The 72089-nt window shown below is 42.9% G+C and overlaps 1 protein-coding gene across 1 annotated transcript; it reads left to right on the top strand.

The window, feature by feature from the left end:
* The first annotated feature begins 24712 nt into the window (after positions 1 to 24712).
* LOC109873579 (transmembrane protein 132D-like) lies at positions 24713 to 58819 on the top strand. The gene is made up of 6 exons (XM_031808746.1): positions 24713 to 24718; positions 25530 to 25673; positions 49404 to 49612; positions 51376 to 51649; positions 56515 to 56706; positions 57413 to 58819. Exons 1-6 carry the CDS (start codon positions 24713 to 24715, stop codon positions 58466 to 58468), a joined length of 1881 nt encoding a protein of 626 aa, XP_031664606.1. The 3' UTR covers positions 58469 to 58819.
* The last annotated feature ends 13270 nt before the right edge of the window (positions 58820 to 72089 follow it).

Below are 72089 nucleotides of genomic sequence, written 5' to 3'. Positions count from 1 at the left end.
AAGATTACCCTGATTAATTCTCTAGTGATATCGCATTATACATATTTTTTTCATGGGCTTACTGACTCCAGCATAATCCTTTTTCAAATCATGCGAGCAAAATATATTTAACTTTATTTTTGCAATGGCAAACTAGATAAAGTTAAACAAGTATATTAATATGATGAACATCAATCTTAAGGCATTAAACCTCTTACATTAATAATTATCCTCTTAGGGCTCGCTAGCGGGATCCAAATCGACAACATCCAGTGAAGCTGGAGTGTGCCGAATTCAAATGACAAAATTGTAATATTAAACATTCATGAACATACAAGTGTCTTACATCATTTGAAAGCTTGACTTCTTGTTAATCCCACTGCTTTGTCAGATTTCAAAAAGGCTTTACAGCGAAAGCATACCATCTGATTATTTGAGGACAGCGCCCCACATCAAAATACTTTTTCAACCAGCACCGGCTTCACAAAAATCACAAAATGGCGATAAAATAAATCACTTACCTTTGAAGATCTTCCTCTGTTTGCAATCCCAAGGGTCCCAGCTACACAATAAATATTCATTTTGGTAGATAAAGTCCTTCTTTATATCCAAAAAGTCAGTTTAGTTGGCGCCATTGATTTCAGTAATCCACTCCTTCAACATGCATGTAAAGGAATCCAAAAGGCTACCGGTAAACTTCGTCCAAACACGTCAAATAATGTTTCTAATCAATCCTCAGGTACCCTAATATGTAAATAAACAATATTTCAGACGGAAAGAAAGGTGTTCAATAGAAAAGTAAAATAACGTAAAACACCCCCTTGTTCACGCGCGCCAAAAGTCTATGTGTCCTGATGAGAACACCTTGGATACAGTGTTGCCAACTGCTCAGTAAGGAAAGTAGCTATTGCCTGTCCTAAAAGTCGCTAGAAGTTGCTAAATGACATTGTCACCTAATTTGCATAATTGGTGCATGTAATTGTGATGGAGAGAGCAATAACGACGTGGGAGAGACAAAAAGTGAGTAAAAAACACCCTAAATATGTTTAGAACTACAAATGAGCTGCAGAGAGCGGCACACACAGCGAAAAAGAACCAGATGTTTAAGGCCATACTCCTCCTTCAGCACTTTATGGACCCCATTGTTAATCCCCGTCATAACAGAGGCATTGTCAGTCTATCCCCAGGAGTTTCTCATTTTTAAGACAACACTTCTCGAGGAAAGCCACAATAGCACGGGCTATAGATTTGGCATCTCCTCCCTCCAACTCAACAAGCCCCAGAAATGTTGATTCAATTGTCTGCTTGGTGTCACTAAAGTACCTTATCACAACCCCCAGGTACTTAGAAACACTAACATCCGTGGACTCATCGAGGAGGAGGGAGAAACGCTGGTCACCCACATCTGCGACCAACTTTTTCAGAAAGTATGGTGCTAGAAAACCATTCATCATTTCTGTGCACTTTGTCCTGTGCATTTTGAAGTGGGTAGCAGCAGTGGAGTCTGAGAAAGCAGCTCTACATGTTTCTCCAATGTGATCACATGCCAGCATGGAACAGTGTTCAGCGATAGCTAATGCCATAGTGGTCTCAGCCTTTTTTGCAGAGTAAATTTTTTAAACCATATATGGCAGCTTGTTTTGGGTGGAGCTGTTATAAAGGCTTTGCCTTTTGAGTATGTTTTTGAGTGGTCATGTGTTTTTCTACATCCCTAAGTTTGGCGTAGTTGATTTGATTTGGTTTGATTCCCACTCCTTTCTGTATTTTTGAGTGTACAGTTTAGACTGAGCCAGCTAGATGTTTAGCCACAGAGAGGCACACACACAGTGGACAAGGTGAGTAGTGACTGAGGCTGTGTGAGTCAAATGCAGTGGTTTATTTTTGTGCAGTGATTTATTTTAGACAAAGAACATTTTACATTTACATCCCGCCTTGAATGTAAGCCAGGGCGGGATCAGCCATCTTCAGCTTCCGGCATGCGCGATTCATTTGCATTCTGGACGCGGAGGGGTGAACATCTCCTGCTCTGACTGCAGCTGGGAGGGACTGCTGAGCGAGGACTGGGCCACCTGTGAGTGCTTTGGGATGGGGGTGGGGCCCACGGCAGCACCCGCTGCTCTTTGAGAAGAGTAAGAACGATACATGCTTTCATGTCAGAGTCTCCAAAAATCTCCAATAACACCAGAAAAAGTTGCTAGATTTGTTGCTAGTTAATTTTTAGAAAATGTGTCGCTAGAGGGGTCTGAATACTCACTAAATATAGCGACAAAGCCGCTAAGTTGGCAACACGGCTTGAATAAAACTACAACTACTTGTTCGTTTTTCAAGAAACAAGCCTGAAACCCATTCTAAAGACTGTTGGCATCTAGTGGAAGCCATAGGAACTGCAATCTGGGGCCTATTTTATTGTACATCCCATATAGGCTAGCATTGAAAAGGCCTGTGACCTCCAAAAAAAAAAAAATCCGGATAGGTTTTTGCCTGTCAGATCAGTTCTGTTATACTCACAGACATTTGAACAGTTTTAGAAACTTCAGAGTGTTCTCTATCCAATGCTACCAATTATATGCATATCCTAGCTTCTGGACCTGAGTAACAGGTAGTTTACTTTGGGCATGTCAGTCATCCGGAAATTCAGGATACTGCCCCTAGCCCTAAGAGTTAAAGCCTCCATTGTACCGAAATGTAATTTTAAAACAAATTGGTTTTCTAGCAAGCTACTAAAAGAAACCCATCCAATTTTTAAGAGTGGGCTCTTGTAGTCTTGTAGATTAAAACCTAACATATTTGGTGGATTGACAATGAATCAATGTTTAAAGTATCCTCCTTTCTAAGTCATACAGAGTTGGCTACAATTTCAATTTCATCCTCCAGAAAGGCAGATCTAATGTTATAGCTAATAATATGGCTAAACTCCAAAATACTGATAGAGGGAAAAAAAGTTATGTCACACAAGCAACTTACAAGGAAACAACAACAGTGTATGTTCATAATAAAATTATAACTAATTGCGGCTCTGCCAAAAAATTGGAAGAGACAATTACTTATAGAACATTTTTAAGAATTAGTCTGTCCACCACCCATTTAAAATCATAAATGGCTTAAAATGATTAGTATACATCGAAAAATTTATCAGTTTCACTTAAAGTGACCTAATACCTAAAAAAAATTCAAGTCAGTTGGGAACAGGTTTTTATGTCCCAATACCTTGGCATTGGGTGTATGAACTGACATCTAAAACATCAATAGACACGTTAATCCGTTTGTTTCAATTTAAGCTGTTACATAAAATACTTGCTATAAAAATGATGTTCAATATATGGGGCATTGAACAGTCAGCCTTGTGCAGACTCTGCCACGAGGAAACACAATCAATGGAACATATTTTCTGATACTGTCCATCGGTGGCTGGCTTTTGGAGTCAGGTCCAGGAATGGATCTTATGTCATGATATCAGGGTTCAGATGGATCTGCAAGTTGTATTGTTAGGGAATCTGGAAAAAAACCCAACAATAAATCCATAGGAAATATCATTATACTCTTGGGTAAAGTATTTCTTTTTAGTGCAATATCGGTAGAAATGTTACAAATAGGGAGGTTCAGTACCCTCGTAAGACATAGTAAAATGGAGGGATGTAATTGCAAAAGGGAATAGCAAAATGGCATTATACTGGGAAAGATTAGTTCATCTGTGGACTTCGGAGGGTTGCAGTTAAGATCAGAATGAATGGTGGATTGGCTGCTGTGGGTGAAAATTGTCAATTCGGAATGTACAATTATTTAACTACAGGAACCGTAGATGTCAGTGAAATAGCTGTAGTTGCAGTATAAGTAATGTTGTCCATTAGTTTACTCGTGTTATTAACATAATTTTAATTTTTTTTTATCTCAGTGTCGTAAGTAAGCATTTCACTGTTAGTCTACACCTGTTGTTTACAAACCAAATTACATTTGATTTGATGTAGACTTATGAAAACTGATGATTCAACTAGCCTACTATTTCCTTCCCTAGAAAGGTTGTAAGTTACTAACATTTCTCTGTGAGTGATGTCGTTGATGAAATGCCATTTTCCTGTTTTTTCCCTGACTGACATATGGTTCTTGTCATTCCATTTATCAGCCAAGTCATTTCCAGCTTCCTGCTCCACTCCATACATTGCTGTGTCTGATATATAATGAACAGAGCACACCGCCTCCATCCCTGGCCATAACCATTAAAAAGATAACATTTTCAGAATGTATTGGATTTACTGGTTGGAAACACTGTTTATTTCTCTGGTGTGTGTGGAGATACAGAAAACAGGCTTTTCCCTCTCTCCTCAGCTTTCCGTTATTTCCATAGGTTAGAGGTGTGTGATTATGTAGGCTATGTGAGAATGTCAGTGTGAATGAATGTATGCAGAATAGAATCATATTTTTTATTTGAACTTTGTGAGTTTGAATTGACTGAAGCACTTGGTTTTGAATTGGTCAATTTAGTGCACTGCATTTTTCTACAATGACCTGACCATGAAACATAATTTTCAATTTTAAATGAATTGGAGGAATGATTCAAAATTATATGCAGGTGAACAAGTGGACCACCATGGGACCTCTGGGTGGTGGAACGTTTTCCTTAGCATTCTATCCATCTCAATGGGCTCATCAAGAGGCAATGCAGAGTTTTGAGTCTCCATGGATTATGGTATCTAGTCAATGAATAATGCAGGGATGTTCAGACAGAGTCATGGCCATAGATGAACTCTAAAGTTAGCCTGGATATGGACAGCCCCAGTGGACTAACATTAGGGACTCTAAAGCAAACTGAAGACATTGAGATTGGCCCTGGAGAATAGTATCAGGCTGAGATATACCTTTAGTTCCTTATCCCAGATCCAGGATCAGCTCCCCTGATCCCTAATGTCAGATTAACCACAAGGAGGTCAGAGGCATTCCACAATAGCCTAACAATAACACAATAACAAAGCAATAATACAAGCCTGTTATTACCCGACTCCTCCAGACACTGAGAGCTCTTTTGTTGACCTTTGACCCCCTTAATGTGTTCAACAGCCTTTGGGCAGTCTTTTCCCTGTCCTTAAGTCTCCTCAGGTCGATACCCAGTGAGGCTGTGAATTGAAAGCATGCCTGCCATCCTCACGCACGCTACCACACAGCCCACCGCTTAAAGGGAGCCAAGAGCACAGATCAATACCTTTCTTACTCATCCTGATGTGTGTGTATGTTTGTGCATGTGTAGCACATGGGGATGTGTGAAACTTACTTCTCAGCCTGAGGTGTCCCCACTTGCGCCAGCGAATAGCTAGCTTTTCACAAGGCATCAACTGGTAAAATTCTTCAAGAGGACGGTCGCGTGTGCTAGCAAGGCAGAAGTCCTGTGTCGACCCTGGGATGGTTCACCCGGGGTATAAGTGTTTTAAAGCCCTTCTATCTGTGTCTGTCCTTGAGGCCTACTACGTATATCAGAGCTGTGGTTGGTCTTTACAAACGAATCATCCACCTCCCTATCAGCCCTCCCACACCCAAACAGCTCAGAGGTGTAATGGCCTTTTATTGATTCCCTCCCTCCTCCCTCTCTCTTTCCTCTCAGTGTGCAGGCTGTTAAGATAAACTTGTGTGTGAGGAGGCAAGCCTCCCCTGCTGGGGTTTGTGTGTGGTTTGTGTGTGGGAGGAAGGAGCAGGGCGTGCGAGCCCATGCGCGCGCGCGTGTGTGTGTGTGTGTGTGTGTGTGTGTGTGTGTGTGTGTGTGTGTGCGCGCGTGCACGCGCGTATGGGAGGATCAGTGTGTGTCTCTGTATGTTAGTAGGAGGTCGGATGCAGTGGATCGCTTAGGCTAATCAGGGAGGGGCCTGGGGATCAGTGTTTACCAACTGCTGGGCCAGAGCGTTGTACCAGGGGCCATAAATGAGGCATGTTTTCCACCAGCCACTCAGCCCCAGGAGCGCCCAGGCGGCAGGGTCAGGCCCCAGGGAGGAGAGGGGGGACAGGGAGAGTTGTGGATTAGCCGGATGGTTCACATGCCACCCACATAACTCCCGCTGTCACAACAAATCTCACTTAATTTCACACCCCCAAGGCCACCAGATAGGCAAGGAGATTGAGCCCTCACGGAGGCAGAGCTGAATGCTAAGGGAGTCGAAACACACAGCCGTTCTTAAAAACACACAACACTTCTTCTGAAAACATAAGCACACCCTTAAAGCTCTCTCAAAAACAGACGTAAACACAGGAACACACACACACTGATACTACTCTTGAATACATACAGTACACACTACGTCTAGGGCAGGGTTCCACAACAGGCGGCCCGGGGGGATCAGGGTATAGTATCAGTATGCCGTCCTCCTTCCTCCCAGTTCTCTAAGCAAAAATACATACATGAAATGATTATATATACAGTGCCTTGCGAAAGTATTCGGCCCCGTTGAACTTTGCGACCTTTTGCCACATTTCAGGCTTCAAACATAAAGATATAAAACTGTATTTTTTTGTGAAGAATCAACAACAAGTGGGACACAATCATGAAGTGGAACGACATTTATTGGATATTTCAAACTTTTTTAACAAATCAAAAACTGAAAAATTGGGCGTGCAAAATTATTCAGCCCCTTTACTTTCAGTGCAGCAAACTCTCTCCAGAAGTTCAGTGAGGATCTCTGAATGATCCAATGTTGACCTAAATGACTAATGATGATAAATACAATCCACCTGTGTGTAATCAAGTCTCCGAATAAATGCACCTACACTGTGATAGTCTCAGAGGTCCGTTACAAGCGCAGAGAGCATCATGAAGAACAAGGAACACACCAGGCAGGTCCGAGATACTGTTGTGAAGAAGTTTAAAGCCGGATTTGGATACAAAAAGATTTCCCAAGCGTTAAACATCCCAAGGAGCACTGTGCAAGCGATAATATTGAAATGGAAGGAGTATCAGACCACTGCAAATCTACCAAGACCTGGCCGTCCCTCTAAACTTTCAGCTCATACAAGGAGAAGACTGATCAGAGATGCAGCCAAGAGGCCCATGATCACTCTGGATGAACTGCAGAGATCTACAGCTGAGGTGGGAGACTCTGTACATAGGACAACAATCAGTCGTATATTGCACAAATCTGGCCTTTATGGAAGAGTGGCAAGAAGAAAGCCATTTCTCAAAGATATCCATAAAAAGTGTTGTTTAAAGTTTGCCACAAGCCACCTGGGAGACACACCAAACATGTGGAAGAAGGTGCTCTGGTCAGATGAAACCAAAATTGAACTTTTTGGCAACAATGCAAAACGTTATGTTTGGCGTAAAAGCAACACAGCTCATCACCCTGAACACACCATCCCCACTGTCAAACATGGTGGTGGCAGCATCATGGTTTGGGCCTGCTTTTCTTCAGCAGGGACAGGGAAGATGGTTCAAATTGATGGGAAGATGGATGGAGCCAAATACAGGACCATTCTGGAAGAAAACCTGATAGAGTCTGCAAAAGACCTGAGACTGGGACGGAGATTTGTCTTCCAACAAGACAATGATCCAAAACATAAAGCAAAATCTACAATGGAATGGTTCAAAAATAAACATATCCAGGTGTTAGAATGGCCAAGTCAAAGTCCAGACCTGAATCCAATCGAGAATCTGTGGAAAGAACTGAAAACTGCTGTTCACAAATGCTCTCCATCCAACCTCACTGAGCTCGAGCTGTTTTGCAAGGAGGAATGGGAAATAATTTCAGTCTCTCGATGTGCAAAACTGATAGAGACATACCCCAAGCGACTTACAGCTGTAATCGCAGCAAAAGGTGGCGCTACAAAGTATTAACTTAAGGGGGCTGAATAATTTTGCACGCCCAATTTTTCAGTTTTTGATTTGTTTAAAAAGTTTGAAATATCCAATAAATGTCGTTCCACTTCATGATTGTGTCCCACTTGTTGTTGATTCTTCACAAAAAAATACAGTTTTATATCTTTATGTTTGAAGCCTGAAATGTGGCAAAAGGTCGCAAAGTTCAAGGGGGCCGAATACTTTCGCAAGGCACTGTATATTTTTTTCATTGTTATACGTAAAAGACTGGAAAAACACCAGGAAATCAGCTCCAAGTGATTTTAATTTTGGAAATCTCTTTCCAAGTATTCCCATGTATAACAGAGAGATACAGTTGAAGTCGGAAGTTTACACACACCTTATCCAAATACATTTAAACTCAGTTTTTCACAATTCCTGACATTTAATCCTGGTAAATAAAAGTCCCTGTCTTAGTGCAGTTAGGATCACCACTTTATTTTAAGAATGTGAAATGTCAGAATTATAGTAGAGAGAGTGATTTATTTCAGCTTTTATATATTTCATCACATTCCCAGTGGGTCAGAAGTTTACATACACTCAATTAGTATTTGGTAGCATTGCCTTTAAATGGTTTAACTTGGGTCAAATATTTCGGGTAGCCTTCCACAAGCTTCACACAATAAGTTGGGTGAATTGTGGCCCATTCCTCCTGACAGATTTGGTGTAACTGAGTCAGGTTTGTAGGCCTCCTTGCTCGCACACGCTTTTTCAGTTCTGCCCACAAATTTCTATAGGATTGAGGTCAGGGCTTTGTGATGACCACTCCAATACATTGACTTTGTTATCCTTATGCCATTTTGCCACAATTTTGGAAGTATGCTTGGGGTCATTGTCCATTTGGAAGACCCATTTACGACCAAGCTTTAACTTCCTGATTGATGTCTTTAGATGTTGCTTCAATATATCCACGTAATCTTCCTTTCTCATGATGCCATGTATATTGTGAAGTGCACCAGTCCCTCCTGCAGCAAAGCAACCCCACAACACGATGGTGTTCTTCGGCTTGCAAGCATCCCCCTTTCTTTTCCAGACATAACGATGGTCATTATGGCCAACAGTTCTATTTCTGTTTCATCAGACCAGAGGACATTTCTCCAAAAAGTACCAACTTTCTCCCCATGTGCAGTTGCAAACCATAGTCTGGCTTTTTTATGGCGGTTTTGGAGCAGTGGCTTCTTCCTTGCTGAGCGGCCTTTCAGGTTATGTCGATATAGAACTTGTTTAACTGTGGATATAGATACTTTTGTACCTGTTTCCTCCAGCTTTTTTTTTAGGTCTTGGCTGATTTCTTTTGATTTTCCCATGATGTCAAGCAAAGAGGCACTGAGTTTGAAGGTAGGCCTTGAAATACATCCACAGGTACACCTCCAATTGACTTAAATTATGTCAATTAGCCTATCAGAAGCTTGTAAAGCCATGACATAATTTCCTGGAATTGTCCAAGATGTTTAAAGGCACAGTCAACTTAGTGTATGTAAACTTCTGACCAACTGGAATTGTGATACAGTGAATTATATGTGAAATAATCTGTCCGTAAACAATTGTTGGAAAAATGACTTGTGTCATGCACAAAGTAACAAGTAATTTGTGGAGTGGTTGAAAACAAGTTTTAATGACTCCAACTTAAGTATATGTAAACTTCCGACTTCAACTGTATATATACTCACCATGGAGACAATGTTCATGAGCCAACTGTACAGCATGCAAGGTTTTAAGATGGCGCTGACAGATATGGCAGCTCTGCATCTAGCTCCTAAGCAACTTTGCAGTTTTTTTTTGTGTGTGTTATTTCTTAAATTATTAGCCTTTTGGATATCAGAGAGGCGGTAACTCACTAGCATTACGACCAGGAATTAGACTTTTCCGAATTGGATCCTTTGTTCGTATGTGTTCATGCCAATTTAACTTATTCCAGATGCTGCTCCAAAACACCAGTCGGCAGAGAAGAGGTCTTCTGAATGGACTTCTAGTCCTACTCAGGAAGCGTGTACACCATCTACCACTTCCGAGTATATTACTCGCTAATGTTCATTCTCTGGATAATATAGTCGATGAGCTCTGGGTGAGGATCTGCTTCCAGAGAGACATCAGGGATTGTAACATGGCTCTCTCGGGATATACTGTTCCCGTCCATACAACCAGCTGGGTTCTCAGTACACAGCGCAGGCAGTAATAAAGAACTCTCCGGAAGAAGAATGGCGTAGGTGTATGTTTCATGATTATCTACTCATGGTGGGATTGTGATAACATACAGACACTCAAGTCCTTTCGATCACCCACCCCAGAATACCTCACAATCAAATGCAGCCATATTACCTCCCAAGAGAATTATCTTTGGTCATAGTCACAGCCGTGTGTATTCCCCCTCAAGCCGATACCACAACGGCCCACAAAGAACTACACTGGACTTTATGCAAATTGGAAACCACATATCCTGAGGCCGCATTTATTGTAGCTGCCATCCCCCATCCTCCCTTTGGCAAATCTCAATTTTGTTTCATTTTGCTCCTCCCTTCCTATAGGCAGAAACTCAAACAGGAAGTACCCGTGCTAAGGTCTATTTAACGCTGGTCTGACCAATCGGAATCCATGCTTAAAGATTGTTTTATTCACGCAGCCTGGGATATGTTCCGCGTAGCCCAGTCGACGAATATACGGATACAGTGACTGAGTTCATCAGGAAGTGTATAGGAGTTGTTTTACCCACTGTGTCTATTAAAACCTACCCAAACCAGAAACCATGGATAGATGGCAGCATTCGGGCAAAACTGAAAGCACGAACCACCAAATTTAATCATGGCAAGGTGACTGAGAATATGGCTGAATACAAACAGTGTAGTTATTCTCTCCGTAAGGAAATCAAACAGGCAAAATGTCAGTACAGAGACAGTGGAGTCACAATTCAACGGCTCAGACACGAGACGTATCTGGCAGGGTCCACAGTCAATCACGGACTACAAAGGGAAATCCAGCCAAGTCACGGATACTGACTTCTTGCTTCCGGACAAGCTAAACACTTTCTTCGCCAGCTTTGAGGATAACACAGTGCTACCAATACGGCCCACTACCAATGACTGTGGGCTCTCCTTCTCCGTGGACGACATGTTAACCCTCTCAAGGTTGCCGGCTCAGACGGCATCCCTAGCCTCGTCCTTAGGGCATGCACACACCAGCTGGCTGGAGTGTTTATGGACATATTCAATCTCTGCCTACCTACGTCTGCTGTCTCCGCTTGCTTCAAGATGTCCACAATTGTTCCTGTACCCAAGAAAGCACAGGTAACTGAACTAAATGACTATCGCCTCGTAGCACTCATCATGAAGTGCCTTGAGAGGCTAGTAAAGGATCATATCACCTCTACCTCACCTGACACCCTAGACCAACTTCAATTTTCTTACTGCCCCAATTGTTCCACAGACGATGCCATTGCCATCGCACTGCACAGTGCCCTCCCTATCCCATCTGGACAAGAGGAATACCTTTGTAAGAATGCTGTTCATTGACTGTAGCTCAGAACTCAACACCGTAGTACCAAACCACAAGCTATCCACTGACGCGAGCCTACTAGACTAGCTAAATACCTTCTATGCTCACATTGAGGCTAGCAACATTAAACCATGCATGAGAGCACCAGCTATTCCGGATGACTGTGTGATCACACTCTCCTTAGGAGGTCAGAGACCTGGCAGTGTGGTGCCCGGAAAACAACCTCATCCTCAATGTCAGCAAGACAAAGAAGCTGATCGTGGACTACAGGAAACGGAGGGCCGAGCATGCCCCCATCCAAATCGATAGGGCTGTAATGGAGCAGGACGAGAGGTTCAAGTTCCTCTGTGTCCACATCACTAAGGAATTATCATGGTCCACACACACCAACACTGTCATTATTAGGGCACGACAAAGCCTCTTCCCCCTCAGGAGGCTGAAAAAAATGTGTCATGGGCCCTCAGAAAATTCTACAGCTGCACCATTGGAAGCAACTTGACTGGCTGCATCATTGCTTGGTATGGCAACTGCTTGGCAACTGACAACAAGGCGCTACAGAGGGTAGCATGTATGGCCCAGAACATCACTGGGGCCGCACACCCTACCATCCAGAAACTTTATACTAGGCAGTGTCATGGATTGCTCTTTCTGCTTTCACATGGAAAACGGTACCGATGCAAGTCTGGAACCAACAGGACCCTGAACAGCTCCATCAGATTGTTAAATACAGTGAACTCCAAAAGTATTGGGACTTTGACAATTGTGTTGTTGTTTTGGCCCTGTACACCAACACTTTGGATTTGAAATGATACAATGACTATGAGGTTACATTTCAGACTGTCCCATTTTATGGTACCAAAAGTATTGGGACAAATTCACTTCAATTAACCTTTTTTTAACCAGGAAAAGCTCATTGAGATCCAGCGTCTCTTTTTCAAGGGAGACCTGGCCAACAAGGCAGCAACAATCAATACATTACAGAAATAAAACATAGGACAATGCCATACAACAACATTCATTCAGTGGCACTAACATATATAGATGGATTGTAGAATTTTCCATGTCTCTGGTGCACAAGATGACAAGGCAGTCTTGCCTAATACTGTAAATATTCTGGGGACTTTAAGTAGCAACCACCTAGCAGACCAGTTATGGTAACTGCTGGTGGTGAAGAAGACCAGGCTACAGAGGTAAAGAGGGATTTGAACCAAAAGGGCTTTGTAGAACACATACAAATGTAGCTTTCTGCGCATATAAAGTGAGGTCAAACCTACCATTTGGTACATGGTGCAATGGTGGGTGAGTGACTTGGCATTTGTAATAAAGCTCAAGGATGCATGATAAACAGAGTCCAGACTCTGCATGCATATTCAACAAGTCACTTATTATTGTTGCAATATAATAAAACACATAATAAAACATTACAGAGAGAAAAGTGGCCTGAACAAGCTTCTGTTGTAATAAGCAAGCCTTATTACGGAAATAAAAACCCAATTTCAATTTAAGCTTCCCCACAAGATTATCCATATGAACTTTAAAGGACAACTTGTCATCCAACCATATATCTACAGTATGTATTTGTAGGATGACACTTTTTCAATGGATAAGCCACCAGATGTGACAATGCTATCCTTCTCTGGCTGAGTGCGAGCTCTGGTAAAGGTCATGTATTTGTTTTTTTCGTACATTCAAGACCAGTTTGAGACCATAAAGGGAGGCCTGCAGTGACTGAAAAGCAGTCTGGAGCTCTTCAACAGCCTGAACCAGAGAAGAAACACATCAATATATGACTGTATCATCTGCATATAGATGCAACTTTAATGGTTGCATCCCATTTCCCACATCATTAATAAAGATTGAGAACAACACAGTAGCTAAAGTACAACCCTGGGGCACACCTATATTAATCTCTAGAAAGCTAGACTTGTGATTGTCAGTATATACACATTGTGTTCCGTCAGAAAAATAGTCCCTAAACCAATTTACTGCCCCTTCACTGAGGCCAATGTTACTGAGTCTAGTAAGCAACAATTCATGGTCAACTGAATCAAATGCCTTTGATAAATCAACAAACAGAGCAGCACAATGTTGCTTTTTATCAAGTGCATTAGTGATGTCATTTGCCACTGCCATAGCTGCAGTTGTGGTGCTGTGCCCCGATCTAAAGCCAGACTGAACCCCTCTCAGTATGTTTTTTTCAATTAAGACATTTTTTAAAACTGTGAGTTCACTAGGGATTCATAGACTTTGGCCAGGATAGTGACTTTGGAGATGATAGTTATTAGCATCTGAGGGATCTCTACACTTTAGCAGTGGGAGGACAGAAGCTGATTTCCAAATGCTGGGTATGGAATTGGTCAAGAGACTCAAGTTGAAAATGTGAGCCACAGGTTCAGTAATAATACCAGCTGCTAACTTTAAGAGGTAGGGGTCCAGGTTGTCAGATGTTTTAGTGTCTATTTATTTATCTATTTTTTAGTTTTTTTATTTCACCTTTATTTAACCAGGTAGGCTAGTTGAGAACAAGTTCTCATTTGCAACTGCGACCTGGCCAAGATAAAGCATAGCAGTGTGAACAGACAACACAGAGTTACACATGGAGTAAACAATTAACAAGTCAATAACACAGTAGAGAAAAAAAAGGGGAGTCTATATACATTGTGTGCAAAAGGCATGAGGAGATAGGCGAATAATTACAATTTTGCAGATTAATAACACTGGAGTGATAAATGATCAGATGGTCATGTACAGGTAGAGATATTGGTGTGCAAAAGAGCAGAAAAGTAAATAAATAAAATAGTATGGGGATGAGGTAGGTAAAAATGGGTGGGCTATTTACCGATAGACTATGTACAGCTGCAGCGATCGGTTAACTGCTCAGATAGCAGATGTTTGAAGTTGGTGAGGGAGATAAAAGTCTCCAACTTCAGCGATTTTTGCAATTCGTTCCAGTCACAGGCAGCAGAGAACTGGAACGAAAGGCGGCCAAATGAGGTGTTGGCTTTAGGGATGATCAGTGAGATACACCTGCTGGAGCGCGTGCTACGGATGGGTGTTGCCATCGTGACCAGTGAACTGAGATAAGGCAGAGCTTTACCTAGCATGGACTTGTAGATGACCTGGAGCCAGTGGGTCTGGCGACGAATATGTAGCGAGGGCCAGCCGACTAGAGCATACAAGTCGCAGTGGTGGGTGGTATAAGATGCTTTAGTGACAAAACGGATGACACTGTGATAAACTGCATCCAGTTTGCTGAGTAGAGTGTTGGAAGCAATTTTGTAGATGACATCGCCGAAGTCGAGGATCGGTAGGATAATCAGTTTTACTAGGGTAGGTTTGGCGGCGTGAGTGAAGGAGGCTTTGTTGCGGAATAGAAAGCCGATTCTTGATTTGATTTTCGATTGGAGATGTTTGATATGAGTCTGGAAGGAGAGTTTACGGTCTAGCCAGACACCTAGGTACTTATAGATGTCCACATATTCAAGGTCGGAACCATCCAGGGTGGTGATGCTGGTCAGGCGTGCGGGTGCAGGCAGCGAACGGTTGAAAAGCATGCATTTGGTTTTACTAGCGTTTAAGAGCAGTTGGAGGCCACGGAAGGAGTGTTGTATGGCATTGAAGCTCGTTTGGAGGTTAGATAGCACAGTGTCCAAGGACGGGCCAGAAGTATATAGAATGGTGTCGTCTGCGTAGAGGTGGATCAGGGAATCACCCGCAGCAAGAGCAACATCATTTATATATACAGAGAAAAGAGTCCCGAGGCCCGAGAATTGAACCCTGTGGCACCCCCATAGAGACTGCCAGAGGACCAGACAGCATGCCCTCCGATTTGACACACTGAACTCTGTCTGCAAAGTAATTGGTGAACCAGGCAAGGCAGTCATCCGAAAAACCGAGGCTACTGAGTCTGCCGATAAGAATATGGTGATTGACGGAGTCGAAAGCCTTGGCAAGGTCGATGAAGACGGCTGCACAGTACTGTCTTTTATCGATGGCGGTTATGATATCGTTTAGTACCTTGAGCGTGGCTGAGGTGCACCCGTGACCGGCTCGGAAACCAGATTGCACAGCGGAGAAGGTACGGTGGGATTCGAGATGGTCAGTGACCTGTTTGTTGACTTGGATTTCGAAGACCTTAGATAGGCAGGGCAGGATGGATATAGGTCTGTAACAGTTTGGGTCCAGGGTGTCTCCCCCTTTGAAGAGGGGGATGACTGCGGCAGCTTTCCAATCCTTGGGGATCTCAGACGATATGAAAGAGAGGTTGAACAGGCTGGTAATAGGGGTTGCGACAATGGCGGCGGATAGTTTCAGAAATAGAGGGTCCAGATTGTCAAGCCCAGCTGATTTGTACGGGTCCAGCATAAGAAACAAAGGCTCAAAGTTTAAATGGTTAACATGAGTGGCTATGTCATAGTTTACTGTAAAAGAGCTTAAATTAGAGGTCTGGGCCCAACCATTATCAAAAAACTAAGCCAGCAGATATGAAGTGCTTGTTAAAAAACCCTAAGTATCAGCTTTATCCTTCATTTCATTAGAATCCATCATTAAATGGTCAAGAAGGCCAGAGAATACATTAGAACCTGACACTGATTTGATTAGCTTCCAGAACTTGGTAGGGTTGTTTAGGTTCTCTGTGACATTTAGATAGAAATCTTATTTGGACTTCCTGATCAGTCCTGTGCATTTGTTTCTTAGCGCTCTGATGGAGGCCTAGTCAACAGGAGCATTTGTATGTCTAGCTTGAGGCCATTAGACATTTCTCTTTCTAATTCATTCTGCCAAGTTATCTGAAAACCAGGGATTGTCCCTTCTTCCACTGTTTCTAAATTTCTTTACAGGGGCATGCTTATCACAAATGGACATCACATTTCATATAAAAAAATCATCCAGGGCAGTGTCAACATCGGGAATCAGACTTACTCTGTCAATATTATAGTACAGATCGTGTAAGAACACTTGCTCATCAAACTGTCTAAAATAACGGGTTTGGCTTTGGTAATTTGTGTATTTCGAACACAAGCAATTGCACGGTGATCACTAACATCATTACAGAATATCCCAGTTGATGTCTATTTGTTAGAAGAATGTCCAATGGCATTGATTTGTGCTCTGGGATTCCGTCTTGTAAGCGCATTAATTAAATTGCGAGAGATTCAGAGTCACACAGTTCTTTAGAAGGGTCTGATACAGATGTAAGCATGTCCCAGTTAAAATCTTGTAAAATAAAGAATTCAGAGTCATTTAGCTTGTGCAGTACATCAGAAAGAGAGTTAATTGTGTCTCCCGAAGCCGAGGGTGGTCTACAGTAGCCGACTACAGTGACGTGGGAGTCCTTGTATACATTCACTTTAACTGCAAGCAATTCAAAATGTTTGGCTTTGGTAATCGAGAGAATTTCAGAGGTGTTAAACTTCTGGATTTCACATAAATTGCAACTCCTCCCTTACTCATCTGATCCGTTCTAAAAACAGTTTACCCATCAATAGAAAGAGTTATTTGACACAGATTTCTTTAGTCAAGTTTCTGATAAAACCATTATGTATGCATTTGTTGTATTGACCCACATTTGAATCATGTCTATTTTTGGAAATAGACTTCTGAGATTGACAATCATGAGACCAAAACCTGCTCTGTTTTTAAAATCATAGGAAGTTGGTAGAGATGCATGGTATCTACCGGACCAGGGTTTGGTTGCACATTTCCCAAGATCATCAATTAAAGCATAACAATACATATCAGCTGCCCGATGTGTGAGGACTTGGCACAGCAAGCACCATTGTCAATAAAACGAGCTGAGTCTTTCGAGCAGAAAAAAAAATTCAAGAGTTTAAGATTTTGGAAGTATGCCATCAAGTGTAGGCCTAGTTGCATTTGAGAGTGGTACAAATGTAATTGCAGAGAGAGACCAAGTTTCTTGTGGTATTGACATGTTCTCGTCGGGGTGTTTGCAAATTGTAGGGCATAAGCGAAGCTAATTCACTCAGCCATTGATCATTCAGCCTATTTAATCCAGGATGGCATTGAGTACACAGAGATGCATACAAAGCCCCCCCCCCCCGCCCTCCATTTGGCCTATCTGACCATAATTCTATCCTCCTGATTCCAGCTTACAAGCAAAAACTAAAGCAGGAAGTACCAGGGACTCGCTCAATACGGAAGTGGTCAGAGGATGCGGATGCTACAGGACTGTTTTGCTAGCACAGACTGGAATATGTTCTGGGATTCATCCAATGTCATTGAGGAATACACCACCTCAGTCATCGGCTTCATCACTAAGTGCATCGATGCCGTCGCCCCCACAGTGACTGTACGTACATATCCCAATCAGAAGCCATGGCTTACAGGCAACATCTGCATCGAGCGAAAGGCTAGAGCTGCCTCTTTCAAGCAGCGGGATACTAATCTGGAAGCTTATAGGAAATCCCGCTATGCCCTCAGATGAACCATCAAACAAGTAAAGCGTCAATACAGGATTAAGATTGAATCCTACTACACCGGTTCTGATGCTCGTCGGATGTGGCAGGGCTTGAAAATTATTACGGACTACAAAGGGAAAACCAGACACGAGCTTCCCAGTGACGCGAGCCTACCAGATGAGCTAAAGGCTTTTTATACTCGCTTCGAGGCAATCAACACTGAGGCACGCACGAGAGCACCAGATGTTCTGGATGACTGTGTGATAATGCTCTCAGTAGTCGATGTGAACAAAACCTTTAAACAGGTCAACATTCACAAAGCCACTGGGCCAGGCGGATTACCAGGACGTGTACTCAGAGCATGCGCAAACCAACTGTCAAGTGTCTTCACTGACATTTTCAACATCTCCCTGACCGAGTCTGTAATACCTACATGTTTCAAGCAGACCACCATAGTCCCTGTGCCAAAGGAGGCGAAGGTAATCTGCCTAAATGATTACCGTCCCGTGGCACTCATGCCAGTAGCCATGAAGTGCTTTGAAATGTTGGTCATGGCTCACATCAACAGCATCCTCCCGGACACACTAGACCCACTCCAATTCGCATACCGCCCCAAAAGATCCACAGATGATGCAATCTCAATCGCACTCCACACTGCCCTTTCTCACCTGGACAAAAGGAACACCTATGTGAGAATGCTGTTCATTGACTACAGCTCAGCGTTCACCACCATAATGCCCACGAAGCTCATTACAAAGCTAAGGACTCTGGGACTAAACACCTCCCTCTGCAACTGGATCCTGGACTTCCTGACGGACAGCCCCCAGGTGGTAAGAGTAGGCAACAACATGTCTGCCATGCTGATCCTTAACACTGGGGCCCCTCAGGGGTGTGTACTTAGTCTCTTCCTGTATTCCCTGTTCACCCATGACTACGTGGCCAAACACGACTCCAACACCATCATCCTGTTGCCTAGTCACTTTATTTCTACCTTTATGTACATATCTACCTCAATTGCCTCGTACCCCTGCACATCGACTCTAAACTTGTGTAATTATTTTTACATTTTTCTACTTTCTTTTTTTTTCTCTGCTCTGCTGAGAAGGGCCCGTAAGTAAGCATTTCACTGTTAGTCTCCACCTGTTGTTTAGCAAGCATGTGACAAATAACATTTAATAACATTTAATTTGGCAATATTGCTGTTACAATCCAGTAAATTATACCTGGTCTCAGATGAGCTTTGGAGACTTAATTAATTATTGCAGTTATCTTCACAGTTCAAAGAGAATGAAAACATGATTAGGCAATATAGATGCAATGGAATAGTGCAACAGAATAGTTTAGTCAGTGTATAGAAAGCCTTCATGTCACACAGTAAATCTGTTCTGATGTTGATGACTCAGTGTATACGTAGGAGCTGTCAATAAGGGCATTGTTTTATGATTTACTACTTCTTACTTAACTGCTTCTTCATTGACTCTCAACTGGCAGCTTCATTAAATTGTACCCGCAAACGTCAACAGTGAAGAGACGACTCCGGGATGACGGTCTTCTCGACAGAGTTGCAAAGAAAAGCCATATCTCTGACTGGCCAATATAAAGAAAAGATTAAGAAGGGCAAAAGAACACAGACACTGGACAGAGGAACTCTGCCTAAAAGGCCAGCATCCCAGAGTTGCCTCTTCACTGTTGACATTGAGACTGATGTTTTGCGGGTACTATTTAAATGAAGCTGCCAGTTGAGGACTTGTGAGGAGTCTGTTTCTCAAACTAGACACTCTAATGTACTTGTCCTCTTGCTCAGTTGTGCACAGGGGCCTCCCTCTCCTCTTTCTATTCTGGTTAGAGACAGTTTGCGCTGTTCTGTGAAGGGAGTGGTACACAGTGTTGTTCGAGATCTTCAGTTTCTTGGCAATTTCTCACATAGAATAGCCTTCATTTCTCAGAACAAGAATAGACTGATGAGGTTCAGAAGAAAGGTCTATGTTTCTGGCCATTTTGAGCCTGTAATCGAACCCACAAATGCTGATGCTCCAGATTCTCAACTAGTATAAAGAAGGCCAGTTTTATTGCTTCTTTAATCAAAACAACAGTTTTCAGCTGTGCTAACATATTTGCTAAAGGGTTTTCTAATGATCAATTAGTCTTTTAAAATGATAAACTTGGATTAGCTAAAAAAAAACTTCCGTTGGAACACAGGAGTGATGGTTGCTGATAATGGGCCTCTGTATACCTATGTGCTGTTTCCAGCGACAATAGTCATTTACAACATTAACAATGTCTACACTGTATTTCTTATCAATTTTATGTTATTTTAATGGACAACAAAAATATTTTCTTTCAAAAACAAGGACATTTCTAAGTAACTATATAGGTTGTATAAGCTGGAAGCTGGAAGCTAGTTTAAGTAGAAGCCTAAGTGTTGTTGTTCATTAGTTTAATCCAATTAGGGGAGGGGTGGTAGGGTTAGCAGAAAATAATACATATATATGTATATGTATGAATGTATACAGTAGCAGTACCAGTCAAAAGTTTGGACACACCTACTCATTCAAGGGTTTTTCTTTATTTTTTACTATTTTCTACATTGTAGAATAATAGTGAAGACATCAAAACTATGAAATAACACATATGGAAGGATGTAGTAACCAACAAATAAAAATGTATTTTATATTTGAGTTTCTTCAAAGTAGCCATTGCCTTGATGACAGCTTTGTGCACTCTTGGCATTCTCTCAACCAGCTTTAATGAGGTAGTCACCTGGAATGCAATTAAATGAAATTCAATTAACCAGTGTGCCTTGTTAAAAGTTAACATGTGGAATTTCTTTCCTTCTTAATGCATTTGAGCCAATCTGTTGTGTTGTGACAAGGTAGGTGAGGTATACAGACGATTGCCCTATTTGGTAAATGACCATGTACATATTATGGCAAAAAAGCTCAAACAAGCAAAGAGAACGACAGTCCATCATTACTTTAAGACACGAAGGTCAGTCAATCCGGAAAATTTCAAGAACTTTGACAGTTTCTTTCAGTGCTGTCGCAAAAACCATTCAAGCTCTATGATAAAACTGTCTCTCATGTGGAAAAGGAAGACCCAGAGTTACCTCTGCTGCAGAGGATACGTTTATTAGAGTTACCAGCCTGAGAAATGGGCAATCAAATCAAAATCAAATCAAATCAAATGTATTTATATAACCCTTCGTACATCAGCTGATATCTCAAAGTGCTGTACAGAAACTCAGCCTAAAACCCCAAACAGCAAGCAATGCAGGTGTAGAAGCACAGTGGCTAGGAAAAACAGAACATGGCCAAGATGTTCAAATGTTCATAAATGACCAGCATGGTCCAATAATAATAAGGCAGAACAGTTGAAACTGGAGCAGCATAGGACAGGAGAAGTACTCCAGATATAACAAACTGACCCTAGCCCCCCGACACATAAACTACTGCAGCATAAATACTGGAGGCTGAGACAGGAGGGGTCAGGAGACACTGTGGCCCCATCCGAGGACACCCCCGGACAGGGCCAAACAGGAAGGATATAACCCCACCCACTTTGCCAAAGCACAGCCCCCACACCACTAGAGGGATATCTTCAACCACCAACTTACCATCCTGAGACAAGGCCGAGTATAGCCCACAAAGATCTCCGCCACGGCACAACCCAAGGGCGCCAACCCAGACAGGAAGATCACATCAGTGACTCAACCCACTCAGGTGACGCACCCCTCCCAGGGACGGTATGAAAGAGCCCAGTGGAAGGCAGAGAATCCCAGTGGAAAGAGGGGAACCGGCCAGGCAGAGACAGCAAGGGCGGTTCGTTGCTCCAGAGCCTTTCCGTTCACCTTCACACTCCTGGGCCAGACTACACTCAATCATATGACCCACTGAAGCGATGAGTCTTCAGTAAAGACTTAAAGGTTGAGACCGAGTTTGCGTCTCTTACATGGGTAGGCAGACCGTTCCATAAAAATGGAGCTCTATAGGAGAAAGCCCTGCCTCCAGCTGTTTGCTTAGAAATTCTAGGGACAATTAGGAGGCATGCATCTTGTGACCATAGCGTACGTGTAGGTATGTACGGCAGGACCAAATCAGAGAGATAGGTAGGAGCAAGCCCATGTAATGCTTTGTAGGTTAGCAGTACTGCACTGCATCTCAGAAGCAAATAAATGCAACACAGTGTTCAAGCAACAGACACATCTCAACATCAACTGTTCAGAGGAGACTGCGTGAATCAGATCTTCATGGTCGAATTGCTGCAAAGAAACCACTATTAAAGGACACCAATAAGAAGAGACTTTCTTGGGGTAAGAAACACGAGCGATGGACAGTAAACCGGTGGAAATCTGTCCTTTGGTAAAATTAGCCCAACCTTGAGATTTTTGGTTCCAACTGCCGTGTCTTTGTGAGACGCAGAGTAGGTGAACAGATTATCTCTGCATGTGTGTTTCCCAGCATGAAGCATGGAGAAGGAGGTGTGATGGTGTAGGGGTGCTTTGTTGGTGACACTCTCTTTGATAAATTTAGAGTTCAAGTCACACTTAACCAGCATGGGTACAACAGCATTCTGCAGTGATACGCCATCCCATCTGGTTTGTGCTTAGTGGAACTATTATTTGTTTTTGAACAAGACAATGACCCAAAACATACCTCCAGGCTGTGTAAGGGCTATTTGGCCAAGAAGGAGAGTGATGGAGTCCTGCATCTGATTACCTGTCCTCCACAATCACCCAACCTCAACCCAAAGCTGTCATCAAGGCAAAGGGTTGCAAATATATTTTGATTTGTTTAAAACCTCTCTAGCGTCCCACCTGGCCAACATCCGGTGAAATTGCAGCGCGCCATATTCAAAATACAGTAATACACATAATAAGCATTCATAAAATATACAAGTGTTATACATCGGCATGAAGATTAACTTCTTGTTAATCCAGCCGCTGTGTAAGATTTCAAAAAGGTTTTACCGCGAAAGAATACCATGCGATTATCTGAGGACAGTGCCCTGTGTAAAAAAGCGTACAAACATTTACCAGCCAAGTATTGGAGTCACTGAAGTCAGAATTAGCGATAAAATGAATCACTTACCTTTAATGATCTTCATATGGTTGCACTCACAAGACTCCCAGTTACACAGTAAATGTTTGTTTTGTTCGATAAAGTCCCTGTTATTGTCCCAAAAACTCTATTTTGTTGGCGCGTTTTGTTCAGTAATCCAATGGCTCCAAGGCAGTCACAACAGGCAGACGAATACATAAAAGTACCGGTAACATCGAAACATGTCAAACGATGTTTATAATTAATCCTCAGGTTGTTTATTGTCTTCAAAATCAATAATATTTCAACTGGACAATACTGTTTTCAACAGAAATTAAAAATAACAAACGGTCATGGGAGCGTGCCCAAATCGGGTCTGCATTCTTCCTCTGTCCTCTGTCCAAAATGGCTTTTTACTCGTCGTTTTTCATAATAAAAGCCTGAAACCATGTATAAAGACTGTTGACATCTAGTGGAAGCCATAGGAACTGCAATCTGATTCCTAACCCATTGGATTCTCTATAGGCATTGAGTTGAAAAACAGCCACACGAAAATATTTTTTTCGCCTGCCATATCAGTTCTGTTATACTCAAAGACATTATTGTAACAGTTTTGGAGTGTTTTAGCTTCTGGGCCTGAGTAACAGGCAGTTTACTTTGGACACACTTTTCATCTGGAGGTGAAAATACTGCCCCCTACCCAAGAGAGGTTAACACTTTTTGGTTACTACATGATTTCATATGTGTTATTTCATAGTTTTGATGTCTTCACCGTTATTCTACAATTAAGAAAATAGTAAAAAATAAAGAAAAACCCTTGAATGAGTAGGTGTATCCAAACTTTTGATCGGTACTGTATATATAAAAATATATATTTGCAAAAATTATATATGGGGGATTGGAAATGATGCAGACAATTACATTGATTGAATCTACAATCTATCTGTAATATTAAACTGTTCTACCCCTTAAACTTGTTTAAAAATGTCTTCCCCAGATTTTCATTTACTAGGGAGGGTGGTTCCTCCACCCATATTAATCGGAGCCATTTCCCAGGTCTTGTGTGTATGTGTGTGTGTGTGTGTGTGTGTGTGTGTGTGTGTGCGTGCGTGTGCGTTTATGTGTGTGTGATTAGACTTCAGTAAGAGTGTTCTTAGGTTGGTTTCGTCTCTCTTCAGCTGTTGTCCTCTCCTTGACCTCGATGTTGAGTTCCACATCTCTCCTTACCCTAGTTCCACAGAGACTAGCCTAGCTTGTCAGGAACTGAGACTCAACTGTTGTCCTTTGCCTACTTCCTTAGAAATATTAATAACCAGAAAAGCAAGCACATGTCTGGACAGACACTTTCTGTACTTCTCCTTTTCACTGCAATAATACACACAACCTTCAACATCCTAACCAATAACAAGTTATTACTACTAATCAGGCTGATTTTGCAGGTGTCAATGGCTCATCGTGCAATTAAAACATGATCAAGTCAGACTAGTTCTCATCACTGTGTTTGCACACCCGGCCCTGGCTGCTCATCTGACTCACCTCAGCATAGTTTTGCAATCAAAGCAAAACTACACTTTTTAGTTATTTCATGGGAAGAGCTCTGGAGGCTAACAATATTTTATCTTAATAATCATTGGTTTGAATTCAGAGAGGTGAGCCAATATATTTACTTCCCATTAAAGAACGTTAGAGGTGAAATGATAGAGAGGGGAAAAAGACTGGATCCTGGTAAGAGGAATCAGCAGGGAGAGCTAGAGAGACTGGGAAAGAGAGAGAGAGAGAGAGAGCGAGAGACAAACGAGAGATCTGACATTCCATTATCCACAGCAGAGCATAAAATAATATCTGTTTGCACAAAAGGAGAGGGCCAACGGAAGTAACAAAGTGACAATGTGTGCCTGTCTGTCTGTTTGTGTACGTGTGTCTGTGTCTGTGTGGGTGCGTGTGTCTGTGTGGGTTCCTGCATGCAGGTGTGGGTGTCTGTGTGGGTTTGGTGTGTCTGTGTGGGCTCCTGAATGTAGATGTGTCTGTGTGTGTGCCTATATGAAGGTGTGTGTGTGTGTGTGTGTGTGTGTGTGTGTGTGTGTGTGTGTGTGTGTGTGTGTGTGTGTGTGTGTGTGTGTGTGTGTGTGTGTGTGTGTGTGCGTGTGTGTGTGTGTGTGTGTGTGTGTGTGTGTGTGCGTGCCTGTGTGTGTGTGTGTCTGTGTGTGTGTGTCTGTGTGTGTGCCTGCATGTAGGTGTGTGTGTGTCTGTGTGCGTGCCTATGTGTAGGTGTGTGTGTGTCTGTGTGTGTGCCTTTACATGATGGTTGCAAACACAGAGCCAGGGGGATTAAGAGTAGATTCATTCATCTAATTATCTTTCTTCTGCTTCGTCTGAGTCACAGCGTCAAGATTACACTATCTTATCATCACTGTTCACATCATTTAATGAAAGCAGCAATTTGCAGTATCTATGATTACAATGTTCATGATATATTGTATCATTAGAGACTGGCAATCTAGGGTGTTAATGAAACCTTAACTACTGTATAGGGATTTGACTGGATTGTTGGTGCTTTATTCACAGGGAAATGAGGATGTACAGCAGATGTGCAAGCATTTACTGTACATACTGACTCATTTATTGAACTCTATGACAGTTGTAGGCTAATTCCAATTAGATGACAATATGAGCAGCTTATATTGCAATAGGCACAGTAAACAATGCATCTGCATGTCAGTGTGGTTGCTCTCCTCAGTAGAACTTAACTCTGAACTCCTCTTTTCTTCTTCTTTTCAGGACACTGAGATTCTGAATACAGCTGTGCTCACCGGGAGGACAGTAGCCGTGCCAGTAAAGGTGGTCACCGTAGGAACAGACGGCACAGTTACGGATGTAACAGAGTCGGTAGAGTGTCGGTCGACCGATGAAGAGGTGGTCAAGGTGAGTGTACACTATACAGGCTGCAACCTTGAGAGGAAACCTTGAACACCTTGAGAGATGACGACTTCCGGCAGAGATGGCCGCCTCGCTCCGCGTTCCTAGGAAACTATGCAGTATTATATTTTTTTTACGTGTTATTTATTACATTGGTACCCCAGGTAATCTTAGGTGTTATTACATACAGTCGGGAGGAACTACTGGATATAAGAGCAAGGTCAACTCACTATCATTACGACCAGGAATACGACTTTCCCGAAGCGGATCCTTTGTTTTGTCCACCACCTGGGACAATGGATCGGATCCCTGCCGGCGAAACAATACAACGACACCGTAAAAGGGGCAGACGAAGGGGTCTTCTGGTCAGGCTCCGGGGACGGGCACATTGCGCACGGCTCCCGAGCATACTACACGCCAATGTCCAGTCTCTTGACAACAAGGTTGATGAAATCCGAGCAAAGGTAGCATTCCAGAGAGACATCAGAGACTGTAACGTTCTTTGCTTCACGGAAACATGGCTCACTCGAGACACGCTATCGGAGTTGGTACAGCCAGCTGGTTTCTTCACGCATCGCGCCGACAGAAACAAACATCTTTCTGGTAAGAAGAGGGGCGGGGGGGTATGCCTTATGATTAACGAGACGTGGTGTGATCATAACAACATACAGGAACTCTGTTCACCTGACTTAGAATTCCTCACAATCAAATGTCGACCGCATTATCTACCGAGAGAATTCTCTTCGATTATAATCACAGCCGCATATATTCCCCCCCAAGCAGAAACATCGATGGCCCTGAACAAACTTTATTTGACTCTGTGTAAACTGGAAACCACATATCCTGATGCTGCATTCATTGTAGCTGGGGATTTTAACAAGGCTAATCTGAAATCAAGACTATCATATCGATTGTGCTACCAGGGCTGGTAAAACCCTGGATTGTTGTTATTCTAACTTCCGCGATGCATATAAGGCCCTCCCCCACCCTCCTTTTGGAAAAGCTGACCACGACTCCATTTTGTTGCCTCCAGCCTACAGACAGAAATTAAACAGGAAGCTCCTGCTTTCAGGTCTGTTCAATGCTGGTCCGACCAATCTGATTCCACGCCTCAAGATTACTTTGATCACGTGGATTGGGATATGTACTGCATTGCGTTAAAAAAAAAAACATTGACAAATTCGCAGATTCGGTGAGCGAGTTCATTAGCAAGTGCATTGGCGATGTCGTACCCACAGCAACTATTAAAACATTCCCCAACCAGAAACTGTGGATTGATGGCAGAATTCACGCAAAACTGAAAGAGCGAACCACTGCTTTTAACCAGGGCAAGGTGATCAGAAACATGACCGAATACAAACAGTGTAGCTATTCCCTCCGCAAGGCAATCAAACAAGCTAAGCGTCAGTATAGAGACAAAGTAGAATCACAATTCAACGGCTCAGACACAAGAGGTATGTGGGAGCGGACCAGGATGTCTTGCTGCCAAACAGACTTAACAACTTCTTTGCTCGCTTTGAGGACAATAACAGTGCCACTGACACGGCCCGCTACCAAAACCTGCGGACACTCCTTCACTGCAGCCGACGTGAGTAAAACATTTAAACGTGTTAACACTTGCAAGGCTGCAGGCCCAAACAGCATCCCCAGCCACGTCCTCAGAGCATGCGCAGACCATGGTGTGTTTACCGACATATTCAATCAATTCTTATCCCAGTCTGCTGTTCCCACATGCTTCATGAGGCCTACCAATGTTCATGTTCCCAAGAAAGCTAAAGTAACTGAGCTAAACAACTACCGTCCCGTAGCACTCACTTCCGTCATCATGAAGTGCTTTGAGAGACTAGTCATGGACCAGATCACATCCACCCTACCTGACAACCTAGACCCACTCCAATTTGCTTACCGCCCCAATAGGTCCACAGACGACGCAATTGCAACTACACTGCACACTGCCCTAACCCAACTGGACAAGAGGAATACCTATACGAATGCTGTTCATCGACTACAGCTCAGCATTTAACACCATAGTACCCTCCAAACTCGTCATCAAGCTCGAGACCCTGGGTCTCGACCACGCCCTGTGCAACTGTGTACTGGACTTCCTGACGGGCCGCCCCCCCCCCAGGTAGTGAGGGTAGGTAACAACATCTCCACCCCGCTGTGCGTTCTGAGCCCTCTCCTGTACTCCCTGTTCACTCACGACTGGGTGGCCATGCACGCCTCCAACCCAATCATCAAGTTTGCAGACGACACTACAGTGGTAGGCTTGATGAGACGGCCTACAGGAAGGAGGTGGGGGCCCTCGGAATGTGGCGTCAGGAAAATAACCTCACACTCAACATCAACAAAACAAAGGAGATGATCGTGGACTTCAGGAAACAGCAGAGGGAGCACCCCCCTATCCACATCGATGGGACAGTAGTGGAGAGGGTAGAAAGTTTTAAGTTCCTCGGCATACACATGACGGACAAACTGAATTGGTCCACCCACACAGACAACGTGGTGAAGAACCTCAGGAGGCTGAAGAAATTCAGCTTGTCACCAAAAGCACTCACAAACTTTTACAGATGCACAATCGAGAGTATCCTGTCGGGCTGTATCACCGCCTGGTACGGCAACTGCTCCGCCCACAACCGTAAGGCTATCCAGAGGGTAGTGAGGTCTGCATAACGCATAACCGGGGGCAAACTACCTGCCCTCCAGGACACCTACACCACTCGATGTCACAGGAAGGCCATAAAGATCATCAAGGACAACAACCACCCGAGCCACTGCCTGTTCACCCCACTATCATCCAGAAGGCGATGTCAGTACAGGTGCATCAAAGCAGGGACCGAGAGACTGAAAAACAGCTTCTATCTGAAGGCCATCAGACTGTTAAACAGCCACCACTAACATTGAGTGGCTGCTGCCACACTAGCCACTAGCCACTTTAAACAATGCCACTTAATATAATGTTTACATACCCTACATTACTCATCTCATATGTATATACTGTACTCTATACCACCTACTGCATCTTGCCATCTTTATGTAATACATGTATCACTAGCCACTTTAAACAATGCCCCTTAATATAATGTTTACATACCCTACATTACTCATCTCATATGTATATACTGTACTCAATACCATCTACTGCATCTTGCCTATGCCGTTCTGTACCATCACTCATTCATACATCTTTAAATACATATTCTTCATCCCTTTACACAAGTGTGTGTGTATAAGGTAGCTGTTGTGAAATTGTTAGGTTAGATTACTCGTTGGTTATTACTGCATTGTCGGAACTAGAAGCACAAGCATTTCGCTACACTCGCATTAACATCTGCTAACCATGTGTATGTGACGAATAAAATTGGATTTGATTTGAGGAAACCTTGAACACCTTTAGAGGAAACCTTGAGGAGATAGACTAGGTGGATCCCATCCTTTTCAACCCAACATAGGACTTGAGTTCAAGTACAGTACATACGGTATGACAATAATGCCTCATCTTTATATATTTTTAGTCCCTCATCCTTTACAGGCACAAGGCCATATACAGATGTTGGATCTTAACTTGATCACTCTTTTGTCGCAGAGAATTTTCATGATGCATCAATTTAAATGAGTCTCGTAAGTGGCTGAAAATGAGCCGTTCTCTTTCTCTCCATGCAGGGGCAGTCGAGTCGTTGGGATCAGGGGTTGCTATCAAAATTATGTTTTCTCTCGCTCCCTCAAATGTTACTGAACCAACATATAAACGCAAACATGTAAAGTGTTGGTCCCATGTATCATGATCTGAAATAAAAGATCCCAGAAAAAAAGCTTACTTCTCTCAAATTTTGTGCACAAATTTGTTTACATCCCTGTTGGTGAGCATTTCTCCTTTGCCAAGTTAATCTATCCACCTGACAAATGCAGCATATCAAGAAGCTGTTTAAACAGCATGATCATTACAAAGGTGCACCTTGTGCTGAGGACAATAAAGGCCACTGTAAAATGTGCTGTTTTGTCACACAACACAATGCCACAAATGTCTCAAGTTTTGAAAGAGCGTGCAATTGTCATGCTGACTGCAGGAATGTCCAACAGAGATGTGCCAGATAATTTAATGTTAATTACTCTATGATAAGCTGCCTCCAACATCGTTTTAGAGGATTTAGCAGTACGCCGAACCGCCATCACAACCTCAGACAACTTGTAACCATGCTAACCCAGGACCTCCATATCCGGCTCCTTCACCTGCGAGTGAAGAAACCAGCCTCCCAGACAGTTGATGAAACTGAGGTTTATTTCTGTCCGAAATAAATCCCTTTTCTGTGGAAAAGTGGAAAACTTATTCTGATGGAAAACTTTTCATGGAAAACTTATTCTGATTAGCCAACCAAAGTCTCGCGTGGCACTATTGGGTAGTGATTACACTCACCGCAACATTAAAATAGCTGCGGGAAATCAGTGCTCAGCAGGCAGGGGCGAACGGCACTGTGTGCCGGTGTCCTAGCTAGCAGTCTCAATGGCAGTGGACGCAACATGTAGTGGGTGTAACCGGTGTGAAACGGCTAGCTAGTTAGCGGTGCGGCGACATCACTCGCTCTGAGACCTTAAAGTAGTTGTTTCCCTTGCTTTGCAAGGATTGTGGCTTTCGTTAACGAACTATTCTTCAAGGGTGACAGTTCTTGATGTGTTCAAAGAGTCCCTGGTTCAAGCCCAGGTTGGGGCAAGGAGAGGGATGAAAGAAACACTGTTAAATGAATGCTGTTGAACTGGATCACTCAGTTGGACTCTGCCTGGTTGCTGTGGAGAAGGAGGAGGTCAAAGGGGGGTGAGTGTAACTGGTGTGAAATGGCTAGCTAGTTAGTGGTGCATGCTAGTAGTGTTCCAGTTGGTGACATCACTTGTATTGAGACCTTGAAGTATTTGTTTCGCTTGCTCTGCAATGGCCATGGCTTTTGTGGAGCGATAGGTAACAATGTTACGTGGGAGGCCATTGTTGATGTGTTTTTAAAAATGTATTTCACCTTTATTTAACCAGGTAGGCTAGTTGAGAACAAGTTATTTTGCAACTGCGACCTGGCCAAGATAAAGCATAAAGCACTCACCCCCCTTCGACACATACAACAACACAGAGTTACACATGGAATAAACAAAACATAGTCAATAATACAGTAGAACAAAAGAAAACAAAAAGTCTATAAGCAGTGAGTGCAAATGAGGTAAGATAAGGGAGTTAAGGCAATAAATAGGCCATGGTGGCGAAGTAATTACAATATAGCAATTAAACACTGGAATGGTAGATGTGCAGAAGATGAATGTGCAAGTAGAGATACTGGGGTGCAAAGGAGCAAGATAAATAAATAAATACTGTATAGGGATGAGGTAGGTAGATAGATGGGCTGTTTACAGATGGTCTATGTACAGGTGCAGTGATCTGTGAGCTGCTCTGACAGCTGGTGCTGCTATGGTGACCAGTGAGCTGAGATAAGGATGAGCTTTACCTAGCAGAGACCTATACCTATAGCCATTGGGTTTGGCGACGAGTATGAAGCGAGGACCAACCAACGAGAGTGTACAGGTCGCAATGGTGGGTAGTGTATGGGGCTTTGGTGACAAAACGGATGGCACTGTGATAGACTGCACCCAGTTTGTTGAGTAGAGTGTTGGAGGCTATACTATAGATGACATCACCGAAGTCGAGGATCGGTAGGATGGTCAGTTTTACGAGGGTATGTTTGGCAGCATGAGTGAGGAATAGGAAGCCAATTCTAGATTTAATTTTGGATTGGAGATGCTTAATGTGAGTCTGGAAGGAGAGTTTACAGTCTAACCAGGCACATAGGTATTTGTAGTTGTCCACGTATTCTAAGTCAGAGCCGTCCAGAGTAGTGATGCTGGACGGACGAGCAGGTGCGGGCAGTTTTCGGTTGAATAGCATGCATTTAGTTTTACTTGCGTTTAAGAGCAAACGAGGTAAAGACAGATTCAGGTTGGATATTAAATGGATATTCGCCTGCAGTTTTCTTTACGCCCACCAACAGCAGTTAGGGACTGTCAACATAGTGACAAATCTCCTTTTTCAAATTTCAATAGCTCTTTAACCATTACATCTAAAACTGTTTTTCAATGTTTCTAATTTCAATAGCTCCTTAGTCATGTGACCTACTGACTAAATAACAAGGTTCAGAATGTCCACTGACTGCCCTTCTATATTGCACACCCTTTACTTTGTCCATTTTCATCTCACACGATTTTATATGAATTTTGTAAACTTTAGAATTTTAATAGCTCCTTGGTCATGTGACCTAACCTCATACAATGTTCAGAATGTACACTCAGTGTGCCTATACATTGCACACCCTTTAGTATTTCCATTTTCATCTCATGCAATTTTACATGAATTTTCAATGTTTTTCAATTATTCTCATTTCAATAGCTCCTTGGTCATGTGACCTACTGACCTCAAACAAGGTTCAGAATGTCCATTGACTGCCCATCTATATTGCACACCATTTGGTTTGTCATCTAACATGTTTTCACGACTTTTTTTAACTTTCTAATTTCCAAAGCTTCTTGGTCATGTGACCTACTGGACTCAAACAAGGTTCAGAATGTACAATCAGCGGGCATATACGTTGCACACCCTTTAGTTTTTCCATTTTCATCTCATGAAATCTTACATAAATTTTCAATGTTTTTCAATGATTCTCATTTCAATAGCTCATTGGTCATACTGACTTCAAATGTGAACTACTGACTTCAAACAAGGTTTAGAATGTCCACTGACTACCCTTCCGTATTGCACACCCTTTAGTTTGTCCATTGTCATCTAACACATTTTTAAAAAAAAATCTACTTTCTAATTTCAGTAGCTCCTTGGTAATGTGACCTACTGACCTCAAACTACTTTCAAAATGTTCCCGGACTGGCGGAGACAGTGCCGCGAGGCATCCAGTGCGGTAACGCGACTGATCCTGGAGAAGCTGGTGGGAGCCCCGGGGAGACTTCTCTTTTCTTTGTGAAGGGTAGGGCACCCTGGAATGGGTTCGCCCCTAGAGAGGGGCCCAAGCCCTGGAAAGCGTTGCGGTATCGGCGGCATCCGGTGAGCTCTCCCTGGCCCTTGAAAATCCGGGGGAGAGGGTGTAAATCTCACGCCAGGCCGTACCCATATCTGCAGCAGGTCTCCAAGGTGAACAGCCTGTGGCATGTTATAACAATGTAAATAAGGGAAGTTGGGAAAAAAAGATCTGTAACTTCAGGATAAGGATTGGCTCTAAGGGCTGAGTTGGTTGGGCTGGGGTGCGAAGCTGGGCTGCGCTCGAGCTGCGGCTGGGGGAGCAGTCAGTCTGTCACCCTCCTCTCGCCACCATTGGAAGTTCGTTGTGCGGTCTGTTGGCGGATAGTTGGCAGTGGCAACTCTGGACGCGTCCCGGGCCCTTCTCACAGATCTCCCCAGCTATGGCACTCGCCGGCACCACACATTGTAGGTGGGGAGGTCTCCTCTATGCTCACTAGTCTTGAGGCAGAGACTAAACCCATTGGCCCCACAGTGATAGGGCATTGCATGGATCTGGATCATTCCCTACGAAGCTGGGAGAGGTATCTACAGCTTGTCTGGGGAGGGAGGCCTACATTTGATCTGGGTAGTACCATCCACGCCCATTGATTTGCTGTGGAACCATAAAACGGATGGAAGAAGCCTAGGTTCCCACTGGGCACGGATCACTGAATGTCAAATTGATGGAATTCAAAAGGAGCATACCCACCTGTCGCCGTCACACTCAAATCACCTGGGGGGTGACTGTGACCCCCTTATGTCAAAGTGAGGAAATTCGATGAAGCGGGGGTAAACGGCGGGACATAATTTAGAGTCTCTTGAGGTAGCCAAGAGGGGGGGGTTCAGAGTCCGAGCAGGGGCGGCCGGACTCAGGGGTTGGGGGCAGTACTCAGGCTGTGGAGGTTGGGTTGGGGACTTAGTCTCTGAGTGGATAAAAGCGGGCGGGTCACCAGGATAAAAGCGGGGGGGTCACCACGTGCACAGAACTTGTTTCAGGTTACCAGGTGCACAAGGAGGCCTCCATCAAAGCGAGGGGCGCTCCAAGTCCATGCAGGGCCGGCCGGACTCGGGGGCTGGGGCAGCACTCAGGCCATGGAGGTTGGAGTGGGGACCTAGTCTGTGAGCAGAAAAAAGTGGACAGGTTAACTTAATGTTAAGTTAGCTGGCTAGCCAAGTCAAATAATAACCACATCATATAGCTGACAACCTCTTAACTTCAGCAAATTTGTATTCATTATTACAGGAAAATAAACTCACAACAAGATCATTATTTACAAGTTAATGGCAAGCTAATTACAGAAAATAGCTTACGGTTGTGAGTGTGGTAAAATAAAAGCAGGATATTCTACTGGATAATTTTTTAACTCGGACACTGTCTCGTTGGCCTAATGTATATCCTAATTTGACTTTGATGCAGGTCATGTTCTTCACATTACTGTCTCTGGTAAACACACACTATATCAAATAAAATCACTTGTTTATTTGTCACATGCACAGGATACAGAAGGTGTAAACAGTACACTGAAATGGTTACTTGCATAATGGAGTCTTTTGTTAAGACATGTAGCTAGCTAGCTAAACAATGAACCATAGTCCCAATTTATAACGTTACTACCCTGCATGAATCTTCAGGTAGTTAAACTTAACCAACTACATTCAAAGTTAGTTAGCTAACTAACATTAGGCTATAACTAGCAATGGAAATGACTCTGAGATACGAATAATATTAATACACAGATCATACATGTAACATTAGCTAGCAAGCCAGACAGCTAACGTTAGCTAGCAAGCCAGACAGCCAACGTTAGCTAGCTAGCTAACCGGACACTTTAACTTGCAATGAAAACAACTACGTGACAAATTTTGAAATGTATATTATCTGAAAATGTAGCTATTTAGACTCTCTTATCCGTATACATGGATGAAGACTTCTACCTCTCTGTCATGCATGCCATGGTTGCCCTTAGTTTGAAGATGTGATGCAGAGACAGGTGTGTTATACAACAGCCTTCTGTGTGTTCTTTTTTCGACTCCCACCGCATATTTGCAATCAAATGCAGAATTTTCTCCATCTCCTTAGCTATCATACTCTGCTTCCACTGGGCCTTCCGCTGATTTCAAAACTCGGTCCTCCAGAATGTTGCGAGGATGAGCAACACTTTTTTCCAGTTCTTTGTGATACAGTATCTTTCAAAAAAAGCTGCGTTAGAAAGGATCACCTCTACATACTGACCAGTTTATGTTATAGACAGAAGCGTGCTACATGGCAGACCAATCCAAACTTGTCTATTGGCATGTCCAGTCCAGCCATTATCTCAGCCAATCATGGCTAATGGGATTGTTCCTGAATTTTTCTGTGGCTGAACCAAATAGGCTTGTAATTTAACAATTGTATTTGTATTTACGGATGTCATACAAGTTTGTTATTAAGACACATGAAAGTTCACATGTTCCAGAAGGCATTTCTGCCAATGCATTTTGATAAAATAACTCATGTTTACATTCAAGTGCCTCTCCTGTGAAGTTTTGACGTGTGACATACTCCTAGTTTCCTGAAACAAATCACATATGAGTAATCAACAAATATAAAACCATGTTATCTTGAACATCGTGTCATTTAATAATATGCAGGGATGTGATAGTTGTATGTATTATTCACAATGCAAGCCTCTTCATTTGGGGGGGAAAAACAGCAGCTCTAATGCAATATTAGCTTCACAGTGAAACACCACTGTTCTGGCTATGAATTTTCATTTATTTTATATTTAACAAGGCAATTCACAAATTTTTATATTAACCTTAACCCGGACGACGCTGGGCCAATTGTGCTATGTGACTCTCAATCACTGCCGGTTGTGTTACAGCCTGGAATTGAACCGGGGTCTGTAGTGATGCCTCTAGCACTGAGATGCAGTGCCTTAGACCGCCGTGCCACTCGGGAGCCCCTTAATCATTCTTAAACAGTCAATAAATTGCTTAAAGCAATACAAATCATTTTTGCCTATATGATATCATGCATGCAAGCTTACCGATAATGTCCACAATGATAGCAGACCAAGCAATATGCGAGACGAGGAGCCTATAATGTTGGATAATTATTCTGGTCGTGTCAACTTCATTCATTAACAGGCACTGAAGAGATTGATTCTGTTACTTGCTTACTTATTGTTCGTGTCAGATATTTCCAATTTGGGATAGCTGTCTACTGAAATAGTTACTCATTCTACTACAGGGGCTACAATGTGGCTACAATTGTCTCGCTTTTGGCGGAATGTGAACGAGTTATCATGTGATGCTGCCTACAAATCCCATCTCAATTGGCAGTAACCTACTGGAAAAGTGCTAACTACTAGGGTAAGTGCTTTTTGGAGGCAGGCAGGGAGAAGCCTTTGCATTGGTTAAATAATAAAGGTATGCTACACCAACTTAAGTTTCCATTCATATAAAGTGTCAAAACAATAGCGCTGGGCGCAAACTCATGCTCAGAGATGAAGTGTGCTGCTCAGACCACTGCCCTACAGCAGGTCACAAGGCTTTGACAAGCCATGAGAATACATGATGTATGAGGGCGGTTGGTTTGCAGAGCCTTCCTCACACCATAGCCCCCTAAAGTAGGTACTGCATTGTATAATCTACAAACAACGCTTCCAGCTGCCCCCTGGCGGCAATTATACATTTGAAATATTTATTAAAATCCTCCTACTGCAGGATTATTTTCCTCCTGCAATGAAGTGGGTCATATTAAGATCTGACACCTGTAGAGTGGCTTTGATGAGTGAAAGCTGTGCCCTTTAGTACAACACAGAATAAACAACACGTAGTTGTGTGTACCCGACTTAAGAGTATTTGAAATAATTTAATATAGTATTTGAACCTTCTGTGCTTGATTAAGCTTGCTTATTATAATAAATGGAAAAAGTGCAACCCGGCCTACCTGTAAATACTGTTTAAACCCAAATCTGGTGTGAACATGTATGTATGTACATGTATATTGAGTAACACCATACTCTAACCTTGTTAGGCAGAATTACCATATGCTGAGGGTTTTTGGTAATTTAATTTTCCAAGTAGATTGGTTAAGGTACCCTAATTAGATATAGACCCAGTGCCAGTGCTAATTAAAATGGTGATAATGCTGATAATAATAATGTTATATCTATAGTGCGGATTCTATTCACCACAGATAGACAGACAGCACTCTGCTCTCCACTTCCCTCCCAGTTTTTGTCTCAAACAGCACACACTGATAATTGCTTAGGTTATGATAATGTGAGAGGGGGATGTCTGTATGTGTGTTTGTGGGGGTATGCATTTGTGTATGTGTATGGTTATGCACAGTATGTGTGTATTTTGTGTGTGTAGATTTTTATTTGTGTGTGTGAAAGAACATTAGAGAGTGAGAGCTCTCAGTAGGTTTAATTATCCACTGAGATATGTTGATCTCTGGAGAGAAGCCCTCCCCACAGCACCCCCATTAGAGAGGCTTTAGGAACAGTCCGTTGTACCCCCTCTCCTCACCTCCCACCCAAATTATAGCTAAGATATATTAAGCATTTCTCATATTAGCTCTCCAGCAGAATTGATTGGGGAGTGGCTGTTCCCTCTCTCCGGTCTATTTTTGCCTGACTTTTGGCATTCTTTCCTGATGAGCATTGTGAAAGCAGCCATGGCCAACCGTAATTGCACCCAGTGTCGTTACTGAGGACTGTGACTTCCCTATCGACTGTCTCACAGCTCAGAAAGGTCAAAGGGCATGCCAGTTTTTTAAGGAGCCCCTTTCCTCTCATTGGGAAACGGATCTGGTGTCAAGGTAGTTTCCGTTTGTATTATACAAACTTCATGTACTGTACTTTCATGTGAAATTACCTTTGAAGATGGTGATTACGAGTCTAATGTGTCTCGGTGGTAATGGAAAGTTACACTGTGCAAGACAAGTTAAATTGTGATAGTCTCAGATTAGTAAACAGAGCAACAATAGGGATTAGGTTTGATCCACTATTTGATTGTGGGTCATAACAGTAATCAGAGTTATTTCAATAGTTTGAAAGGGGGGGGGGTCAAGTGCAAGTTCTGGTTAAGTGTTATTTTTTTATTGTTTTGCGGGGTAGGATTATTTAAGATACTATTTGAAGAGGTAGGGTTTCAGATGTTTTCCAGCAGGGACTCTGCTGTCCTAGCTTCGGGGGAAGCCAGTCGAATGAGCGGAGGAACGGGGTGACATGAGAGAACTTGGGAAGGTTGAAAACCAGGCAGGCTGTCGTGTTCAGGATAAGTTGCAGAGGTTTGATGGCACAAGCCCAGCCAACAGCGAGTTGTAGTAGTCCAGACGGGAGAGGACACGTGCCTGGATTAGGATCTGCAGCGTGAGGTAGGGACGTACTTTACAGATGTTGTAGAGCATGAACCTGCATGAGCGGGTCACTGCTTTGATGTTTGCAGAGAACGGCAGGGTGTTGTCCAGGATCACGCCAAGGTTCTTTGCACTCTGGGAGGGCGACACTGTGGAGGAGTCATTTTTTTTGTTGTTGTTGTATTTTACCCTCTTTTTCTCCCCAATTTCAATATTGTCTCATTGCTGCAACTCACCAACAGGCTCGATTGGTAAAGGTTGAGTCATGCTTCCTCCGAAACATGACCCTCCAAACTGTGCTTCTTAACACCAGCCTGCTTAACTCACCTGCACCCTGGCGCCTGACACGCCACAAGGAGTCACTAGAGCGTGATGAGCCAAGTAAAGCCCCCCCGGCCAAACCCTCCCCTAACCCGAACAACGCTGGGCCAATCGTGCACCACCCTTTGTGACTCACAATCAAGGCAGGTTCTGGTACAGCCTGGAATCAAACCCAGGTCTGTAGTGATGCCTCTAGCACTGCGATACAGTGCCTTAGACCATTGCGCCACTAGGGAGACCCTGAGCAGTTCCATGTTGTTGAGGTTGAGCTCGAGCTGAGCTTGAGCTGCCATGTACGCTTAGATGCGTGTTGCTACCTGGGTGGGTGGGTGGGTGGGAGGGAGGGAGAGAGAAGCTTCACCCAGGTTAATGTAGGTTCTAAGGCACAGCCTGCTTTTATGACAGTTAAATGAAGATACAAGACTGAGAAGAGAAGCAGAGAGAAGAGAGAGCCAGAGTAAGAAGTAGAGAGTAAAGGAGAGCAAGAGAAGACAGAGAGGTTGAGCTGACAGAGAAGCCTAAACTGTCAGATTGGTGCTATGAGGAGTGGGTGGTCTGAAATAATTTGTATACAAAACTGCCAAGACACGTCCAGCGAAGAGTGATGATAGTCTGCTTTTGACTAGTTTTATAAAAGACTAATTGCACATCCAAACTGTGGGCATATGCTGAGATAAACAGTGATGCCCATGTTCATTATCACTCCATACAAAGCTTCAGATGAATGGAAAATGGTTGTTATTATAAATGAAAGGCTTTGACAAGCTGTTGAATATGGAGACACTAAAACAAAATCTGTCCTCCAAGGCTTCTGTGAAAGAAGACATGCCTGATCAAGTGATTTAACCCTACGATGTCATTGGTCCATCTGTGGTTCAGTGGCCACATACAGTGCCTTCAGGAAGAATTCATACACCTTGACTTATTCCAAATGTGTTTGTGTTACAGCCTAAATTGAACATTTATTCAATAGTTTTTTTCTCTCTCACCCATCTACACACAATCCCCCACAATGACATTGTGAAAACGTGTTTTTAGAAATGTTAGCAAATTTATTGAAAATGAAATACCATTCACACCGCATGAGTCAGTACTTTGTAGAAGCCCCTTTGACAGTGATTATGGCTGTCTTTCTGGGTAGGTCTCTAGAGCTTTCCATACCTGGATTGTGTAACATTTGCCCATTGTTATTTTCAAAATGCTTCAAGGCCACTCTGGAACATTCACCATCTTCTTGGTAAGCAACTCCAGTGAAGATTTGGCATTGTGTTTTAGGTTATTGTCCTTATTGTCATTCAAAAATGTTGTTAACCTGTTACAGTCAAAGCACTGTCTACAAAGCTTTATGGAATGTAATGGAATGCGCTTCTACTAAACCATATGGAGTTGTTTTAAGGCTGTCATACCAAGGAAAAATTTTGCAATTTGATTTGGAATTTTAAGACCCTTTGAAGTATAAAATAATTATTTGATGAACAATTACAGTGGGGCAAAAAAGTATTTAGTCAGCCACCAATTGTGCAAGTTCACCCACTTAAAAAGATGAGAGAGGCCTGTAATTTTCATCATAGGTACACTTCAACTACTCAGCCTCCAGTATTTATGCTGCAGTAGTTTATGTGTCGGGGGGCTAGGGTCAGTTTGTTATATCTGGAGTACTTCTTCTGTCCTATTCGGTGTCCTGTGTGAATCTAAGTGTGCGTTCTCTAATTCTCTCCTTCTCTCTCTCGGAGGACCTGAGCCCTAGGACCATGCCCCAGGATTGCCTGACATGAGGACTCCTTGCTGTCCCCAGTCCACCTGGCCGTACTGCTGCTCCAGTTTCAACTGTTCTGCCTTCTTATTATTCGAACATGCTGATCATTTATGAACATTTGAACATCTTGGCCATGTTCTGTTATAATCTGCAGCCGGCACAGCCAGAAGAGGACTGGCCACCCCACATATGCTCTCTCTAATTCTCTCTTTTTTCTCTCTCTCTCGGAGGACCTGAGCCCTAGGACCATGCCCCAGGACTACCTGACATGATGACTCCTTGCTGTCCCCAGTCCATCTGACCGTGCTGCTGCTCCAGTTTCAACTGTTCTGCCTTATTATTATACGACCATGCTGGTCATTTATGAACATTTGAACATCTTGGCCATGTTCTGTTATAATCTCCACCCGGCACAGCCAGAAGAGGACTGGCCACCCCACATAGCCTGGTTCCTCTCTAGGTTTCTTCCTAGGGTTTGGCCTTTCTAAGGAGTTTTTCCTAGCCACTGTGCTTCTACACCTGCATTGCTTGCTGTTTGGGGTTTTAGGCTGGGTTTCTTTACAGCACTTTGAGATATCAGCTGATGTACGAAGGGCTATATAAATACATTTGATTTGATTTGATTTGATGACAGATTAAATGAGAAAAAAAATCCAGAAAATCACATTGTAGGATTTTTAATGAATTTATTTGCAAATTATGGTGGAAAATATCAAATCAAATTTAACTATATATTTAACTATATAGCCCTTCCCTATATCAGCTGATATCTCAAAGTGCTGTACAGAAACCCAGCCTAAAACCCCAAACAGCAAGCAATGCAGGTGTAGAATCACGGTGGCTAGGAAAAACTCCCTAGAAAGGCCAAAACCTAGGAAGAAACCTAGAGAGGAACCAGGCTATGTGGAGTGACCAGTCCTTTTCTGGCTGTGCCGGGTGGAGATTATAACAGAACATGGCCAAGATGTTCAAATGGTCATAAATGACCAGCATGGTCAAATAATAATAATCACAGGCAGAACAGTTGAAACTGGAGATGGACTGGGGACAGCAAGGAGTCCTCATGTCAGGTAGTCCTGAGGCATGGTCCTAGGGCTCAGGTCCTCCGAGAGAGAGAAAGGAAGAGAGAAAGAGAGAATTAGAGAGAGCATACTTAAATTCACACAGGACACCGGATAGGACAGGAGAAGTACTCCAGATATAACAAACTGACCCTAGCCCCCCGACACATAAACTACTGCAAAATAAATACTGGAGGCTGAGACAGGAGACACTGTGGCCCCATCCGATGACACCCCCGGACAGGGTCAAACAGGAAGAATATAACCCCACCCACTTTCCAAAGCACAGCCCCCACACCACTAGAGGGATATCTTCAACCACAAACTTACCATCCTGAGACAAGGCCGAGTATAGCCCACAAAGATCTCCGCCACGGCACAACCCAAGGAGGGGCGCCAACCCAGACAGGAAGATCACATCAGTGACTCAACCCACTCAAGTGACGCACCCCTCCTAGGGACGGTATAAAAGAGCCCTAGTAAGCCAGTGACTCAGCCCTTGTAATAGGGTTAGAGGCAGAGAATCCCAGTGGAAAGAGGGGAACCGGCCAGGTAGAGACAGCAGGGACAGTTCGTTGCTCCAGAGCCTTTCCGTTCACCTTCACACTCCTGGGCCAGACTACACTCAATCATATGACCCACTGAAGAGATGAGTCTTCAGTAAAGACTTAAAGGTTGAGACCGAGTGTACGTCTCTCACATGGGTAGGCAGACCATTCCATAAAAATTTAGCTCTATAGGAGAAAGCCCTGCCTCCAGCTGTTTGCTTAGAAATTCTAGGGACAATTAGGAGGCCTGCATCTTGTGACCGTAGCATACATGTAGGTATGTACGGCAGGACCAAATCAGAGAGATAGGTAGGAGCAAGCCCATGTAATGCTTTGTAGGTTAGCAGTAAAACCTTGGAATCAGCCCTTGCCTTGACAGGAAGCCAGTGTAGGGAGGCTAGCACTGGAGTAATATGATCAAAATTTTTGGTTCTAGTCAGGATTCTAGCAGCCGTATTTAGCACTAACTGAAGTTTATTTAGTGCTTTATCCAGGTAGCCGGAAAGCAGAGCATTCTAGTAGTCTAACCTAGAAGTGACAAAAGCATGGATTAATTATTCTGCATCATTTTTGGACAAAAGGTTTCAGATTTTTGCAATGTTACATAGATGGAAAAAAGCTGTCCTTGAAACAGTCTTGATATGTTCTTCAAAAGAGAGATCAGGGTCCAGAGTAACGCCAAGGTCCTTCACAGTTTTATTTGAGACGACTGTACAACCATTAAGATTAAATGTCAGATTCAACAGAAGATCTATTTGTTTCTTGGGACCTAGAACAAGCATCTCTGTTTTGTCCGAGTTTAAAAGTAGAACGTTTGCAGCCATCCACTTCCTTATGTCTGAAACACATGCTTCTAGCGAGGGTAATTTTGGGGCTTCACCATGTTTCATTGAAATGTACAGTTGTGTGTCATGCGCATAGTAGTGAAAGTTAACATTATGTTATCGAATGACATCCCTAAGAGGTAAAATATATAGTGAAAACAATAGTGGTCCTAAAACGGAACCTTGAGGAACACTGACATTTACAGTTGATTTGTCAGAGGACAAACCATTCACAGAGACAAACTGATATCGTTCCGACAGATAAGATCTAAACCAGGCCAGAACTTGTCCGTGTAGACCAATTTGGGTTTCCAATCTCTCCAAAAGAATGTGGTGATCGATGGTATCAAAAGCAGCACTAAGGTCTAGGAGCACGAGGACAGATGCAGAGCCTCGGTCTGATGCCATTAAAAGATAATTTACCACCTTCACAAGTGCAGTCTCAGTGCTATGATGGGGTCTAAAACCAGACTGAAGCATTTCGTATACATTGTTTGTCTTCAGGAAGGCAGTGAGTTGTTGCGCAACAGCCTTTTCTAAAAAATGTTGAGAGGAATGGAAGATTCGATATAGGCCGATAGTTTTTTATATTTTCTGGGTCAAGGTTTGGCTTTTTCAAGAGAGGCTTTATTACTGCCACTTTTAGTGAGTTTGGTACACATTCGGGGGATAGAGAGATGTTTATTATGTTCAACATAGGAGGGTCTAGAACAGGAAGCATCTCTTTCAGTAGTTTAGTTGGAATAGGGTCCAGTATGCAGCTTGAAGGTTTAGAGGCCATGATTATTGTCATCATTGTGTCAAGAGATATAGTACTAAAACACTTGAGTGTCTCTCTTGATCCTAGATCCTAGTTGTGCAGATTTAGGACATCTGAGCTTTGAAGGAATACGCAGATTTAAAGAGGAGTCCGTAATTTGCTTTCTAATAATCATGATCTTTTCCTCAAAGAAGTTCATGAATTTATTACTGCTGAAGTGAATGCCATCCTCTCTTGGGGAATGCTGCTTTTTAGTTAGCTTTGCGACAGTATCAAAAAGGAATTTCGGATTGTTCTTATTTTCCTCAATTAAGTTGGAAAAATAGGATGATCGAGCAGCAGTAAGGGCTCTTCGATACTGCACGGTACTGTCTTTCCAAGTAGTCGGAAGACTTCCAGTTTGGTGTGGCGCCATTTCCGTTCCAATTTTCTGGAAGCTTGCTTCAGAGCTCGGGTATTTTCTGTATACCAGGGAGCTAGTTTCTTATGAGAAATGTTTTTAGTTTATAGGGGTGCAACTGCATCTAGGGTATTGCGCAAGGTTAAATTGAGTTCCTCAGTTAGGTGGTTAACTGATTTCTGTCCTCTGGCGTCCTTGGGTAGACAGAGGGAGTCTGGAAGGACATCAAGGAATCTTTGTGTTGTCTGAGAATTTATAGCACAACTTTTGATGTTCCTTGGTTGGGGTCTGAGCAGATTATTTGTTGCAATTGCAAACATAATAAAATGGTGGTCCGATAGTCCAGGATTATGAGGAAAAACATTAAGATCCACAACATTTATTCCATGGGACAAAAGAGTCCAGAGTCCAGAGTATGACTGTGACAGTGAGTAGGTCCAGAGACATGTTGGACAAAAACCACTGAGTCGATGATGGCTCCGAAAGCCTTTTGGAGTGGGTCTGTGGACTATTCCATGTGAATATTTAAGTCACCAAAGATTATAATATTATCTGCTATGACTACAAGGTCCGATAGGAATTCAGGGAACTCAATGAGGAACGCTGTATACGGCCCAGGAGGCCTGTAAACAGTAGCTATAAAAAGTGATTGAGTAGATTTCATGACTAGAAGCTCAAAAGACGAAAACGTCTTTTTTTTTTGTAAATTGAAATTTGCTATCGTAAATGTTAGCAACACCTCCGCCTTTGCGGGATGCACGGGGGATATGGTCACTAGTGTAGCCAGGAGGTGAGGCCTCATTTAACACAGTAAATTCATCAGGCTTAAGCCATGTTTCAGTCAGGCCAATCACATCAAGATTATGATCAGTGATTAGTTCATTGACTATAATTGCCTTTGAAGTAAGGGATCTAACATTAAGTAGCCCTATTTTGAGATGTCAGGTATCATGATCTCTTTTAATAATGACAGGAATGGAGGAGGTCTTTATCCTCGTGAGATTGCTAAGGCGAACACCGCCATGTTTAGTTTTGCCCAATCTAGGTCGAGGCACAGACACGGTCTCAATGGGGATAGCTGAACTGACTACACTGACTGTGCTAGTGGCAGACTCCACTATGCTGTCAGGCTGGCTAACAGCCTGCTGCCTGACCTGCACCCTATTTCATTGTGGAGCTATGAAAATAAGTATTTGGTCAATAACAAAAGTTTATCTCAAGACTTTGTTATATACCCTTTGTTGGCAATGACAGAGGTCAAACGTTTTCTGTAAGTCTTCACAAGGTTTTCACACACTGTTGCTGGTATTTTGGCCCATTCCTCCCTGCAGATCTCCTCTAGAGCAGTGACGTTTTGGGGCTGTTGCTGGGCAACACGGACTTTCAACTCCCTCCAAAGATTTTCTATGGGGTTGAGATCTGGAGACTGGCTAGCCCACTCCAGGACCTTGAAATGCTTCTTACGAAGCCACTCCTTCGTTGCACGGGCGGTGTGTTTGGGATCATTGTCATGCTGAAAGACCCAGCCACGTTTCATCTTCAATGCCCTTGCTGATGGAAGGAGGTTTTCACTCAAAATCTCACGATACATGGCCCCATTCATTCTTTCCTTTACACGGATCAGTCGTCCTGGTCCCTTTGCAGAAAAACAGCCCCAAAGCATGATGTTTCCACCCCCATGCTTCACAGTAGGTATGGTGTTCTTTGGATGCAACTCAGCATTCTTTGTCCTTCAAACACGACGAGTTGAGTTTTTACCAAAAAGCTCTATTTTGGTTTCATCTGACCATATGACATTCTCCCAATCTTCTTCTGGATCATCCAAATGCTCTCTAGCAAACTTCAGACGGGCCTGGACATGTGCTGGCTTAAGCAGGGGGACACATCTGGCACTGCAGGATTTGAGTCCCTGGCAGCGTAGTGTGTTACTGATGGTAGGCTTTGTTACTTTGGTCCCAGCTCTCTGCAGGTCATTCACTAGGTCCCCCCGTGTGGTTCTGGGATTTTTGCTCACCGTTCTTGTGATCATTTTGACCCCACGGGGTGAGATCTTGCGTGGAGCCCCAGATCGAGGGAGATTATCAGTGGTCTTGTATGTCTTCCATTTCCTAATAATTGCTCCCACAGTTGATTTCTTCAAACCAAGCTGCTTACCTATTGCAGATTCAGTCTTCCCTGCCTGGTGCAGGTCTATAAATTTGTTTCTGGTGTCCTTTGACAGCTCTTTGGTCTTGGCCATAGTGGAGTTTGGAGTGTGACTGTTTGAGGTTGTGGACAGGTGTGTTTTATACTGATAACAAGTTCAAACAGGTGCCATTAACACAGGTAACGAGTGGAGGACAGAGGAGCCTCCTAAAGAGGCTCTGCGAGAGCCAGAAATCTTGCTTGTTTGTAGGTGACCAAATAATTATTTTCCACCATAATTTGCAAATAAATTCATTCATTAAAAATCCTACAATGTGATTTTCTGAATTTTCTTTTCTCATTTTGTCTGTCATAGTTGAAGTGTACCTATGATGAAAATTAAAGGCCTCTCATATTTTTAAGTGGGAGAACTTGCACAATTGGTGGCTGACTAAACACTTTTTTTGCCCCACTGTATATTTGGCCTTACTGCTATTAGCCCATATAAACATATTGAATAACACAATAGGACAACCATCTATGCAGCACTCCACCAATCAGGCCTTTAAGGTACAGTGGCCAGACGGAAGTAAGGCACCTAAAGGCCTCTCAGACGATGCGAAACAAGAATCTGGTCTGATGGAACCAAGATTGAACTCTTTGGCCTAAATGCCAAGCGTCGCGTCTGGATACTTATGTAAATGTTATACTTTATTCTTTTTATTTTTAATAAATTTGCAAACATAAAAAAAAACATGTTTTTGCTTTGTCATTATGGGGTACTGTGTGTAGATTGATAAGGGAAAAAACAATTGAATCAATTTTAGAATAAGTCTGTAACATAACAAAATGCACTGTACTTCCCATTCATTTTTTCAGCTGGTAATGGGGGACCTTCAGGCGAGTCTTGTGAGGCCTGTGGACGTCCTAAACAACCAAAATGTATGTGTTCATGGGAGTTTCAGCTTTACAAAGGGGTCATATGTATATAGCCCACACCGTTTGGACACTACAGAAAGAAATTGGAAGATCGGCTGTATCTACTTCAGTCGAGTCCAAAGACGCTTGAAGAGTCATATAGCAAAACGGAGAACACCGTCGTGTTTGTGAGAGTCTGATCTTTCCATAAAGGTGTCATTCGTTTATAGGCCAAACGATTTGGACGCTGTAGACGATTTTGTGAGAAGATGTCTCATGGTCTGACAAACACCGCACTAGCTCTGTCACCTTTCAGCAGATGTGGAAGGGCAACACAGGGGGATGCTGTGGATTGAGAAGCATCCAAATAAATAAAAAAATGACAGATTTATATGCGGATTTATATAGGGTGTTAAACACTATAATTGCACACAGAGTGAGTTCATGCAACTTATTATGTGACTTGTTAAGCACATTTTTTGTCCTAAACTTATTTAGCCTTGCCATAACAATGTGGTTGAATACTTATTGGCTCCAGACTTTTCAGTTTTCATTTTTTATTAATTTGTAAACATTTTGAAAACATAATTCCACTTTGACATAATGGGATATTGTGTGTAGGTTAGTGACACAAAATGTCAATTTAATACATTTTAAATTCAGGCTGTAACACAACGAAATGTGGGAAAAGGGTTGTGAATACTTTCTGCAGGCACTGTATGTGAGTGGCTTTGGAGCTGATTGGAGGAGACGGGGCGGATTCAGCCAATCGTGAAGTGGCTTGAGGCTAGGGTTTTGTTTTTTGATTGGCACTTGCGATTTGTGTCTTTCTCTGCTCCATCTTGATACTAGCCATCCCGGATCCGGGATCGTGGATACAGGATCTAGCTCATTACCATAACGCAACGTTAACTATTCATGAAAATCGCAAATGAAATGAAATAAATATGCTAGCTCTCAAGCTTAGCCTCTTGTTAACAACACTGTCATCTCAGATTTTCAAAATATGCTTTTCAACCATAGCAAAACAAGCATTTGTGTAACAGTATTGATAGCTAGCGTAGCATTTAGCGTAGCATTGAGCGGGCAACATTTTCACAAAAACAAGAAAAGCATTCAAATAAAATCATTTACCTTTGAAGAACTTCGGATGTTTTCAATGAGGAGACTCTCAGTTAGATAGCAAATGTTCCGTTTTTCCAAAAAGATTCTTTGTGTAGGAGAAATCGCTCCGTTTGGCTACCAAAAAAAAACGAAAATTCAGTCATCAAAACGCCGAACTTTTTTCCAAATTAACTCCATAATATTGACTGAAACATGGCAAACGTCGTTTAGAATCAATCCTCAAGGTGTTTTTCACATATCTCTTCGATGATATATCGTTCATGGAAGTCTGCTTGCAGCTGATGCTTGCAGCTGATGATTACGCACCAATTTCGACAAAGGACACCGGGCGGACACCTGGTAAATGTAGTCTCTTATGGCCAATCTTCCAATGATATGCCTATAAATAAGTCACAATGCTGCAGAGACCTTGGGGAAACGGCAGAAAGTGTAGGCTCGTTCCTGGAGCATTCACAGCCATATAAGGAGACAATGGAGAACAGCGCCTCAAAAATTTTGCTCACTTCCTGTTTGAAGTTTCATCTTGGTTTCGCCTGTAGCATCAGTTCTGGGGCACTCACAGACAATATCTTTGCAGATTTGGAAACGTCAGAGTGTTTTCTTTCCAATGCTGTCAATTATATGCATAGTCGAGCATCTTTTCGTGACAAAATATTGCGCTTAAAACGGGCACATTTTTTTATCCAATAATGAAATAGCGCCCCCAGCCCATTTCTCCTCACTGGCCTTGTCAGTATGCACACGCACACACACCAACAATATATCCCGTTTTTACCAATTTCACTTCAGATTCTGATGTTTACTCCCACCCGCGTTTCTCCACACGTAACATTTAGATTTTTTTTTACACCCTGGGTTGATCCTCCTGCTCAGCATCGATCCATATATCCAAACGTCAAACTTCAAAATGTTTCCAAGTTAAGGGTTACGGTATGGATAGGGTTAAAACAAAGTTTAGGCATTCATAACAAATGGTTAAGTTAAGGGTAAAGGTTTGGGATAGGCAAAAAAATAAATGGTCTTCCTCTGGGATTGAAAACGTGATCTTCGGATCCAGAGTCAGTTGAGTCATGAGATTACGCCACAGTCCACAGTGCACTAGCAAAACCCAAGCCTAATTGATAGCGCTCACTGTTGCCCTAGACGTCCAATTTCAAAGTCGCACACACACTTGAATGGAGACTTCAAGGGTACGGTCAAAGAATGCAAAGTCTGTCATCAAAATCATTGCTGATCAGAGGGAGAGATTTAAAATCTTTGGAAATGGCAGATTTTCTTTTGAAGGATATAAAAATAAAAACATTTTCTGCCTCTAGCCATATTAACTTGCATGACTAATATTTGCATAGAAATAATTTAGAACTCTTGGTCCTTAAAATAATACGGAATGTTGCATCGTATTCTTTCATAAAGCATTAGCCTAAATGTCAAACTTAGTTGCTTTTGTTGCTCTTAGTTGCTCTTTCTCTTAATAACACGTTTTCCTATTTCTCCTCCTTCTCCTCCACAGGTGTCGGATCGTTGTGACTATGTGTTTGTGAACGGGAAGGAGACGAGGGGGAGGATGAGGACGGTGCTCAACTTCACCTACAGCTACCTGAGTGCCCAGCTGGAGATGAGTGTGTGGATGCCCCGCCTCCCTCTGGTCATCGACGTGGCTGACCCCGAGCTCAGCCAGATCAAGGGCTGGAGGGTCCCGGTGGCGACCGGCAACAAGAGGTGTGTGCTTTTACCAGACAGTGAGATGGGTTACCTGGTTCATACTGCTTGGGAAACAGATGTTCATAATAATTGCAGTGCATAGTAAAAAACTAAGATTCAAGGATCATCTTCAAACATCATGTTAATTAAAGTGGTTGTACCTCTCATATATTTACCACTTATTCTCTAAGTAGCATTGGAACCTAATGCACCAGTCTGTCCACATATAAGTCCATCCTCATCTGGAGGTTTAGAATAACTGTGATAATGCTGATGTCTTAACCATATGATGCCTACACCTGTCCAGTATTACGCTCCCTCTCTATGGCCACCGTTGTTCTCTGGATACCCAGGTGACGCCTGTGACTCAGATGCTCTCTCCGAGGGGTTGTGAGAGGCTTAAGAATATGTCTTTCAATTACTGTTGTGACTCTCAGTCAATTCTCTCTTTCTGTCAGCCAGACGCAAGACTAACACGTGTGACAATTCTGTTCTCTCCTCCACAACATTCTGTAAAAGTCCTTACAAAGGCAGTCAACCTTGTTCCTGTTTGAACAAGGAAGAAAGAGAGCAAAGGCTAGAGTTGGAGTCTGCATTTCATTTTCGCTTGTTGTTCTATAGAACTAACCGTTTTTCTAGGAAATATGACATCCTAGCTTGATGCATATGTTTTTTAGCTTGAGGCATGTGTTCTATAGACTTTTCAGTAGCCAGGCCACCAGGTGGCACTCTAACACATCTGCCCCTGAGCGATTTAGTCCAGTGAGTAGGAGAGGTGAGCGAGCCAGTCGAGTCATATTGTGCTTCTGGAAGTGAGCTTATTACACGGCCAGACCTTATCTGACCTGACGGCCATCCGTGAGAACATGCCTCGCCCACTTCTTCTTTCTTTTTTTTTTGCTGCTTGCCACTAATGTCACCTGAGTTAGGCTTTAGGCTGCCAAGTGTCGTCACGCTGGTGAATTGGGTGGTGGGGGGAGGCATGGAGAGCCCGGGCAGGTCCAGCATGTTAACCTGTCAGCCTGTTTTTCTGCCTGGATGGCCACACCTCATTAACCTAATGGAAGCTGTCAGTATCACACTTCCCCCGGCCACCTGACCTAGCCCAGAGCACATAAAGGAAGGGAGGGTGGGAGTAGAGAAAGAGAGAGAGAGAAAGGTGTTTGAATTCAGTGAGAGAGACTGAATTCAGTGAAAGAGACTGAATTCAGTGAAAAGCGAGAAAGAGACTTGAATGAGAAAACACATAATGTAGGAGTAGAGCGAGAGAATAGGAGATAAAGTGTTTAGAGAGAATGGAGAGTTGAGTAGCGTCAGGGTAATAGCCTCTTTGTTTGCCCCATCTATAACTGTCTGCTCCCCCGTTTGTTCCCTGTGTCAGCATTATTGTAGTTATGTGTTCATGTCCAGATGCTGTCCTGTCCTTTTCTATGTCCGTTGCTATTGAATGTTCACTCCCTGCACCTGCTTCTCGTCTCTACCAGCGTCAATCCATACAGGAATAGAATAGAACAGAGTAGAGAACTATTTGATATATACTGTAAAATACAGACTTTCTCAAATATCAAACAGTTTCACCTTGCATGTATTTTTTGCCAGAAATTAGGTTGCATTTAGATGATTTTATCTGTGCTTCGGAGTTAACGAATACCCACATCCAAATATGTCTGTGTTAACTGCAGTAAACTGTTGATTTGCTCTACATTTTCCAACTTAAATGCTGCTTTTATTCTGCTTCTTTCCAAGCTTTTTTTCTTTCTTATTTTCTCCAGGTATGAGAGGGTGAATGCGGATGATGGTGATGAAAGTGACAGTGAGAGGACAGAGAGTGGCTGTGTCCCCCAGTACCAGAGCACCACGGTGCGGGTCCTCACACACTTTGTGGCCTTGGGAGTTGATGGAAATGGCCAACAGGACTTCTTGCTGGGCAGTGATTGGCAGGTGGACGTGACTGACCTGGTCCAGGATTTACTGAGGGTGGAGGACCAACGTGTGGCCTATCTACTGGAGGGACAGGTCCTGATGGGCCTCAACACTGGCACAGCCAAACTACAGGTGTGAGAGAGAGGGAGATGAAGGGAGAGAGAGAGAAGTGATTAAAGAGGGATACAGCAGTCTGAACGTTCGAGTGTGAGTGAAATGGCGAGAGTGTGATCGAAAGTGGGAGAGACAGAGATCGTGGGGTGAAAGAGTGGTAATGAGAGCATTAGTGTGTGTGAGAGAGCTAGGAACGGAGAGAAACCTTTTGATGAACCGAGAGTGAGAGATAAAGAGTGCCTGCTTGGACAAAATAATAGAGGATGGGCAGTGCAAAAGGAACGTTTGTAAAAACACAAAGAAAACAGAGGCTCTTTGCGAGTGGGGCTTTTAAAAAAGGTTACCGAATCGATCTCGGCACAGCACAAACACTTAGCCTATCAGGGACTGACAAAGCAACGTGAGCCTGCGGCACGCCCAATAAAGGCTGCTAAGTCTCAAAGGGCGTGTAGGCTCACACACACCACCAGACACTCCCCCCATCCCATGTAGATCATTACTAACAGCAGGATCCTCTGGAGAGCGTTGAGGGGTGCCCACTTACGGTGTAAAATACAATCGATCAAGGTTTTCTCCAACAACACAACAGCTCTTCCAAGGCCTGATCCATGGACATTCATATCCTCTCCTTATTGTTGTTGGTGAAACAATACCCTATTACCTTTACATAACCCAGGTTGGTCAGTTGAGAACCATTTCTCATTTCCATTGGAGACCCTGTCCCACAGACAGAAATACGCAGCAAAGATATCTATTGGGAAATGGATGGAAATGATATCAATGGTTGCACTGTATTGTCCCTCTATTTGTGTGTGCTCTTTAGGATGGTTTGAGAATAACTATGACTCAATAACAGTGGAGAGGCACTGTATGATGTCAAAGTTGTTTACCCTGTGATCATTCACTCTGCTACGAAGCCATCCTGTCCCTGTCCTGCCCTGCTATTATAGGTGGCTTACTACACACACACATACACACACACACACACACACACACACACACACACACACACACACACACACACACACACACACACACACACACACACACACACACACACACACACACACACATACATACATACACACAAGGTTAAAAAAAAGTAATGTTTTAATCCTCCTTATGCTGATCACTCACATGCATAGAAACACACAAAACAGAACACACTATGCTTTTCGATCTCTCTTCATCAATGTTTTCCTCTCCCCCCTGAAGCACACACAGTGGCACTCAGAGAAGCCCACATGCAGCAGCCTCAAAGGAGTATTGACAATGCTGTTAGAGAAGCTGTGAAGTTTTATTTGATAGCAAAATTGCCTCTTTGTTCATTGGAGTGATTTTAGATCCATCTACAAACAAGAGGGTCTTCAATTGTCTGGAATTAAATTCAGATAAAAAGCAGAGCAATCACTGCAATTGGCATGGAGGGTCTTGGAATCAAACTATCAAAGGGAATTCTGATGAAAGGGGAGCAGATTGCCCTGGGTCTCCACAGTAACCAAAAATCCAACCCATTTCATGTGTCAGATACATCTCTGCCTGCAGTGCGGTTCGCGCTGCTGCTAAATTGATAAATCACTCTACCTCAGACAAACCGGTTATTAGCTTTAAAAGGCACAATCACTGCTTTTCCCAAGCCCTAACACTTCCATTAGTAACGACGGCAGGGAAAAGCTTACTGAAAGCTTCAAATGCAGCAGTGATTGGTTCAATGTTTTGTTATTCAGGTTTTTACAATGTCACCAACAGATGCAATTAAAGGCCCAGTGCAGTAAAACATAATTTACCTGTGTTTAATATACTGTATATTTGCACACTATGAGGTTGGAATAATACTGTGAAATTGTGAACATTACGATAATACCCTTTTAGTTTAAGACAGTGGTGGTCAATGTTGTTTTTTGAATGACCATGGCATTATTTCTATTACAGTTAATTGGATGACTCATTCATATCCCATTCACCCAGTTCAATCGATAGGTTTAGGCTACTACATGACACTCATGAGGTTGCAACAACGTAGCCTATGAATGAAAGATTACACCGTATGTGCACACAGGCAGAGAAAAAATGTTGAGGAGACAGACAGTGACACATTGACAGACATTGACAGACCGTTTAAGAAACGTTTTTCAACAGAATCGGCAGAATGAATACACTTCGGGTCACGCTAAATACGACTCATCAGCTATATATGACCAGGCAAAAAAAAACATTCCAAGCCAAACCATATCATATCAAGTGCTCCACACTGCCTACATCATTGTCACCATATTAGCTAAAGTAACATCATAGTCAACATAGCTAATAGAACTAGCGTGTTAGTAAACCTGCTACAATCATGCAATAACATTATAGTGTATGCTCAGTTAGCAGTTTAGCAGTTACACTGGCGGGCCCCGGTGGCAATAAATTAATATAACCAAAAGCTTACCTTGACTTGGATGAGTTTCAGTGTTGTGTTGGATAGTCATAATTAACACAGCATTCCTCTGTTTGAGCAAGGTGCTTGAGTAGGCTAAATTAGATAGCTGCATTTGCTAGCTAAGTAAGTGAAACTGAAAGTGCAAAAAAAAGACACTCTCTCTATCTCTCTCTATTTCACCACATATTATGCACTGCAGTGATAGCTAGCTGTAGCTTATGCTTTCAGTACTATATTCATTTTCTGGTCCTTTGACTTCCGGAAGTTGTCATAGTTACTGTTTAAGTCTACGGAAGGGGTTGAGAACCATGAGCCTCCTAGGTTTTTGTATTGAAGTCAATGTATCAAGAGGAGGATGGAAGCAAGCTGTCCTCCAGCCACACCATGGTGCTACCCAACAGAGTGCTGTTGAGGCTACTGTAGACCTTCATCGCAAAACAGTGTGTACTAATAAATTAATTTACAATTCCAGTCAACAGTTTGGACACAGCTACTCATTCAAGGGTTTTTCTTTATTTTTTACTATTTTCTACATTGAGGTAGTCACCTGGAATGCATTTCAATTAACAGGTGTGCCTTGTTAAAAGTTCATTTGTAGAATGTATTTTCTTCTTAACGCGTTTGAGTTGTGTTGTGACAAGGTTAGGGGTGGTATACAATTTTTTGGTTACTACATGATTCCATATGTGTTATTTCATTGTTTTGATGTCTTCACTATTATTCTACAATGTAGAGAATAGTAAAAGTAAGGAAAAACCCTTGCGTGAGTAGATGTGTCCAAACTTTTGACTGGTACTGTATTTAGTATAGTTTTATCTAAAAATGATAACTTTTAGAATGTTTTACCATTTTTATTTTTATGAAATTCAGGAGGAGGGAGGATGGTCCTCCCTTTCCTCCTCTGAGGAGCCTCCACTGGTCAAAAGACTGCCTGACATTTCAGCCTGTTTTGGTGGGATGGAGTTTTGGCCTGCCTGGTGACATCACCAGGTGGTAAATTAGTTATAAAACCAAAAAGAAAGAGAGTTTCAAACCTCTCTGCCAATAACGGCTAGTTTCCAGTTTTCCACACACAGTATATAACTTAATCGTTACCCACAAATTCTTTGAGATAATCTTCAGGATATACAGGTAGTTTTGCGAGACAATGCTAACTAACATTCGCACAATGACTGGAAGTCATAGCATGCCAGCAGGTACCCATAGACTTCCAGTCATTGCACTAACGCAAGTTACCATTGGCTCGTGAAACTACCTCTAACTTCCTTCATATTGGACACAGAGACATACAAATGGTATCATCTGACTCAGGGGAAATAGATAAAGGGCCTCATTGCCAAAATCCTGAAGTATCCCTTTTAAATAATGTCCCCCTCTTACTTTGTTAGTTACTTTTATTTAATGATTATTTTATTTCACTTTATTCTAGAGTAGATTAAAGGACATTGGATGAGAATGTGGTGGTATGTGTTCTGTTGGATTTTAGGATAAAGCTTTTGGCTTAATCTGACCAGTGACACAATGTACCCACTTAGATAATAAATTGTCCTAAATAGACCTAAACGCACCAAGGTAACCTAAAGATAACAACAAGGTAACTCTACCTATATGATCATGACAGCATATGTTGACCTATGACCCAGCCCTAGAGGTGTCACAGTACACAGATCTACACGGCTGGCCCTGTGTGTTCCCAGTGTGTTTATCTATGTGGTGAGCATGCAACCGTGCAGCTCTAACAGTACGGTGCTGTGGATGGGAAGTGTGTTGGCCTAGCCTGTGGTCCTGTACAGCAGGGGTTCCCAAAGTGTTTCACATTGCACCTTGTGCATTCTACTATTACAACTATCAATGCACCTTGTGCATTCTACTATTGCACCCCCGGGGGTGCACCCCACAGTTTGGGTACCACTGCTATACAGATGAGGCAGTGATCAGTGCTGACAGTTCATTATGGCAGGGTGGAGGCGTGGACCTGTGTGGGGGCTGGTGGTGGAGAAGAGGAGAAGGGTGGAGAGGAGACTCATGCCTAATGGAAGCAGGGAGTGCTTCCCTTCTCATCACACACATTTACATGCTTACATCTCAAGCAGCCCCGGGAGGCAGGGAACTGCCAGTCAGACAGACGCAGGCGGAGTGTATATGTGTGCGTCTTTGAGAGTGTGGCTGGCAGATCGCAGATCGCAGATGCAATTGAGGGTACAGTACATGCATCACCTTGTTTTGGGTCATATAAGCACTGAACAGTAATAAAGAGCTTGGGTCATGGTGTTTCCTCTAAGGAGGTCAATTATGTTCTTTCTTGAGTGCCAATATAAGCTTGTCATGTTGACGTCTTCGATCATGATGGGTTGAATGTAAATGCTTGTGCAGGTGATGTAAACCAATACAAGCGTGTGTGTGTGTAAAGGGGGGGGGGGCTCTGTTTGTATACTAATGTGTGTGTATGATGTTGCAGGTGATGTCTCCTCTGTCTGACTCGATCCTGGCTGAGCGGATGGTCAGGGTTCTGGATGACAAAGTGAGCGTGACAGAGCTGGGAGTGCAGCTGGTGTCTGGCCTCTCTCTGTCCCTCCAGCTCAGCCCAGGGAGTAACAGGGCCATCGTCGCCACTGCTACCACACAGGAAGTCATGCAGAAACTCAAACAGGTTACCACGCACACATGCCTCAGCAACCTAATGCACCAAATATATAATATGTTCACCCATAGATAGAAATTATATATGGGAATTATATGAGATATATGAGCCATCTGTAAGGCTAAACTGTAACTTTCTCACCTGGAAACGGTGGAGTCACATTTGCTGCCATTTGATCCTATATAGTGAATATGATGTGTTTCTAATGTCAAAGTTTTGATCTAATCTCAATGAAGATGTCTGTTTCTGAAACTATGACATATTTTCAGAGGAACAGCTGCAGAGTCCTTCTTCTTCTTCCTCTGCTTTTAAACGGGCTATTTAAACATATCTTTACATCTGCAGGGGTTCTCTCTCTCTCTCTCTCTCTCTCTCTCTCTCTCTCGCTCTCTTTACTTCTACACTCACTCTTTCTTTCTTTTTCTCTCTTGATGAAGATGAAAAGATTAGACTCCTGCTGATACCATTTTCTACCGTGTAGTAACATAGTAGCACTTTATATTATGACAGGGAAGCATGCTTTCCTTTAATACCTGCAGTAGTTATGTGTCCCATGGGGAGTTGGTGTTTTAGAGTAGACATGTGGGTGGGGATTGGTTTTGTTGAAGCACTACTAAAGACAGGTTTATTTGGAGTTTACCCTTATGATAGAAGAACTCCAATGTCTTTGTGTGTGCATGTGTATTCATGTGTGTTTGTGTGTGTGTGTCCTCAGGAATCCCTCATCAGTGCCTGGCTCCAGTTCAGCGACGGCTCCATGACTCCTCTGGACCACTACGACCCCGCCCACTTTGTGCTCACAGCCACCTCATTGGACGAGCAGGTGGTATCGGTACGTCGCAGCGCGGAGTGGAAATGGCCGGTCATCGTGGCAAACGGCGAAGGTCAGGGGTTACTGGTGCGTGTAGAGATGACATCATCAGAGATCTGCCAGAAGACAAAGCGACGCACCATTCTGGCAGCCGGGGTGGGAAATGTCTGCGTTAGGTTTGGCCGCTCTGAGGAGCCATACAGCCACCCTGGAGGCAAAACACGACCAGACCCGCCCTACTACGGAGGCTCCATCTCTGACATTGAGGCTGGGATCATGAACCGGGGGGCCACGACAGTCAAGACCCCTATTCCGGTGAGGCCCAATGGGGACAGGCTGTCGGCCGACGGAAGAGTCCCTGGGGGGTTCTCTGAGTTCCCTGCCCAGGAGGAGCTGCCGCGGGGCCGCAGCACGGACGAGGATCTGTTGTCATCACGCCGCAGCCTCACTGACCTAGAGATCGGTATGTACGCACTGCTGGGGGTCTTCTGCCTGGCCATCCTGGTCTTCCTCATCAACTGCATCTCCTACACCCTCAAGTACCGCCATAAAGAGCTGCCCTTGGAGGCCCCCGAGGCCATGCCCCATGCCCACGACTGGGTGTGGCTTGGCCAGGAGGAGGGCCTGTGTCTGCAGCAGCAGCAGGACGAGCTGGGCAGCAACCTGGAAGAGGGCAGCCAGTTGCTGAACGGCGGTGTTCTGAAGGGCAGTGCCCAGGGAGGCTGCCCGGGAGGCAGGAATGAGTCACTCAACTCACCTACCACCAAGAGGAAGAGGGTCAAATTTACTACCTTCGCCAACATCAAGCCCAGTAACGGATGCCCAGTTCTAAGCCCGCTGGCACTCGGACAGACCACCGACATTAAGTGGGTATGTCCGGACATCGAGCTGGGGGACTCGCAAGAGCTCCGGAATTACATGGAGAGGTTGAACGAGAATGCTACAAAAAACATTGTATAGAGGGCTTGATTTTTTGTGGACAAATGAGTAACTCTAACTCACCCGAATGCCTTCAGAGTAAGAAGTTGGCACTGTACCACGCCATGACAACAAGATGGAACATTCCAGCAAGTGTTGTTTCCATGGTAACTGTTGTAATAGTTGATGATCATAAGTGAGGTGGGGGGTGGGAATTGCCAATGACACCACATTGGATATGTGGGAATTTGTGAACTTGAATGTCACTTTAATTAGTTTAGATGTCTGCTCCCTTGTCTTTAATTAAAGAAAAGCTTACAGTGCATTCAGAAAGTATTCAGACCCCTTCACTTTTTCCACATTTTTTACGTTACATCCTTACATATATTTTTTTTCTCCTCATCAATCTACACACAATATCCCATAACGACAAAGCAAAATCAGGTTTTTAGACATTTTTGCAAATGTATTACAAATAAAAAACAAATACCTTATTTACATAAGCATTTGCTATGATACTCGAAATTGAGCTCAGGTACATCCTGTTTCCATTGATCATTACTGAGATGTTTCTACAACTTGAATTGTGTCCACCTGTGGTAAATTCAATTGATTGGACATGATTTGGAAAAGCACACAATTGTCTATATAAGGTCCCACAGTTGACATTGCATGTCAGAGAAAAAAACAAACAATGAGGTCGAAGGAATTGTCCGTAGACCCCCGAGACAGGATTGTGTCGTGGCACAGATCTGGGGAACGGTACCAAAAAATGTCTGCAGCATTGAAGGTCCCCAAGAACACAGTGGCTTCAATCATTCTTAAATGGAAGAAGTTTGGAACCACCAAGACTCTTCCTAGAGCCGGCTGCCCGGCCAAACTGAGCAATCGGGGGAGAAGGGCCTTGGTCGGGGAAGTGACCAATAACCCGATGGTCACTCTGACAGAGCTATAGTTCCTCTGTGGAGATGGGAGAACCTTCCAGAAGGACAACCATCTCTGCAGCACTCCAGCAATCAGGCCTTAATGCTAGAGTGGCCAGACGGAAGCCACTCCTCAGTAAAAGGCACCTGACAGCCTGACAGCACCACCCATCACCTGGCAAATTACCATCCCTACAGTGAAGCATGCTGGTGGCAGTGTCATGCTGTGGAGATGTTTTTCAGCAGCAGGGTCTGGGAGACTAGTCAGAATTGAGGGAAAGATGAATGGAGCAAAGTACAGAGACCAGGACCTGGTCTCTGTACTTTGCTCAGGACCTCAGACTGGGGCGAAGGTGTACCAACTCCCGAAATACAGGTATGCCAAGCTTGTAGCGTCATGCCCAAGAAGACTCAAGGCTGTAATTGCTGCCAAACCTGTTTTTGCTTTGTCATTATGGGGTATTATGGGTAGACTTATGAGGGAAAAAACAATTTAATCAAATTTGGAATAAGGCTGTAATGTAACAAAATGTTGAAAAAGTGAAGGGGTCTGAATACTTTCCGAATGCACTGTGTTTCATTTTGTTATCATGCACAGCTCTCTTTGTTAACTTTTTAAATCATGATTTCCTTATACTATTGTATATGATGTGGTTGCTTTTTTTCTAGTCATGCTCTGAAAATCCTTCAAATCTGTAAAATAGTCATAAAAAAAATTCAATTTGTTTTGCGTCCACATGAAGCTCTCAGATTTTCTCATGTTAAGCAATTATAGATTCTATGAGAATAGTGTTCAAAGCTATCAAAGTTGTAAATAAGTCAAGCAGAAATACTGGTTTGGAGTACGTGAGACAACATTTTGTAAAGTATTCTGTATTTTTGTACATATTTCTTTAGTCTGTCCTTCTTTTTGAGTTACATTTTTTTCTCCAGAGACCAACATGCATGTTAGTGAAAACAAAGCCCAAGCCTGGCTTAGTTCCTGTTGATCCATCAGAATGAAATGTGTACATACTGCATAGTCTTCCCTATGATACACAAGCATCTCTCACACACCTCCCTGTCAAAGACATGACATTCATTTTATAGCTGAGCTCCAGGTATTATTATTATTATTATTTTCTTAATTTTCTTTCCTTTTTCCTTTTTTTTTTGATTTCTCCTTTACTTTTGTACCTGTATTTTCTTTTGTTATCTCTTTATTAATAGAAAGCAACACCAATGTCTCCTCAATGTTTGTCACATTATTTTGTTATTTTGTTGATTCACTCAACTGATTTGAATATTTAGTTTAAACCTGTAGCCTACATGCAGGTTTTCACACTCCTTATGTCATTAGTTTAATTCTGAACCGACATTACATGTAATTGTTGGTGAGCATAACTTCTGATATCTTGTTCTAATCCCCATTTTGGATCTATTTATTTCTCTTTCAGAATGACCATAATAACTGCAGATACAACACTAACACTGAGCCATAAAACCTTAACACACAATATAGTTCAGGTCTATTATCAGAACTAATGGTTGGAGTATAGTATAGTATCCCAGTGGAGAAAATTAGTTGAAATGACATCATTACAACCACAAACTGTTTGAAATAACTTTGTTATGACATAATTTAAACCATTTGAATAGTAGTATACTGATAGTAGTATACGGACACACTAAACTTCCCTTCAATGACATGAGCTGCTGAGTTCTAGATGGAATATTAATCGGCTACATGGCATCACTCCTGACTCCAACACCCCAATCCTCTCCCTATCCATATTCCCCTCCATATCCCCATGCCCCCCTTTCCCATCAGTCAGATCCATAGATGTCCATCCCTTACTGTTTTCAGAATGGCCTCTGGATTGATTCAAACTAAAGGTGATACCTCTCTCTCCTGTTTCTGTGTGATTCATTTGTCTAGACGTTAAATTCATCCCTCTATCTATCTGGCCAGAATGAGGTACCCATCCGACCATTCACGTTTGTGCAAACAGACAGCCCCTCTATCAAATACCAAATGGGCCTCCTGTCAGTGCATCTGCCAGACAGTAAGCTGGGAAAATAAGTAATTCTGATGCCTGCCTTCCCAAAGTACTACTTTCAAACTTGGCTGAATCATTAGAGTTGTTTTACAACATTACAATTACGACATCTATTACCATCTTTTTTTTAACGTTTTCCTAAAGACATGTTATAGCTTGAGTTTTTTTCTGGTCAGGTCATGTGATCAGGAAAAGCTCCTGGCCCTAATGATGAGTATCACAACTATTTCCATAATGTACTTTTATGCTTCTCATATTGTATGTTATGATTCCACTACAACAGAAGAGCTCCATCTCCAGCTCTAGTATATTAAAAAGCCTTTTTTACCACTCCTAGACAATTAGTATATCTCCCCTAGAACACAGGCCTGGCTCCCCTTTGTGAAAGGGCAAGCTAATTAATGATCACTGGGACGAGTTTTACTACATGTTAATGTGCCATTTTCCATCAACAACCCAGATGTCAATTATGTTCTAATGAAGCACTAGCCCCTTGCAGCACCTGTGAAGAAGAGGAAGGGGGAAGCAATGAGTCCCCATCCAACTCACTGGACTGTGTGCATTCTGTGAGGGTTTGAGGCCACAGACTGCACCGATACAATAAGCTAGAGGATAGAGGATATTCTACTAAAATATTTGGGTTTCATTTGAAGTGTTTCTGGAACATAGTGTTTTGAGTGTGAATTGAAAGAGACGAGTAAAAGATGAATGAGTCTGTAGACCATTTTGAAATCCTGGGCGAGTAAGTGGCAGAGGGCACATGTTTGTGAAGTGAGTATAAGTAAGGCCTACCTTGCTGTTGTTAGTCAAGTTCTCATTCTGCTACTCACTGCTCTTTCTCTATTGATCCTGGCCTCTATGTTTAATGAAAACACCAAAACAGATTAAACTCACCCCACTTTCCCACCCTATACTTGCTTTGCTTGTGTGTGTGATACATCATGATAAGTGGTTATTTCACAAATGTTTCGTCCCCCCTTTTGAATCTGATTATATTGCATTCCTATCAGTGGCAGGATTGATGTTGGATCCTACAGGCACTATGTGAACGCTATCGAAGTTGGCAGGCCCTTTCAGGATTTTCATTGTCTGCTGGTGTGTGTTTGAGAGAGAGTGTGGATGAGAATGCTTGTACAAACGTGTGTGTATAAATGGGTATTTCTATGTGTATGTGTGTGTTTGTATGAGAGGTGATTTATGAGTTAGATGAGTGCAATTAATGCAGCTGTGACTATTGTTCTCTCCTCCCTCAACTTTGCATCTCTACCCAGGGTCAACATGGCATAGCTAAGCAGACAGTCACTGGAGTGTCCTATAAGAGACTGCCTTATCCTAGTTCTGTGTACAATGCACCACAATGAAGCAGCCCTCTGAGGACGTCCCTGCAGTGTCAAGGGAGATGTAGAAACGATGTAGAGTTCATGAAGGAAAATGATTAATCGCAGCGTTTTTAGATGCTTGTGGTTCACTTCTATTCCCTGTGGTCCCGTCTTTATTGAGATCCTAATTGAGGTATTGCCGTTAACACCCCCCCCCCCCCTCCGAGGGACCCCTCTGTGGAAGAAGTTGGTCTGTTTTATTTTCTGTTTCTCGTTTTATCTAAGATGGTATTTCTGTATTTAGGTCTACGTTGTCAGTGTCTGGAGGTAAATCAAGCTTTATTTGTCACATGCCCCGAATACATCAACTGTAGACCTTACAGTGAAATGCTTACTTACAAGCCCTTAACCAACAGTGCAGTTCAAGACGAGTTAAGGAAATATTGACCAAATAAACTAAAGTAACACAATAAATAACAATAACGAGGCTATATTCAGGGGGTACCGGTACCGAGTTAGTGTGTGGGGTCACAGGCTAGTTGAGGTCATTTGTACATGTAGGTGGGGGTGAAGTGACAATGCATAGATAATTAACAGCGAGTAGCAGCAGTGTACAAAACAAATGGAGGAGGGGGTCAATGTAAATAGTCCAATGGCCATTTGATTAATTGTTCAGCAGTCTTATGGCTTGGGGGTAGATGAAGGAGACTTTTTGTCCTAGACTTGGCACTCTGGTACCACTTGCTGTGCGGTAGCAGAGAAAACAGTCTATGACTTGGGTGACTGGAGACTCTGACAATTTTATGGGCTTGCCTCTGACACCACCTATTATTTAGGTCCAGGATGGCAGGAAGCTTGGCCCCAGTGATGTCCTGGGCCGTATGCACTACCCTCTGTAGCGTCTTACGGTCTGATGCCGCTCAGTTGCCATACCAGGTGGTGCAGCTGTAGAACTGTAGAACAGTAGATCACAGTGAAGTGATAGACCCGCCCAAGCTTGAGCATGTGACAAAAGGACAGTACATACTGCCTGGAAATAGGATAGAATCAGGCCCAGACCAACACTATTAAAGTGATTATCCGGTACTTTTGTACATTTTTAGACAGTAGTTCTGAAAGTAGCCCACACGAGCAAAAAGTTTTCCCCCGAAAATTGCAACAAAGTCACATATGTGACTCGTTTCAGGAAACTAGGCGTATGCCGCGCCTTCATTACTTAACAGGAGAGTCATTTGAATGTAAACGTTTATTTATTTATCAAAATGCTTTTTTTGGCAGAAATGCCTTCTGGAACATGTGAACTTTCATGTGCCTTAGTTACAAACTTGTATAACATCTGTACATATGAATATGTGTTAAATTACGAGCCTAATTAGTTTAGCCACAGAAAAAGATACAACCTTACCACTAGCCATGATTGGCAGAGATAATGAGTGGGCTGGAAATGCCTAGAGATGAGTTCGGATTGGTCTGCCATGTAGCACACTTCTGTATATTTGAACTGGTCAGTATATATAGGTAATCCTGTATAACGTTGCTTTATAAAACATATATTGCATAGTAGAACTGCGTAAGTGTTGCTCTCCACTTTCTGGAGGACCGAGTTTTGAAATCAGTGGAAATAGAGTATGATAGCTAAGGAGATGGAGAAAACACCTCTGTGGATTACATCTTCAAACTAAGGGCAACCATGGCATCCGTGAAAGAGAGGGAGAAGCGTCCATCCATCGTCTAGCTAGCTACATTTTCAGATGTTACACGTTTCTAATTTAGTCAGAAAGCAGTTTTCATTTCAAGTTAAAGTGTACTGTTAGCTAGCTAGCTAAAGTTAGCTGGCTGGCTCGCTAGCTAGCATTATGTGTATGATCTGTGTAATATATTATTCGTATCTCAGAGCCATTTGCTCTGCTAGTTATAGCCTAATGTTTGCTAGCAAACATTGAACCTGTTTGGTTAGCTACCTGTACATTATGGCCGGATTATGGTTGGTTATGGCCAGGTTATGGCTGCTGTCAGTAAACGTTGGCAAAAAAGCATAATTAAATTGTTGCCAGCAGCACAGTTGCAGTGACCAATGGTCTGGATAACATAAGAACAGCCTAACCAGCTCTGCTAGGGCGAGTAAAATTGTCAGAGTGAGCTGTTCTCTCATTTGTGTCTGGAAGTAGCTAGCAAGCTAGCCAACATTAGCCAGTTAGCTTGGGTGCTTGATTGCTGTTGTAAGGTCAGCTAGCTAACATTACGTGTATGATCTGTGTAGTAATATTATCCATATCTTAGAGCCATTTGCTTTGCTAGTTATAGCCTACTGTTAGCTAGCTAACATTGAACCTGGTTGGTTAGCTACCTGCAGATTCATGCAGGGTTGTAAAGTCATGAGTTGGGATTATGGTTCATTGTTTAGCTATGTATGTTCCCAGGACAAGCCACAGTTGCATGGGGAGGTGAAACAAACACTTTAATATGGTTCCCTGAACTTTTTCCTGGAAGGTTTAATTAATGTTCTGAGAATATAAATTATAGGTTATTTTAAGGTAACTAAATAATGTCTCAATAAGACATTTAATAACTCTGCTAGCTTAGGTTAACTGTTTCGAACTCAGATAGGATGCATGGAACTTAAGATGCTAAGGCATTAATCATACGAACAGTATTTTTTATTTTGGCATGGTTTCAGGGAGATTCAAACCTAAGATCTTTTGTTCTCTGGCAATGGAATCAATCCACTGCACCACCAGGTTTGAACTAGCAGGCCACATTTTTTAAATTCGTACAAAGCTGCAAATTTTTGTCTATTCAAACAGAATATGGGAAACAACAGGTAAATACCATAGGAAACAAGCACATTAAGATCCGGTGTGGCCAATTAGTGGGCACAGCCAACACACCTGAACACACAGAATGTATGTTTTTAAATAATATTCTTAGAATGTTCTTTGAATGTTCCTATTTAACATTACTTGAAATAGAACCATGCAGAAAACTTTATACTGAATACTGAAATTCCCACAGACGAATGTTGTTCCGTATTAACATTCTCGAAACATTACTTTAATAGAACCATGAGGATACCAGTAGGAAATGTTATGCTGAAGTACTGAAATTCCCACCTAAGAAACATATGGTTCTCAGAACGTTATGGACTAGCTGGGTATCTTGGACCATTCCCAGAACTATGTGGGAAGGTTGAATGCAAAATAATCATAGGACAACCAACACTCTCACCAAGCTCTAAAAAACATGTTGCTCTCAGAACGTTATGTGCTAAGTGAGTACTTACTGTATGATCATAATACAAAGTCTAGCTCAGATCTCGGACATGGTAGAGACATCTTCTCATGCAATCTGACCTAACAGGTGTGTGAGGAAATGTGCTGTGTTTTTCTCTCTCTCCCTCTGTGCCGTTGTTTGTTGACTACTGAGACAGTGCCAAAAGTCTTGTAAATGCTTGTTATTGGAACAGCATCTCTCTTTGGCTGGTTCTGTAGAATGCCTTGGCAGGATTGATTAGTGTCTCTGAACAGATTATTTCATTGCAATACCATGAGAAACACCAACACTCAGGTGTACAGTTTTGTGTACACACTTTTGGGGGTGGTATAAAATCACAGCAACTGATACAAAATAATCATGCTGTTTTGCAGCTCCAAAAAAATGATATAGACCTGTCCTTTTGATGAAATGTTGGTGTTCCTGTTTGCTGGTACCTCAGTGCTCTACTGATCATCTGTATGTCAGATGATACTGTGTCCTTTTCATCGTTCAAAGCCAGTATGTTGGAGAGACACATCAGAGACAGACATATACTGTAGAACATAACATATGGATGTGAAAAGGGATTACGAGGTTACTTCTCTGCTGTACACAGGCATTAACACATATGGACAAATCAGACAGTGATCACATGGATAAGGCAGTCTTTCAAACAGTTGTGCTGTGTGGGCGGCATGTGTGGGAGACGTGGGATTTGTATTGTAATTGCATAATTGAAGAAAAAGTTGAGATGAAAGAAAAGCAAAGTGAGCGGTGTGTATCTACAGTGGCGTGACATGGTTTTTGTTACACTGATGAGTGATACGCAACGTGTGTATGCGTGCATGTGTGTGTGTGAGAGAGAAAGAGGGCGAGAGAGAGAATAGGATATCTCCGGGTGTTGGACAGCTTTTTCTATGTAAGAAGAACAGGGCCTTGAGAAGCTTTCATCTCTTGTTCTAAGAGGTGACAGAACTTAGTCTCTCTATCCTGGTGAGAGAGAGAGAGAGAGAGAGAGAGAGAGGGGGGGGGGGGGGTGAGAGAGAGAGGGAAGGAAGGAGATTGAGAGAGAGATGGAAGGAGGATGTGAGAGAGAGAGAGGGTAGGAGGATGAGAGAGAGAGGGTAGGAGGATGATAGAGCAGGAAGAAGGATGAGAGAGAGAGAGAGAGAGAGAGAGAGGGAAGGAAGGAGGATGAGCGAGAGAAAGAGGAGGATGAGAGAGAGAGAGAGAGAGAGAGAGAGAGAGGCAGTATTAAGGGTAATGCACTTTCAGTTCAGGACCGTGGACAGTGCATTGATCGTGTACTACTCTGTAGGTACATAAAAAGGTACGAAAAAGCAGTACTATCAAGAAAAAACTTCTAACAAACCAAAACCTGCAGATGAAACACAGTGGAACCTGGAAAAACCATCCAACAAAATGGGTAATGTTCTGTCTGAAACTACTTCTGAAGCCAAAAAGTAAAAAGCAATCTCTAGGTAATTCTGTTGAATAAAGCTGAATAAATAAGGCTACTAAGCTACCAAGCTGCTAGGACAGGACGGACCTGGCTGCAACTGTAATTAGCACTGAAGTATGAAGTGAAAGGTGTGAATATTCACAACCCCCCCCCCACACACGAGGCCTTTGAAGCCCCCATGGCTTATCCACATTTAGAGGTCATTGCAAAACAGTACCCCATGGATATTAAAAATATCACTGCACGGAATACGTTTTTTAAAAAAGCTCCTCAAGGACAATCCAGAGACACAATTTGCTGATTGCTACAAAGAGGGGAACGTAAGTAACTTAGTTTTCCACACAGACCCTCCCCTGGCATGGCACAGTGCTATAAGAGCACACCACCCCTATATGAAGGCAGATGGTATTGGCCCAGGGTGGAAACTCAGAATACTAGACATTGAGGAAATGGAAACAACCTCTGTCAACGTGTACAAGTCTGGGACAGTAATGGTGCAGGGCATCCTCAAGCAGTTCCAGCAGGACTTGTACATGATCAAAGGGAGAGCACAGCAGATACAGCTCTATCTCTCTCTGTGACGACTCCCCCATCCTGAGGGAGTCTTATCACACCTCTTCAAACTGTCCTGCAAACGAGGATAGTCCCCCGTCCCCGCCCAGGACTGAACACACCCAGGTCCCACAACTGACTGCTCCTCCATCACTGAGAGGGACTAGTGGTCCACACAATCCAGACAGAACAAACCCACAAAACAGACCAGCACAACGACACCCGGAGGGCAGAAGGTGGAAATGGACAGCTGTCTGACAGAGCTGGCTGCTCTACGGACTGAAGTGAGAGAACTTAAAGAGGCACACATGGCACTGAAAGAGGAGGTGACAAAGCTGAGGTGTGACAGAGAGCAGGACAGTCCCTCAGCGAAGCCAGAAGAACAGCCAACCTCATACCCGGACCAACACCTCAACACCACAATTGGAAAGAACTCATGACCCACCAACCCAACAGACCCCACCCCCTTCTAACAGCCTCCCTGTCAGCTTCGCTGACAGCTCTCTTGACAACCCCCACACATCCACTGAGGACACAAAAGCCAGAAATTGTAATCCTCATTGACTCAAATGGCAAATACATTCAAGAGGATAAACTTTTTCCCAACCACAAAGTGGCTAAACCCCGGTGCCCGAACACTAGGCATCCCCCAGCCACATCATAATTCACACGGGCACAAATTACCTCAGGGCCCAGCAAGAAAGTGTGGCCACAGCACTCAGCACATCACTCCACCCTTTACTTGAACAGCCTTTACGAACAAGTCCACCTCTACAAAGCAGCAATCCCAACTTTTGTCAGGACCCTGAAGGACGTTACCCTCAACCGTAGCCCCAGCACCTCACACATGAACAACAGAGCATCGGACACCCCGCACAGACCAGAGAGACACCCTCCCAGACCTGCAAAAGCTCCTTCTGAATGACCTGCCCCGAGAGAACCCACGCCAAGAGGACCTACACCCAGACCACAGCATCACCAGCCACACCCCAACCAGCTAAGACACCGGCCACACCCTATAAAGGCCCCCCCATATCAGACATATGCCCCTTCTTCCCACCCCATGCCCCCCGCCCCTGCAGCAAGGACCTTAACATGACAGCAGGACATGCCCAGGCTGTGAACAGAGCAACAGGCCCAAACCCCTCATTTTCACCCGCCCAAGCCCCATCCTTCGACCTGAGAGGTATGTATCAGATGCTCAACATGCTCTGCTCACACCTACTGTGATGGTCCAGGCCTAAACCACACAAAAACAACACTCGTCACTATGAAACACAAAGCTTTTACTATCTCATCCTGGAATATACAAGGTCTTAGGTCACCTGCCTTTGGCCTAAAGATAAGGAACCCAGACTTCAAAGAAATTGGAAATACAGACATTGTCATCCTACAAGAAACATGGTATAAAGGAGACTGACCCACTGAGCTGGTAGTCCCATCCACCAAACTACCAGGTGTGAAACAGGTAAGAGACTCAGGGGGTATGCTAATTTGGTATAGAGCAGACCTTAGCCACTCTATTAAATTAGTCAAAATAGGAACATTGTGCACCTGGCTAGAAATGAACAAGGAAATAATCTCAACAGAAAAAAATGTCCTTGTGTGTGCAACCTGCATCCCCCCAGTAGAAGCCCCACACGATGTACTAGTGTGTGGCAACCTAAATGCCAGAACTGGACAAGAACCTGACACCCTCAGCACACATGGAGACAAACACATACCTGGATGTGACAGCATTCCCTCCCTCATATGCCCCCCTAGACACAACTACAACAACATAACCAACAAAAATGGGTCACAACACCTGCAGCTCTGTCGCACACTGGGTATGTATATAGTCAATGGTAGGCACACCTATAGCTCATCCTATAGCTCATCTCTTGGCAGTAGTAATGTAGACTACTTTATCACTGACCACAACCCAGAGTCTCTTAGAGCGTTCACAATCAGTCCACTGCCACACCTATCAGATCACAGCAAAATAACAGAGCTATGCTCAACTGTGAAGCATCAAAGCCAAAGGAACTGAATAATATAAAGAAATGCTATAGATGAGAAGAGTGTGGAAATCTACAACAAAAAAACAATTAGGCCACAACAAATGTATTCTCTTCTATACAATTTCCTGGACAAAATGTGTCACTGTAATAGTGAATGTGTAAAGAATAGCACATCAGAAATCAGCTCAATGTAATTGAATAATCTATAGAATCTAACCACTTCTGGGAAAATTGTAAAACTCTAAACAAACAACTACATGAAGAGTTATCTATCCAAAACTGAGATTTGTGGATAAACCATTTCTCCAATCTTTTTGGCTCTACAACAAAGAGCAAACAGCAAAAACATATACATATACAAATCTTAGAATAAACTATTAAAGACTACCAGAACCCACTGGATTCTCCAGTTACACTGAATGAACTACAGGACCAAATACAAACACTCCAACCCAAAAAAGCCTGTGAGGTTGATGGTATGATCAATGAAATGATAAAATACACGGAGCACAAATTCTAATTGGCTATACTTAAACTCTTTAACGTCATCCTCAGCTCTAGCATATTCCCCAATATTTGGAACCATGGACTGATCACCCCAATCCACAAAAGTGGAGAAAAATTTGACCCCAATAACGACTGTGGGATATGTGTCAACAGCAACCTCGGGAAAATCCTCTGCATTATCATTAACAGCAAACATTTCCAAAAACAATGTACTGAGCAAATGTCAAATTGTCTTTTTACCAATTTACTGTACGACAGACCACATATTCACCCTGCACACCCTAAATGACAAACAATCCAAAACAAAGAAACATTTCTTTCCACTGGGCCGCTGGGTGATACAGGGATGCAGCTTAAGCCAACACCCTCTTCAACACATACACTACCGTACAAAAGTTTGGGGTCACTTAGAAATGTTCATGTTTTCCATATGAAAACAGACATGAAATGAGTTGCAAAATGAATAGGAAATATATTCAAGATGTTGACAAGGTTATAAATAATGATTTTTAATTGACATAATAATTGTGTCCTTCAAACTTAGCTTTCATCAAAGAATCCTCCATTTGCAGCAATTACAGCGTTGCAGACCTTTGGCATTCTAGTTGTCAATTTGTTGAGGTAATCTGAAGAGATTTAACTTCATGTTTCCTGAAGCACCTCCCACAAATTAGATTGGCTTGATGGGCACTTCTTACGTACCATACGGTCAAGCTGCTCCCACAACAGCTCAATAGGGTTGAGATCCAGTGACTGTGCTGGCCACTCCATTATAGACAGAAAACCAGCTGACTGCTTCTTCCCCAAAAAGTTCTTGCATAGTTTGGAGCTGTGCTTTGGGTCATTGTCCTGTTGTAAGAGGAAATTGGCTCCAATTAAGCACCATCCACAGGGTATGCATGGCGTTGCAAAATGGAGTGATAGCCTTCCTTCTTCAAGATACCTTTTGCCCTGTACAAATATCCCGCTTTACAACCACTAAAGCACCCCCAGACCATCCCATTGCCTCCACCATGCTTGACAGATGGCGTCAAGCAATCCTCCAGCATCCTTTCATTTTTTTCTGTGGCTCACGAATGTTATTCTTTGTGATCCGAACACCTCAAACTTAGATTCGTCTGTCCATAACACCTTTTTCCAATCTTCCTGTGTCCAGTGTCTTTGTTCTTTTGCCCATCTTAATATTTTATTTTTATTGGCCAGTCTGAGATATGGCTTTTTCTTTGCAACACTGGGGCCTCCCACTCCTCTTTCTATTCTGGTTAGGGCCAGTTTGCCCTGTTCTGTGAAGGGAGTAATACACAGCGTTGTACGAGATCTTCAGTTTCTTGGCAATTTCTCGCAAGGAATAGCCTTCATTTCCCAGAACAAGAATAGACTGACGAGTTTCAGAAGAAAGTTATTTGTTTCCGGCAATTTTGAGCCTGTAATCAAACCCACAAATGCTGAAGCTCCAGATACTCAACTAGTCTAAAGAAGGCCAGTATAATTGCTTCTTTAATCAGAAACAACAGTTTTCAGCTGTGTTAACATAATTGCAAAATAGTTTTCTAATGATCAATTAGCCTTTTAAAATGATAAACTTGGATTAGCTAACAAAATGTGC

The sequence above is a fragment of the Oncorhynchus kisutch genome, linkage group LG29, assembly GCF_002021735.2.
Source record: "Oncorhynchus kisutch isolate 150728-3 linkage group LG29, Okis_V2, whole genome shotgun sequence".
In the NCBI taxonomy this organism is placed as follows: domain Eukaryota; kingdom Metazoa; phylum Chordata; class Actinopteri; order Salmoniformes; family Salmonidae; genus Oncorhynchus; species Oncorhynchus kisutch.
This window is presented reverse-complemented; position numbering and strand designations above follow the sequence as displayed.

Coding starts and splice junctions, on each gene's coding strand:
- LOC109873579 (XM_031808746.1), top strand. Junction 25,674..49,403: donor CCGATGAAGAGGTGGTCAAG/GTGAGTGTACAC, acceptor TCTCCTCCACAG/GTGTCGGATCGTTGTGACTA. Junction 51,650..56,514: donor CTGGCACAGCCAAACTACAG/GTGTGAGAGAGA, acceptor ATGATGTTGCAG/GTGATGTCTCCTCTGTCTGA.